The following is a 72,089-nucleotide window of genomic DNA, read 5'->3' as shown; positions in this document are numbered from 1 at the left end:
ACTGAATTCTTCTGTGAAGAATCCTAAATTACTGTTACGAACCGGTACCAGTGACCAGAACCTCGGGGTTAAGCACCTCTATTAAATTTTCTGCACTCCATTCTCTGTAGATGGATTTGGGAAAGACAGAATCATGTTAGTAAGGAGAGAGGGGGGTGGGGAGGGTTTTAACTGCGCAAGCACAGGGAGTAGACATACTTGAAAAAATAGACTGTGTTAAAGCAGCACTTTTTTGTGTCATGTACTATGTTTTTGGACACAACTCTAATATTGTGCAACCAGAAAAAGGGCAAACAAGGCACTGTTTCAGACATAGCCATTATGGTTGAGAATATGATATTGATATAACATAAAATTAAATTAGATATTTTACGTGTTTTAAGCAGTGTGTTGAATAATAGTTGGGTTTGACTTTGTGTTTTAACTGTAGGAATTTGAAATATGGAGCTAAATAACTGACATAATATTTGAATCAGTATTTTGAACATTTGAATTAAATTTAAAAGATTTGTGAATATTTAAATTATATTTATAGTTACATTATATGGCTTTAAACTTGAATTTGTGAGGTGGTGAAATATTCAGAATATGTATTGTATCTATTATTATATATCTTAAATATTATTATATATCAAAAATATTTAAAAGATTCAGACCCATAAACTTAAATCCTAAAAATTCAGAGAGATACGAGTGTAGGCCAGAGTTCAACCATCTGGGTTTTTCAGGAAAACGAAACCTCCACAGATCTCAGTGTTTAACTGGACAAATTTGACTGTTACTGCCTTCTGACCAGTTTGTCTGCCCAGCGCCTGTGTTTAGCATTAACTTTACACCAAATTAGGTGAAATCACCAGATTATTAAAGCCACATCACCAGACTGCATGTCATTTGCTCAGTATTTTTAAACAGTTGTGCTTGGACCTGCATTACATTCAGCACTGTTTTAATAATTAAACATTTATACAGAAAGGTAATTTCTACATTAATGACTGTTTCCTATGTTCCTTCATCAACATATATTAATGTGCTTAATATAATATAAATGTATTTTTTTTTAGTAATGTTGAAAATGTCAAAGTTAAAATATAATGTAGTCAGTTCCTTTCATGAGCTGAGAGTTTCCTCAGGTAATTGAGTTGCTTGAGTGCCATTTCAGTCTCTTTTTACAGTGAAGTTAGAAGAAAAGCCCTGTTTAGCTTAGTGTAGTGATATAAATGTCTATAATTGCCAGGCAGGTCAGGATAGTGTATGATCATGGAAAGCCTGTTGCCTATAGACTGTTCATAATAAACTGCACAACTGAACACTACACTGAACTGAAATGACACTCAAGCAAGTTGTTTACACAACTAGCTAACTAACTGTGAATTTGTGGGCACATTTCAAACCTGTTTTTGTGCGTACGCATCCTTTATAAATGATGCCCCAGGGCCCTTATTTATAAACTCTCTGTGGATTCTAAAAAGTGTGTGTCCACCAAAAGCCAGAAAATAGCATGCACACAAAAAATTCAAATTTATAAATCTGTGTGCACACCTGAAAACCGTTTTCTCTTTACCAATCACAACCTTCTTCAAAACCTTGCTCCACCTCCGTAACACCCACATTTATTTATGAATGGTCAATGCAAATCACCTTGTGAATATTTAAATATGGGCTTCTCTGTTCCTTTTCAAATGAGATAGTGGAGTAAGTGGAGGGCCGAAAGAGAAAAAAGAGAAACTGCGCAGTAGAAGTTATTGTATCAGAGGTCAAGGCAAGGAGAAATGTGTTGTTTGATAGCCTCAGTCATAGCATTACAAACGAATGTAAGTTAGTTGAGTGACAGCCAGTGGTGACCAAGGCCACCATAAATTAATCTCCAGCCATCCCCCCAACAACTGCTTTGCTGGCAACTTTTTTTTTTTTTTTTTGCAAATGATGTAGACTGGTTAATGAGTCGATTTAACACAGTTAACTGCTGCAGCCTTATATAGGGGTGGCCAGATTGAACCCTTAACTCACACAGGGGTGGTACAGAAAACCTTATTTTTTCCTAGATTTCCAATAAAAATAAAATGCAATCTCCCACCCCATGTTAAATTATAATGCTCATTCTCAATTCAGTCCAAGAATCAAACTAATAAAAGTTCAAAGCAAGACGTAGTGGACCATGCACTGAATTGATTGGTCGTCTACTCTATGCATTTTCCTGTGTCCAGTAATATATTTTTGCACTGTTTGAAATTATGCACAGATTACATAGGTTACAAAGAACTGCAAATGATCATTTCCTGAATTTGCAGCATTAAGTGGTCATATTTATTCATTCATTCATTCCCTGGGTCCCTGGGGCTGTGTGACTGCGACACTACCTGCTGCGCCACCGTGCTGCCCTGGTCATATTTACTAAACTCAAAGTAACATAGGATAACATAGGACTCCTTCTTTGATATGACTTTCAGAATTCTTGAATCCAGTGAACTTTTGGAGTTTCTGGAGAGAGTTTCTGCTTGAATTTCTTTGCAGGATGACAGAATAGCCCCCCAGAGCTGCTGTTTTGGTGCAAAATGCATCCCACCCTAATAGATAGTCCACTACTCCATCCATCTGGACCATCCAGGGTGGCACGGCATTCTTCAGTGAACCAGACTGTTTGAAAATTAGTCTTCATTTATGCCTGGGCCCAATGCAACCGTTTCTGCTTGTGAGCACTGGTTAGGGGTGGCCGAATAGTAGGTTTATGCACAATTGCAAGCCTCTGGATGATCCTACACCTTGAGGTTCATGGGACTCCAGAAGCACCAGCAGCTTCATATAACTGTTTGCTTCATTGTAATGGCATATTAGCAGCTACTCTCTTAACCCAGTGAATTTGTCTGGCTGAAACCTTCTTCATTATGCCTTTATCTGCACAAACCCATCTATGCCCTGAATCAGCCACAAATCTATTCACAGTGTGGTGATCATGCTTCAGTTATCGTGAAAAATCTAATGTTTTCATACCTTGTCCAAGGCACTGCACTATTTGACACTTTTCGGCAGCAGAGAGATCCATTCTCTTTCCCATATTGCTTGAAACCTGTGGCCTGCTTAATAATGTGAAACATCCATCTTAAGTAGTTTTCCTTTAATTGGGCTCACGACGTGGCAAACAAATCCAAAGATCCAAAGAGCGCAGAGACAAAATCTTTCTGACACTTAAATCCATCCATCCATCCATCCATTATCTGTAACCGCTTATCCAATTTTAGGGTCGCGGGGGGTCCAGAGCCTACCTGGAATCATCGGGCGCAAGGCGGGAATACACCCTGGAGGGGACGCCAGTCCTTCACAGGGCCACTTAAATCCAATCTGCATAATAATTTGGAACATACATATACACACCAACTCCTCACAGACAGTCACCCGGAGCAGGAATCGAACCCACAACCTCCATATATGGTGTATGTGTTCAGTGATAGCAGAAATGTTGTGGTTGCTGGTAGGAAGACATTTCAGCAGTGAGACATGTGATATGTGTGACTGCGACACTACACACCTATTGATATTTTTGAGTTGCCTATTCACCTACCAGCATGTGTTTTTGGACCATGAAAGGAATCCAGAGCACCCTGTGAATCACAGCTGTATTTAATTATCAGTCCAGATAAGACGCTGTAATGGATAATGACCACACTTCAAGTCTCTGACAGTGGAGAACCAAAGGAGGAAGAGTTTAATGAATCCCCTGACAGAGATGATGGAGAGAAAAAGGACAGTTTAATAGAAGAAAAAAAACATTTTTAAACTGATCAAAAGTCATTAAGAAGTATATTCTTTGAAAAAGCCACATTCATTCATTCATTATCTGTAACCGCTTATCCAGTTCAGGGTCACAGTGGGTCCAGAGCCTACCTGGAATCATTGGGTGCAAGGCAGGAATACACCCTGGAGGGGCGCCAGTCCTTCACAGGGCAACACAGACACACACACATTTACTCACACCAATCCACCAGTTTTTGGGGAGGAAATCGGAGCACCTGGAGGAAACCCACACGGACACAAGGAGAACACACCAACTCCTCACAGACAGTCACCTGGAGCAGGAATCAAATCCACAACCTCCAGGTCCCTGGAGCTGTGTGACTGCGACACTACCTGCTGCACCACCGTGCCGCCCCTGAAAAAGCCACATTTCCTTCTTAACCATGAGCTCTACAAATGGACAACCAAGTACAAGTCAGACCTAGTGACTAAAGTCATGTTACTTTGATGCATCTCTTATTTATGCATGTGCTTGAGATGAATCACAGACAATGAAAATTTTGCAGGGCTCAGAGAACAGAGACCAAAACGATAAGATCAAAATGACTGAACACCAGAACGATCTGTACAGAACTATGGGAGAAAACAATGGACCAGAGAGGATCATGATGAAGGTAACAGACCACTTAAAAGACAGACGTGACAAGGTTGCGTATATATCATCCAAGTATTCTATTAGCTGAGGTGATGTAATCATGTGTTAATAATAATAATAATAATAGGATTAGAAAATAATAAATAAACTGTATTCTTAGCTAATCATGAGACTAATCACAAATGGTGACCACACCACAGGACTCAGAAAGAGTAGAGGACGCCGATGGTGAGGAAGTGCATGGACCAGTAGAAGAAACAGAAATGGTAACTGACCAGTCAATAGATGAATTTAGTTCAGAGTATAAGCGTGTTTTCCTACAGTGGAAATAACCATTCATTTCTAATCCACTGATTAAAATGGTCCATTCTCGGGTAATACTACATGTATATCAGTTTCTCTTCTTTCTCTTAGTCCACACCACAGAAACTGATCTCAGAAGGTGAAGGAGGAATATCTGGAAATACCAGCTCACACTCGTGTCCTCAGGGTCAGTACTAAAGATCATAGAAGAGGAGATGCATAGTAAAGCGAAATCTAAAACATTAGCTATTGTTAGCTTTTCAGTTCATCACTCATTAAATTTTCAGTCCATGTGCACTGTGAGCTACTGGAACAAAAAACTAATTCCCTGTGTGTGTGAGCAAATGTGGCCAATTAAATTTGGTTTTCATTCTGAGTTTGTAATTGTTCTAAGAACCGCAGTTTTTAAACAGTAAACAGTGCTAACATGGGCAACAGAATGTAGATGGTTGTAGAGGAATTGTTAGCTAGCAGGCAAACAGCATCATACACTATAAATGTGGTTCATTTCTGTTTATCTGTCAGTCCAAGGTGAGCCAGCAGACTCCCACAGACTGGAGTTTTAATTCTTTACACTATTGTAAATGTTGCATTAGTATCTAGCCTGTTAGCAGCTGTGCTAACACTGGCACTTAACTGGGAAAATAGTGTGGAAAAGGTTATTGTGTGAGTGCTATCAAGTTTTCTCAGTTGTCTAGCCCTTTCTGCTGGTGACCTTGACAGTGTCAAGAAGAATTATAAGGAGAACTCTAAAGTAACTGTGAACATTAAGGAAGAATCTGTGCAGAAAGACCACATCAAGGCAACACACACTCACATACACAACCCTAAGCAGTAAAATGTCTTGTAGTATGGAGTCATTTAAATCAACACCAGCACAAGTTGTGTAGCAGTCTTCCACTGCTGTGTTGAGAGTCAGATTCCTGTCTGAGATTCTATAACAGTAATCAATCACATTCATTCATTGTCTGTAAGTGCTTATCTAGTTCAGGGCAGGAGCCACAAACTCATACATTCTCTCTCTCTCACACACACACACACACAACAGACAGTCACCCGGAGCGGGACTTGAACCCACAACCCGAGGACCTTGGAGCTGTATTTTTATATGAATCACATCTGTATTTAAGTATCAGTCCAGATAAGACATTGTTTAAAGCAGGTGCTGGCTTCATACAGGCCATGTTGAAATTTTAGTCTGTATCTGAATGTGGAGAACAAAACTTTAAAGAGCTTTTTTTTTTGTACTGACCACACTTGTGAAGGCTGAAATAAGGAGGCAAACTCATAGAATCTGGGCAGGAGTTCAAGGCGATTTCAGAACTACAGGCATACTAGGCGTTTAAGTGCTACATAATGGTCATGGACTAGAGTTATAAACTTGAGAGGTCTATTGGTCGATGGTTTGGTTTGTATCCTGGGTCCTGAGTCCTGAGTAGGTGAGCAGAAATGGGTTAGTAACCACCCTAATATACTCCCGCATGACTAAACACCATGTGAGAGTAAGGAGGAATAGAATTAAATTAACTAAACTGAAAGTTCTTTAGTAAATATTTTCATGATTGAAGCGCTATCGGGGTGGAGGAGGAAGATCTGAATGAAGCATGTGCGTCCCAACAGTGCCTCTGCAACAAAGGATTAGCATTCGTGAAATGTGATAGCCTCAACTTAGTCTATTGTGAGAGTTCATCAGGGAAGCAAGAAGTGGACCGGTGGTTGCCTCAAAGCTGCTGAAACTAAGAAGGGAGTAGGATTAACAAAGGGGAGAGGGTGGGATGATAAAGGGTGGGGTAGGGATGATAATGGGAGGAGGGCATGGATGATGAGAGAAGGGGGTGGGGTGATGAGTAGAGACCATCATCATTATTATCTTCCTCCTCGATCTTATTTTTTTGGTCATGAGCCAGAGCTCATGATGATTTGTGAGAATAGAAATGTTGATAGACCGACTGGTAAATGAAGCTCTTTGCTTTTTGGCTCAGCTCTCCCGTCACCATGACAGTTTGGTGCGGCACTACTGCAGGTCCTGCACCTAACATACAGTCTGTCTCACAATACCGTCTCCACAACAACTGCCACAGAATATCTTGGGGAACAGAACTTCTCCAAATCTACAAAGAATGTACAGAATTGAGTAGCTAACTTACATGCCCTCTCAGTTATCTGTGAGAGAGTAAAGACTTGGTCAATGGTTCCAGAGGCAGGAAGAAATCAGACAAATTCTCCTTTCCAGCATATTTGCATGGACCTTCCCAGGGAGCTTAAAAAGTGTGATGCCATGATAATTGGCACACATTCCCTGGTCCCCTTGTTTAAACAAATGGGATTCCCCACACAGATTTACCAATCCAAAGGTACAGTTCCTGAGGTCCATGCAGTATTGAAGATGTATGTCAGGCAAGACTGCCCCACAATATTGAGAGCCTTTGGTAACTTTGGTGAATCTCATCCACTCCAGGGGCCTTGGCACTGTGGAGCTTTGATGAGTAGAGATGAAGAAGGATACCATGCGAAGATGAAGGAAGAAGGGAGAGAGAATAGGAGGAGCTGAGACAGGGAGAGAAATTCAAAGAGAAGGTTGTGACGTCATCACATTATGACGCTGGGGCTCAGTGCACCAGTGGTATACACAAGAAATGAGAATAAAGTTTGTCTTGTTAGCAGGGGGTGCAAAGGGGATACTGTGGCCCTGGAGTGCTTTCAGGAGGCCTGCACGTGTTCAGCCAGAGATGGAGGAAAAGAGAGGCACAATGACAGCTGAGCGTCACTTCAAACACAAGCAAGCTTGTGATCCAAAGTTAGGGTTAGGGTCTGGTCAAAAAACAAAAAGAAAAAGAAAAGAAAAATGTTCAAATTTCCAATTTATGTCCAATTTTGTCATACATTTTTGGGAAAGTCAACAAAAGCAAATTTGAGATGTTAGAATTAAAATCAAGTAGCATCAATTATTATTCATATTCAGAGTCACAGATTTTGCATGTAAAAATATTTACTGATGTTATAATCATTGGTTTGCCTGATTGATACCACACAGCAATCATGTAATGTATAAATTGAGGGATTATTTCAATTTGTGAAAGTTTGACCTAGTAAATTTAGTACATGCATTTTTAGCAAAATAGGTATAACATGTTTGAAAGAGCAGCATCCGGATTCAAAGAACATTTTTATTTTGTTTTAGTTCCTACATGGATGAAATGCAAGATCCCCCAAGTTCACACCAATGTAATGATGTAGATCAGATAAGAAGAGTAACTGAAAGAACTGAAACAGAGTCATTTGGCAAAACCACAGCAGTAAAGACACAGTTGAGCACCGTTTTATACAGAGACTGTAAAATCTGCGTTCAGTTCTGCACTTTCATTCTTTCATTGTCTGTAACCCTTATTCAGTTCAGGGTCGCTGTGGGTCCAGAGCCTACCCGGAATCATTGGGTGCAAGGCGGGAACAGTTTCGCACTTGGGAGTGTTTATTTATTGCCAGTGGTTTAAGAGAAGCAGCCTAATCTATGATGTTGGATCCAATTCAAAATTTGTGTCCAGAGACAATAATTCCATGTGAGGACAAACCACGTCAGGCAACCAATAGTGCTCTCACAAACGGGAAGAAATACTCTTTGAGTGAAGAAAATCCCACTTTTGCAAAGACAGCCAAAACTCAGTGTCAAACTCAGTGCTCTTGGGTTTCTGTGCACAGTTGGGCTCATATCTGTCAGCACAAAGGCTAATGAAGGTATTTCAAAGTGCTTGTGCTAAGCTTTCCTGTGTCATATCAGTGAGAGCAAAGCTCAACAAGTGGTGCTAGAGGAACTGATATGTTTGAAAACATATGTAGTGGAAATAGTTATGCACACGTTTCGGTGGCATAATCACTACATAGCGGAGTCAATGATAATGAATTATTATTTTATTAATAGTTAATTAATTCATTCATTGTGCTAAGCTCCATGTTTGGGAGCCATTAAATAATATGTAGTGTTTTTACCTGTCTAATTTTAGCTTAGACAAGAACGCCATCTTCACATATTATACAGTAGAATTAGCTAGAATTAACTATTATTAATGAATTATGCTCATTGACCCACCGTGGGTTCTTGACTCTGAAATTGAATCTGAACTAGAAGTTATAATTCCATAAAGGAAAGGTGCACACACAAATAAATAACCAAGGATGGGTTTTATCACACAACTGGTTTATTACAAATAATATCAAATAATGAATATTGATTATACATTCATATAATGGAATGGATTACAGCGATACACGAGGGAACAGGGAGATTAATGTATGTAGGAATGTCTCTATGATAATTAGCCTAAATTCTAGAAAGATTATAATTTAACCCAACAAGTATTCAGAACCGACCCTGAGCAATGAAAATATGAGACAATGTGACCTTACGTATCCTTGGAGATGGAGACTGGAGACAGCTGAGAGTATGTCGCTGACGCGCTGTGCTTCCCGGCGCCACTTCCTGGAGAATTGCAGATGTGGGCCGCATTGTTTGCAGCTGCGGGGGTTCCTTTTCTCTCGAGACTTTCAGAAAAAGCGACATTTCAGTCGGAGCTGGTGGCGGTCTGAAGTTCTCTGTGGGGATTCTCCATCTGATCCGCTGCCTTGTGAGAGACAGTCCCTGCCGGTCTCTCCTGGGCAGGTCTCTCCTCACCTCAGAAGGTCATTTGTTTGCAGCTCCATCCTGTTTTCCCTAGTGTGGTCTTAAGTATTGGGTTGTATTCCTGACTGAAACTGAGAAACACAAATACAGCAATAAGAAAGTCCTGTAAAGTCAGATGCACAAAGCTGTAGACCATCTCATCCTTCTTAAAGATTTGTGTACAGTTAGATCTTTAGGGCATGGGGTATGCTCTTTAGCTAGAGCATACCCCATGAAGACAAGAGCAGGATGGGATGTATCTGCATTCCGGGCATGACTGATAGTGAGGACCTTTTTCTTTCGAGCATTGAATAATACTTTTTAATTAAACAAATTAAGATCCAGCCAACAGTTTCAAAGTGTTAACTTTTGAAATGATCAGTGAGTTTCTGGCAGTTAAATAACCCTATAATAATGGTGACGATCAAATCATAAAACATATAATCCTCATGTGCCCTACTTGTACCCTTTTACACCACAAAGGTTATTAATTATATTTGACTAGCCTTTACACAACTTAATTTGGCTATCCTTGATGTTACTTAGATTAACATTATTGCTAGAAGATTTCACTAGAGTTAATGATAATTAAAAAGACAGAATACATTTTAGCCAGGATACGCTGACACATGTTCAAGTTCAAGTTCAAGAAGTTTATTGTCATTTCAGCAGTATACAGTGTTTACAGTACACAGTGAAACGAAATAGCGTTCCTCCAGGACCAAGGTGCTACATAAGATAATACACAACATTAAAGTGCAACTAGTGCAAAGCTAGTGCAAACATAAAACAGTGCACACACATTAAAGTGCAAAAGACATAGAACATAAAACAATACACAACATTAAAGTGCAACTAGTACAAAGCTAGTGCAACATAAAACAGTGCATACACATTAAAGCGCAAAAGATATGGCTAAGAAAATACAAAACAATGTCCATACAATACAATGCAATACAAGACAATACAAAACCGTAAGTACGGAGGGGTTGAGGGAGAGAGACACTGCAATTTAAAGTGTATTTTGTGCTGTGAAAGGTAACTGGATGTAACCATGACGTATACAGGATATGTGTAAACAGTACACTCATTTTCAGTCCAACAGACCAGTGTTTGCATGAAGAAGTGTGTGTGTGTGTGCTTCTTCAGTCCAGTCTCAGTCTCTAGGTGTTTAGGAGTCTAATAGCATGTGGAAATAAGCTGTTACGGAGTCTGGATGTGAGGGCTCGAATGCTTCGATACCTTTTTCCAGATGGCAGTAGGTTGAGGAGTGTGTGTGAAGGGTGTGTGTGATCTCCCACAATGCTGCGTGCTTTGCGGGTGCAGTGAGTGGTGTAGATGTCTGTAATGGAGGGAAGAGACACACCGATAATCTTCTCAGCTGTCCTCACAATCCGCTGGAGGGACTTGCGATCTGCCACAGTGCAGTTTCCAAACCAGACAGTGATGCAGCTGGTCATGATGCTCTCGATGACTCCTCTGTAGAAAGTGGTGAGAATTGGAGGGGGGGGATGAGCCTTCTTCAGCCTTCGCAGAAAGTAGAGGCGTTGCTGGGCTTTCTTTTTGATGTTACTGGTGTTAGTGGACCAGGTGAGATCATCCGCTAGGTGAACACCAAGGAATTCGGTATTCCTGACAATCTCCACAGCAGAGTTGTCGATGTTTAGCGGCGAGTGCTCACCCCTTGTTTTTCTGAAGTCTACAACCATCTCTTTGGTTTTGTCCACGTTCAGAGGCTGTTGTTGACTTCACACCAGTCAGTTAGCCGCTGCACCTCCTCTCTGTATGCTGACTCGTCGTTCTTACTGATGAGACCCACCACGGTCGTGTCATCAGCAAACGTGATGATATGATTTGAGCTGTACATCGCTGCACAGTCATGGGTCAGCAATGTGAACAGCAGTGGACTGAGCACACAGCCCTGGGGGGCTCCAGTGTTCAGTGTGATGGTGCTGGAGGTGTTCCTACCGATCCGGACTGACTGAGGTCTCCCAGTCAGGAAGTCCAGGATCCTGTTGCAGAGAGAAGTGTTAAGGCCCAGTATATTCAGCTTCCCGATCAGGTGCTGAGAATACATGTGGGCATGTATTCATCTGTTTCTTTGGAATTGTTGAACATATTGTTAATTCTATTTAACCGAGATAAAATGTGTAAAAACCAAACTTCATGTTTCAATAAAGATTCACACAAATCCAATTATTCACATTCACATTTAGGAAAATCACATTAATTAGTGATAATGTCCAACAGAAACCTGAGAGCACAGCTACCTGATTCTGAGGTGGATCTTCAGACATTCAGAGTGGTCTTCAGTTCTAAGTATCCACTTCTGTACTGATTGTAAGAGTGAATAATTGTCAGGAACGCGGGGGCAGATTGACGGAGGTGGATGCACATGCTAAAAACACAGCAAAATTTATTAAACAAAAGATAGCGAAACAAACACAAACTTGAGGGCTTGAGGACAAACACGAAGCGGGGAACAGATGAGACCAAACAACGACAGGAAACGAGACAATAGCAAAGACAGACTAGACTGGGAAGCAAAGCGAAACAAAACAACTGGATACAAAACAATACAAAGATGGACTAGACTTGGAAACATGACACGGGAAACAATGACAGAGAAACAGTGGAGACAGACAGACTTGATGACATAAGTAATGACAACTGGAAAGGAAACAATACAAATGACCGACAACTAGGAAGTGACACAAGAGGATTTAAATACACTACATAGACGAGGGACACCTGAGACTGATAACGAGGATAATGAGACACGGACGAGGAGGAGGAACAAAGGCAGGACATGGGTGGAGACATGGACAATAACAAAGAGCCATGTGCTAAGAGAGCACATGGCGGGGAAAACAGACATGACAGGACAAGGGCATGACAGATGCCCCCTCCTGAACGCACAACTCCCGGGGCGCATACACCTAGACCCCCCAGGAGCTGGCACAGGAGAGAGTGCAGAAAACAAGACAAGACAACTAACCAACGGGTGACAGGACTCAGGACAAGACAGGAACAGACACAGGAACTGGGGACACGACAGGACCGGTTACAGGAGACTGGACACTGGACGGGTATGGGGACTGGACATGATTAAAAACTGGGGACTGGACATGATTAAAAACTGGGGACTGGAATGGAGACAGAACTGAGGCTGGGTGCAGGGACTGGACAGGAGGAGAGACAGGTAATGAGACCGGAGGCAAGACACTGGACTGAAACGGGGACTGGACAGGACTTGGCAGGGGAACAGACCATGACGTTTATGGGGACAGATACGAATACAGTGACTGGAACAGAGATAAAGGAAGACACAGGTACAGGGACTAGGACAGAGACAGGAACCAGGGCAGGAATGGACAGAGGAACAAAAACAACTGGAGGGTGCCCAGGACTGGCAAAACTCTGTGAGGCTGTCCGAGAAGCCAGCCTGGGCACAGTTTTAGGGATCAGCCCAGAAGTCCTTGTGGCCAACTTACGTACATGAACTGAAGTGGCCGGATCCACAGTCACGGGTGCATAAGCAGCCGAGCCCACAGTCACGGGTGCAGAAGTGGCAGGGGGAGCCGACTTCACAGGAAACGGAGCGGCAGGGTTCGCCGCCTTCACAGGAACAGGAGTTTCCAGCTTGGCCGCCTTTTTGGGTACAGTCACAGGTGCAGCTGAGGAAGCCGCCAATGCAGGAACAGGAGCGGCTGAGGAAGCCGCCCTCACGGGAACAGGAGCAGCTGAGGAAGCCGCCCTTGCGGGAACAGGAGCGGCTGAGGGAGCCGCCCTTGTGGGAACAGAAGCGTCCGACATGCTGCCTTCAGAAGGACAGGAGCGGCCTGGGTGGCCGCCTTCACAGGGAGAGGAGTGGCCGGGTTCACCGCCTTCACAGGGACAGGAGCAGCTGAGGAAGCCACCTTCTCAGGGACAGGAGCGGCTGAGGAAGCCGCCTTCTCAGGTACAGGAGCGGCCTGGATCTCCGCCCCCTCGCTGGATCCGGAGCGGAGAGTCCTGCAGAGACATCCTTGGAAACGTGTACTTGGGCTGCTCGAAAAGCACGTGCTGGAGCTGTTGAGAATTCGAGAGGTCCAATGGTCGCATTCATGAGGAAATCCCAGATGTCCCCTGAACAAGGATCCTCACGAAATGCACCCCTGTTAGCCTCACCTCCTTTGCCCTGAGGTTTGAGGCTAACAATACCAACAATCAACGCCGCCCCAAAATTTTCCCCGGACTTGAGTGGGTAGTCCACTGGTGAGGGGGAGACTCCAGCATGCTGCTTCCGCCGACTCCGTTGTTTGCGGGGTGTGGAGGACACCTTAGCGTCTACTACATACCCGGCTGGAGTGCCAGGACCCGAACCGAAAGGAGTACACCTAATCACACACTGAGCAAACGGATTCGTCGCTACATCCATAGTGGTTGGTCTGGTGTTCTGTCACGGCTGCACAGTGAGGACGAGGAGACGGACATAAATGCAAGGAACTTTATTAACAGAATCAAAATAAACACGGGTAAATACATGGAAACTGGACAAGACTAAACTATGAATTAACCAAAGACAGACAGGAGACTGCCATGAACGGGTGTAGATATGTGAGACACACAAAAACAGTAACACACATCTACGCACACAACACCAGACAAAGGAGCACTCAAACCACATGGGTATATAAGGACAAGACAAACAAGGAACACCTGGAGACAATAACGAGAAAGAGGCAGGACTAAGGTGGGGCTAGGGTGGAACAAGGGCGGAGACAGAAACAACAAACAGGGCCATGTGCTACATGAGCACATGGTGGGGAAAACAGACAGGACTGGGCCAGGATGTGACAATAATGAATAATGTGACTGTTGTAGCTTGCTTTTTTTCAGAAACGAAAAACATGATGGAGCACATTTCAGTAGCTACACTTAAACCTGTGATTAAAAATATATGTCAGTATTACATTTAGAGAAATAACTGGTCAAATGTATTACAACTTATTACATGCTTATTAACAAATACAGGCTAAAATTGGGAGTTATTTAATTGGATACTTAGGTATCTAATAGTTTTTGAGGATGATATTTTTCTATGATACAGGCTTGTTTTGAGCTTTTTAAACATCAGAAATTGATTTTTACATAAAAACTAAACATTTATTGATCAATACTAACAATTAAGACCACAGATGTCAATTAAATATATTGTGAGCAGTTTCCTACAAACTCACTTTTAAGTGTACCCACTTATGAGTGCTACAATCCCATCTTTAAAGGACCACTATGTAATATTTCCTTCTTACAATTGCAGCTTCTAAATGATTGTGATGTTCCATGGAGATTAATAGGGAAAATAGAGCCTATATGGCTGCTACGCTGGGTCCTCTGCTGGTTTACTGCACTGGGAAACTTCTGAATCATAGAGCGGAGGCATACTTGAAAACTAACTACAAGCCTGGAGTGAGTATGTACTACTTAACCTTTAAACTTGTATACAATTCCAGGATGTGAGTGTGTAGTTTGCATACCACATTGAAAGCACATGTTGCTTAGAATTAGTCTGGTGTGTAGGGTCAGTTTGGATTAGTCACTTCCCTGTCTACTTTTCCATTTTGGCCTGTGTTATGTTACTTAACACCGGTATATTGGTGATATATCTTTATATTAAAGTAGACTTTTGCTCTTAGTATACCTGCATGCACTGGAACAAATTGGAATAAGGACATGATCCGTTGTTCTTGAGTGCTGTCATCAATAAGTAATTATTTAACTGAGATGAGTTTAATTATCTAATAATTTCTTGCACATATTTGCAAAGCCAAGTTTGACAAGTTTAACAGTTACTTTAGGACAGGGGTCGGCAACCTTTACCACTCAAAGAGCCATTTGGACCCATTTCACACAGTAAAGAAAACACTGGGAGCCACAAAACCCTTTTGAAATTTTAAATGAAATAACACTGCGCATAACAGGGTTTTTTTTTTGCCTTTGTGATATGTATAAACAAACTATACTGTGTTACATTTATGAAATCAATGAACGACTGCAGAGAACATGAACATGCAACAAAATATTTTTAACTCTGAAAAAGAGATGTTCGGTTGACGGTTAAGTAAAATACTCAATGTCTATTTAAGTCCTCGTCGTAATGAAAAAAAAATATATATTTTTAACTCCGAAAAAAAGACGTTGGGTTGACGGTTAAGTAAAATACTCAATGTCTTTTTGAGTCCTTGTAGTAATGGAAAAAAACGCAGAACTTATCCACTGGCAGCAAACAAAAATGCTGTCCTCTCTCTGCGTGCCATCATTATTTTACTGGCGCCATGCAGTCAGCTGTCAAAAAGTTCAAGAAACTGCACACTGGCGGGTGTCGCACATTCGAAGTTGTGACATTTATTAAGAGCGACAAAAATATTTTAAATATTAAATATTAAAATATTTTAGATGTTACAAGATCACCATAATCTTGATAGACCAAAATCCAATCCCTTCTTTATACCCCCACCCCCACAAAGCTTCAATGAAAACAAATACAGAAACCATGCAAGAGGGAGTGAGAGAAAGAAATATAGAGAGACACGGGAGTGATGAAAGGAGAAAGAGTGAGAGGAGAAAGAATGAAGAAAAATAGATGAAATTAAAGTGAAAAGCATGTTTTAGAAAGTTTTTAAAGTTATTATTTATTTGCATGTTTAATTATGTTACATTTCAAGAGCCGAGTGTTTTATTTTGAATAATACATTTCCAAACACAGTGAGAGTAAGGTAAGCTAGTGTTGCTGTCTTCACACAACTGTGTCCAGCTGCAGAGTCTGTATTTGTTCAGTTTGACACAAACTCACTGAGGAGTCTGTATAATAAAACCTAAACCCAGCACAGAGTGTTTCAGTGAATTTGGTGGTGAATGTGTGTAAGTGTGTGAGTGTGTGTGTCAGTGGAGATGCCATAGAAGGACAGAGTGCTGGCCGGACAGTCCACATACACTCCTATCTCTTAGATCTGGGGGCAGCAGTGAAATAAGTTTTGTTCTTATTGTGACAGACAGAGTAATTGTTATTAGTGCAGATCAGACTCCAGGACTTTTCATTCGCTCCAAACCTAGAGTCATCACTGCGTCCTTTTCTCCTGATTGATTTATACGCCACTGAAATATCAATCTTCCCAAAAACCCCTCCACTCCACTCAGTTTCCCAGTAACAGCATCCAGTCAGACTCTCTCTGAACAGAACCTGGCACTCGTCACTGAATCTCTCTGGATGATCAGGATATGCCTGTTTCTCCCAAACACGCTCCGCCTTCCTGTTCCCCTCAGACAGAGAGAGGTGTGTGTTCACTGTGTTTGGGTCCAGTGTGAGCTCACAGGCATCTGAACACAACAAGATACACAACACACAATCAGATACACAACACACAATTAGATACAACACAATCAGACACACAACACACTGAAATTTTTAAATGTTAGGGTGTGGTGGTTAGATTCATATGTCTCCACCATTGTCAAGAACAAATCTATGTGATTTCAACTTCTACATATAATACCAGGCACTTCAAATACAACCAGCTGAAAGACAAATTTGACTTTTGGCTTCTCAACAGTCCTGTTATCTACCCCTAAAGAATGTAATATGTTAAATTTCAGCAAACATTGAAATTGAAGATCTTTATGTCAATCTCAGCTTTTAAGAATTACATCAGAAATGTTATTACTAATACATGGGCCTGTTTTTCTCCTAATTGAATATGTAAAATATGTTTATTAATTTTTACACCTGTATATCTAAAGTAGCAAATGTTTTATTATTCACAAATGTGTCCTCTTTATCCCCTTATTTTCCTCAAGTAGACCTTGCTTCTAGTTAGAAGGAACATAGCTTTAATGCATAAATTGTTGAAGGTTTGTATTAATATCTGTCAGTATTAATGTTGATTATCAGAAGTTTATGTTTGACTCTTACATTTCTTTTCACTCTGACTGATTCGGATCTCACCTGCATGCTCCACCCTGAAAGAAGAAACACATTTATCAACATTTTAGCTAAAACTTTTTGTTCTAATAGTTTACATATCTTTATTTCTATACACAGTATTCATAATTTCAGTTAAATGTAAATTATTGATAAATTGCATCAACTTTTTATGGATATATAATATAATTACTCCATTGCTTTGTCCTATGGAAGTGGACCAATAATTACAGACAATAACAAACAATAAAAATATTTTAGCTTCTTATTTCCTGAAAGTGTATGATCCTTTCTGATCATTCATGATCTGCCCCTAACCTGGTGTATCTACACAGCAAATTTTACCCTTAAATGCCCACCTCCCTCTGGCAGTCTTCTGGTAGCACTAATGAATCAGAAAACTTTGATGTAGTTTGGATGTTGATAGAAATAGATGAGTCATGTCACTTGTCTATTGTTTATCCTATAACTCAAAAATTTAAAGAGCAAAAATGCCTGTTGTAATGGCACAAACCAGCACAAATATGCAGCAGAAGAATGATACCATTTTGGTGCTGATGCCAGGCACTGTTACATAACGGGTTTTAAAAAACAAAAAACATAAAGATAATTTTTCAAAAATAAACCAGAACAAATATTGTGGCACAAGCATAGCTCTAACAAAGGATTATTCTAAAGTTTGTTGGGGTTTCCAGGCTAAATTTCACATCGTATCTCCTACCAGCATTCATCACTATATATCATGTCACTACCAGTAGTGCTGGACACAAAATCTGCCCTTCTGGCTGGGTTAGCTAATGTTGATCACCAAAAAAACAAAATAATTAATGTGATGCTAGTGGAAGTTAAGTTATAAGATCATTCATTCATTAACTGTAACCACTTATCCAATTCAGGGTTGCGGTGGGTCCAGGACCTACCTGGAATCATAGGGCGCAAGGCGGGAATACACCCTAGAGGGGGCACCAGTCCTTTACAGGGCAACACAGACACACATTCACACAACTATGGACACTTTTGAGTCACCAATACACCAACCAACGTGTGTTTTTGGACTGTGGGAGGAGCCCACGCGGACACAGGGAGAACACACCAACTCCTCACAGGCAGTCACCCGGAGCGGGAATCGAACCCACAACCTCCAGGTCCCTGGAGCTGTGTGACTGCAACACTACCTGCTGCACCACCGTGCTGCCTAGTTACAAGATCAATTAAAATATATTCTATATATGTAGAAAGTGACTTTATACAAGTACAATTTTGTATGAATTAAAATGTCTGCTACTTGTGACTGTAATTGTGGTAGTAATTACAGTTGTCCATATGGCTTTAGCATATTTACATGCAGATATAACAAAGACACACACACACTCAATCTCCAAACTCAAAGAAATGGTTGACTTAGCAAGCTAGCTAATGAAGTAAAATTTGTGACCTCTGAATATGTATTTCTGCACTTTGGCCAATGCTCAAAAATGCTGTGTATTGCATTTCTCTGTGCCTTGTTGTAGTATCTTCTTTTTTATCATGGGCTTTTTCAGCCCTTCTTTTGTGCTTTTTCACTGCTTTCCACATTTTGCAATTATGAAGAAAAAATAAATTCATGTTTGTTCTGAATACAGGTCCTGGCCAGGATTGGGATATGTTTTATCCATGATTTGCTGATGGCCATGCCATACCATGGGCCAATGCAAACTGTATTAAAATACAGATTCACACACACACACACACACTATGTCTCACCAGAAATAGATCCAGAACTCCTAATGACCAAGTGAAAATGATTCAATTTTACATACCCAAGTGTGTCCAGTCTGCAGCCTGAATCCTCCTTTTTATCAGTGAGCAGCTTCTTTCCTCTGTCTCCTGGATGATTGTAGGACAGATCTAATTCTTTCAGGTGTGAGGGGTTTGAGCTCAGAGCTGAAGCCAGAGAAGCACAACCTTCCTGTGTAACCATACAACAAGACAATCTGCAGACAGCCAGGGAAAAGAATTAAACAAGATTAGAGATGTGGTATTTACACAGAGCAAATCAAGCTGGTGTTTAGTAGTTCAGTATCCACAAGTACCAAAGTACCTTATGTATAAACAGAATGAAATCCAACCATAATATCATTAATTTTATATAAAATGTGTATGATATAAACCACAAAGGATATGTTTTTGAGCAGTTTAGCAATTTTATGTAGCCAACCCATTTTAAGCCCATTGAGTCTTTTAAGTGCATTGAGTGTTGCTTTAATGCAGTTTAAGTACAGGTGAGTACAGTTTAAGTACAGTTTAAGTACAGCCTGATTCATACGTCTAAGGAAAAACACATGCTTTTATTTACCCTCACAGTTTGGTGGAATTTAGAGGGGTTGTGAGTACTAGCTAGTTAACAAATTATATGTGACAAAATTAGGATAGAGAATAGAAGATTAATAATTGCCCATCTATGGTAATTGCAGTGTTGGGTGGTAAACAAACAAACAAACAAAAAAAAAACATTTGCACTCACAGCAAGAATAAAATTGAAGACGTTTATTTCTGCAGTTTTTAGCTGTGTTGTAAGGTCATTGTTTTCAGGTCTGGTTTTATAATAAGGTGAGATTAAATGAGGTAAAACATATACACTTTATTCATGTAATTGATTGTTTGTCAGTACACTTTTATTTCATAGTTAAAGCATCATTACAATCACATATAAGCAAGAAATAGAAAAGTTGTCCAAAAGCATATTAAATTTAAAATGAAAACAAACTGTAGGTTAAAGTCTTTTTGCAATTGTTAGCTGCTTTGAAGAACAGCAGAAATACACATTGAGGGCTTAGGGTTTTTACCTGAAAACTTATAGGTATCTGCAAACAAACTTTCAGTAAGGAGAACTGTGTTTCATTTAATTCCAGTGAATATTTCTTCTTGTTAGATTATTTTTCTGATGACATTGATTGTGATTTTTGTGTGTCTCCAAGACTTTAAAAATTAGTGACATTTGCTTACCTTTAACATTTCATCTTAGTTTAAACAATGTCACTGTAAATCAGTGAACAGAGAAAAGCTAAGAAGCTAACAAGTTAAATGTTTCAATTTGGACTTATTTTATGTTTTTTTTTTTTTTTGGCTCAGGCAAATGAGCCAAAAAAACACTCCAAACACTGCACTACCTAAAATTCATAATTTTCACCTCTCTACTCATTTTTTATAAGACTTAATACCAATTCTCCCAAATTTGATGTCTTGGAATTTATCACTGAAATTGCAAATTTCATGTAAAAATGCAATGAAAACATGCAAATATTGAAACAAGATTTTGCCTTATGTCTATTCATTCAATAATGAATCCACAAAAATCTGACCTGAGTGTTTCTAGTTTACAGTGTGAACTCTTCAGTCCTTCACAGAGCTTCTCCATTCCTGAATCGTGTAGGTCATTGTAACCGAGGTCCAGTTCTTTTAGGATGGAATTTGACAGGTGTAAAGCTGATCCCAGATATTCACAAGTTTTATTCCCAAGGTTACAAACAGCCAGTCTGAAAAAGGCATAATTACATAAACATATTCTTTGTGGATTTTGTATTTTTTGATCTACAAAATGGAAAAAAGCACATAAAATGAACATGGCTATAATTTTATTTTGCTGTTATTGTTTAATATTTGAAGTATTTAATATTTAAGAATAAACTCAGTAAGAGTTTACCTGAGTGTCTCCAGTTTACCGTGTGAACTCTTCAGTCCTTCACAGAGCTTCTCCACTCCTGAATCCTGAAGGTCATTGTTACTGAGGTCCAGTTCTTTTAGGAGGCAGTTGGACTGTTGTAAAACTGATCCCAGATATTCACAAGTTTTCTCACCAAGATTGCAAACAGCCAGTCTGTAAAGGGATAATTACATAAACACATCATCTTTGTGGATTTTGATAAAATGAACAAGACAATAATTATTCTCTGCTGTTATGGTAAAATATATACACTTCAAATATAAAGTCACTAAGAGTTTACCCTAGTGTCTCCAGTTTACAGTGTGAACTCTTCAGTCCTTCACAGAGCTTCTCCACTCCTGAATCCTGCAGGTCATTGTTACTGAGGTCCAGTTTTTTCAGTGCTGAATCTAAACTTAAAACTGATGCCAGACCTTCACAGCTCTTTTTGCTGAGGTTGCAGTGATCCAACCTTGACATTTAAAATGACAAATTTAAATCATAACCCTGCAAGACACAGTCTAGTACATATTTCTTTTTCACTTTCCACTTCAGCTATTCCAGGTAAAAGACTGATAAATATGTGCACAGGTTAAATATGAATAGAAGCATCTTTCAGTCTTTTAGTCAGTGTCACAATATTTTCTCAAACAGGTGAATGATTACTCTCCTGATTAGGTACAGTTTTAAATATTAACTTTATTTTGATGCTGACAAATGAAACTATTGAGTATATCTAAAACAAGACTAGCTCAAATATGAAAATCTGGATCTGGAGACAATGACTCCACACACTGTAAAGTAAGTGTCTGTCTATAAGAAAGCATTGGATTTAAAAAGGGCACTTGTTTCATACCTGATGTTAAGAGGAAAGACATTACAACTCAGAAGAATAGAAAATAATGAAGTCAAACAGTGTAAAACAGACAGAACAAGCACTGAGATTTGAGTACTGTACAAAAATGTTATTTTTTATTATAAATGATGATAAAAAAATAACTTCTGCTTAAAAAGCTTCTGCAAACATGTCACAGACGTTTTGTTAAGATTTCAGAAATGGGTCCCCTTGTGAAAATAGGAAACACTGTGCCCTCTTCATATAATAAAACAACTAATAAACTAAGAATAACATATAAATAGTCTTTAAAATGTAACAAAAAAGTTGTAGACAGTGCATTTACTTATGAGTGCTCAAGAAATTAGGTTACTATGCATTAAAGGAGCAACCTGTAGGATATTAATTGTAATTAGTCATAAAATATCCACCTTGTGTGGTGTGTGATCATAGATTAAGGAAAAACTCAAAGCTAAAACACTGCTGCCTCTCACAGCATAGCTAAAGCGATAAAATTAACCAGAGCTGGCTAATTTTCTCCTGAACAGGTAACAGCTTATCACTTCTGAAAAAAAAATATATAGAAGTACAGATGCCGTTGTATAGATTAAAATGAGTAAATGCCAGATGTCATGTGTTTTATATAAAGAAAGTGAGGCAAAGTGCTCACCTAAGTGTGTGCAGTGTATAACCATTGTATGCATCATATGATTGTATGAAAAAGTGAATGAATACATGAATGAAAATGATACGTACAGAGCTCGTTGAGTGTTTTTCACCACTGGCAGTAGTCTCCTCAATCCTTCATCTGATAGTCTGTATTTTTTCAGCTCAAACTTCTCTTGTGTCTCCTCTGACATCAATATCACAAACACTAGGGCTGACCACTGTGTGGAGCTGAGTTTCTGTGTTGAGAGATCTCCTGAATTTATGTAGTTCTGGATCTCACTTGTCAGAGAACTCTCTTTTAGTTCATTCAGGCAGTGGAAGAGATTAACGTGTTTTTCTGAATATTTTTTCTTTTTGATCTGTTTCTTAATGTAGTCTACAGTGTCCTTCAGATGCTTTTCCTTGATTTGCAGCTCCTCCTTTAGACTCTTGAGGAATCTCTGATTAGACTCCAGTGATACGCCAAGAAGAAAGCGGAGGAAAAGGTCCAGGTTTCCATTTTTACACTGTATACTCTTTTTCACTGCAATTTTGAAAAGATCAAGCAGTGTATGTTTGCTCTGCCATTGTGTTTTCTCCAGTGCGGTCTGAAGGAGTGGGTTGGATGTCTCACTGAAAGTGAGGAACACACATACAGCAGCCAGAAATTCCTGGAATGTCAAATGCACAAAGCTAAAGACCTTCTCATGCTTCTTAAAGATTTGTGTACACACTCCAGAGTACACTGAAGCCTCCTCAACATCAATGTCACATTCTTTCAGATCATTCTCATAAAATAGGATCTGTCCCTTCTGAATTTCTCACTCTTCTGTCTCATGTGAAACAGCAGAAAATGCACATACATTTCTGTCAGAGTTGTGGGAGCATTCTTCATGTCTTCCTCATTCTTCAACATGTCCTGAAGCACAGAGGCTGAGATCCTACAGAAGACAGGTATGTGACACAAGATGTGAAGACTTCTAGCTTGTTTAATGTGTGAGATTATCATACTGGCTTGATCCTGATCTATGATTCGCTTCCTGAAGTATTCCTCCTTCTGTTGGTCATTGAATCCACCTATTTCTGTCACATGATCAAAATACTGATGTGAGACCTGATTGACTGCTGCTGGTCGAGAGGTGATCCAGATGAGAGCAGAGGGAAACAGCTCTCTTTTTATGAGGTTTATTATAAGTTTATTGAGAGTGGTCTTCTCTGTTACATTCCTTACTTTCCTTAGATTGAAATCTAGACGAAGTTCACTTTCATCCAGTCCATCCAATATAAAAACCATCTTACACTTGTCATTCAAGATCTCCATTGCATCTCTACCAAAGAACTCACGATGGAAGTAAAGCAGAAGTGTCCAGAGGCTGTGCTCTTCATCTTTGATTAAGTTCAGCTCCCGAAATGAAAAGAACAAAATGAAATCTAAATCCTGGTTGGTTTTGTCCTCTGCCCAGTCAAGAATGAACTTGTGTACAGAGGCTGTTTTTCCCACTCCAGCGATTCCCAGTGTGAGTACTCTTGTACCACGGACATCAGACCTCACTTCATGTTCACTGTTCACTCCTCCAGTGCAGCCTTCAGTCACATAGAGTTCAGTGTAAATGTCCCTTAGTGGCACATTACTTCCTTCCTCTGAAGTCCCCTCATACAACTTAGCGAACTCTGCCTTAAAATGCTTTTTCACTTTGTCTTTAAAATTATTTTCAGAAGCTGCTGAAAAGAATAGAGCCAATAAAACATGGGGTAAGTGCACATGATTTTTGACAGAGTGGAATTGCACCACAGACAAACAGGAGACGGTTCTTAATATTCTTTTATTTTGCTAATTTTTATTTAAATATCTTGGTAACACTTTATTTGGATGGTCCTCTGTTGATGGTTTGTAGATGCCCAGTGTATCTTTAAGTATCATTCGAATAAATATCTATTAATTGCAACTGAACTTGCAGCTATTAAATCTATCCCTAGCCCTAAACCTAGCTATAACATTAACCTCAAGTAAAGCCCAAACCTACTCTTTAATCTAACTTTTACCATAATGTTGTTGATAATCAACTGAGTATCACCAGAAAGTTTGTGAATAATTTAATAATCTGTACATTATAAGGGACCATCCAAATAAAGTGTGACCAATATTTCATTAAAAAAACAAGGATACATCCCTGGAAAGCATTTAGTGATACCTTGTGAAAGCATTTAGTTTAGCAATGTGTGACTTAATGTAAAGTCCTTTTAAGGGGCAACCCATAACCATGGGAAACTGTTCCTTTATTGTTTATTTCTAATGGAAACAGTTTATGTTGAGTAGATACAAAAAATATATAAATGTCACTCATACATATTCGTATAGACATACATTCATGATAAGTACATGAGGTTTATAGTAAAAATTTAAATGAGGGGAAATATACCAAAATTGCCTGAATGTAAAGTTATACATATAAATATTTTTAGATTGTATTAGAAGAGTGGTAGTAATAACACCTGACTAACACGTTCAGTATATACTCAGTATATTTTACATAACTTATTCTTTCATTCATTATCTGTAACCCTTATCCAGTTCAGGGTCGTGGTCGGTCCAGAGCCTACCTGGAATCACTGGGCGCAAGGCAGGAACACACCCTGGAGGGGGCACCAGTTCTTCACAAGGTGACACACACTCTGACACTTTTGAGTCGCCAATCCACCTACCAGCATGTGTTTTTGGAGTGTGGGAGGAAACTAGAGCACCCGGAGGAAACCCACGCAGACACAGGGAGAACACACCACACTCCTCACAGACAGTCACCCAGAGGAAACCCATGCAGACACAAGGAGAACACACCACACTCCTCACAGACAGTCACCTGGAGGAAACCCACACAGACACAGGGAGAACACACCACACTCTTCACAGACAGTCACCCAGAGGAAACCCACGCAGATACAAGGAGAACACACCACACTCCTCACAGACAGTCACCCGGAGCGAGACTCGAACCCACAACCTCCAGGACCCTGAAACTGTGACAGAGACACTACCTGCTGCACCACTGTGCTGCCCTTAAAACCATAACTTAAAACAATTTAAATTACACATTGGTAGTGATTTAGTACAAATTAGTGGCTCCAAATAACATGAGTACCCTTTTATTGTCATAAGGGAAAAACAATAGACAATAAATGGAATATAAATTGCAGTCTCAATATGTACCTGAGAAATAGCTCATATAAATTTTCCCTAAATCATTCAGCCCTAGAATAAGATTATAGCATATATTAAATGTTTTTTTATTTATAGGATAAGCATTTAATTATAGAGTTAGTGATGATTAAGCAAAACAGCCATGTAATAAAAATTACTAAGATGTGTTACCTGCAGTGCAAGATCTATCTGAGTCTCCAGCCTCAGCTGCAGCACTGTCAGCAGAGACTTTGTGAGGGTAGCAAAAAAAAAAAAAAAAAGACAAAACATATAAATTTATCTGGTATTAGGCCCAGAAAGATGAAAGCTGCTTCCTCAGATTTAATGTAAAATGTAAATCACACAGAGAGATACTCTGTTGCTTAATACAAGGGTATTTCTCCCATAAACACATTTAGCAGTGTTTGGTTTGCTCTTTGATTAAAATTGCTGTGGTAGGATTCTGGATTTTACTGAGTCAGAAACAACAGGCAAGATTGGACTACTTCCAGGACTGAACCTATACAATCACTCTTCTTTATTCCATCATTTCTTTATTGTGAACAGGAGTTAAATTCCATTTGTAATTAACAGAAACCATCAGCGTAATATGTGTCTTTAACATTCCTGCATTTAATCATTTCAACACTTAGGAGGAAATGACACACTTTGTTCCCTTTGGAATAATTTTATGTGAAAACAAAGAAATTGATCATATCTAATATGACTAAGAAAAAAATCCACAGTCTAAAATATTATTATATTATAATTAAACAGAATGTAATTTATATTTTAAATGGACTAAAAGCCAATTTGGTTTAGGAGAGATAAACTTTGGTTTATTTATTCATCCAAATACTATATATTTATACTGCAACATTTACCTTGTAGTGTAGAGCCAGTTCCAATGTTATTTAATATAAGTGTAGTAATAGTATTTCCATGTATAAAAGGGGCAACGATACTTCCTTGACTCTGGGCTGTGATGGTCTGGATTGGAGTAGGCGGAGCTGTGTTCAAATGAGGACACAGTAGGGTTACATAGGGCTGAAGAGATGAGAAATTATATAATCATTTAGAATCATTTAATGTCTGTGTTTTAGTGATAAACCTGAAAGATGTTGTTAACAACCCCTTAGAAAACAACATGTATGTAAACAAGAAAATGTTTTAATGTTAACTCATGATGCTTGACATTTTATATTGTCATTTCTTTCTTCAAATAGTGTCACTGAAAAGTGCTGCTATAAGTGATATGAGTGAGATTTGACTCACTGTTGCTATCCCCCGTATCTACTATGTATTTCGGTGGGCAGAAATTGTTCAAACTGAACCAAAGACATCCAGAAACCCCACATGACAGAGATTGTAGACAGCAGCAAATTCATGGTGACAGGTTTCCTCAGACATTGGTTTGGATGTCATAGAACAAATAAAATGGTGAAACAAGAAAAAATTGACTAAAAAATAAAATAAAATAAAATACACCAGGAAAAAGGTGGCTTTGTATTTATTTATTTCTTGGCATCCCGAGTAAACTATGCTAATTAGCACCCTATTCTCTAAATAGTACAGATTATAAAATTAATACTACTACACCACTGCATTGTGAACTACATAGTGTACAGCAAAATGTTTGAGATTCAGACTAATGTTTTGATGGTGTAATTGCAACACAAGTATAAATGCTCACATTGGTGCAGGGCTCTTGCGCTGGCTACAATGTAGGCTCTGCCTCAGGTCAATGCAGCCGCATATGGCCAAAGCATACTTCTTACTAGGATGTGAACGCAGATGCTTCAAACTGCACAGACAGGGTTTCATATGTAGATGCATTCAGATTGTGTCATGAGGCATATCATAACAATGCAAGCACGAGCAGCATTCTAGGCATTGCTGTCAGGGGCTCTATAGCAGGAATCAAGTCGTCCATAGTCAATTGTCATGGCGGACTAGCTCTCTGGATTCACTCACAGAATTGGTTCCTCATATAAACAAATATTCCACCGATTCCAGAGACTGCACACCCCACAATCTACTGAGCCTTTTCTTTTTCCACTTCATCCACCTCCACTGTAGACATATTTAAAATTCTGTTTACAGACGCTATGACGCTAAGTGTTTTAACTGCCACAGTAAGCATAAGCGCACATGCTGAGTTTGTACAGCAGGACTGTGCCTTTGCAGAGTGTTGGGTTTTGTGTTTGTGTCCTTGTGTGAAGTGTGTTTTGGCCCTAAATCAGCCATAAGTGCTCACTTCTGAACTCTGGTGCACATCAAATAAGCAAGTGACTCTCAGTCTGTTTCTAAATGAACTCTGGTTTGTGTGAACACAATACAAATGTTCACAAGGTGGGACAATAATCACACCTTGATGGAAAAGTGTGCATTATAAATATTTAATGAGCTGAGGATAAACCTAACCTCTCTGTAGCGGAACTGGCCATGCAGTAGAGAAATTTCTGGCACTGTACTGACTCCTTTATCCACCTCTCACATTGTTTCCAGTTTGTAAAACTACCTCTATGTAAATACACACAACCCAGATATGTATAACAATGTTTCATTTTCTTTTTTGGTCCAGACACACTCTTACTGTAAACCAGCACTGACAAGATATTTCTTTTCTATAAGATGGCAGTTAAGATGCTTGTTGATTTTATTTTATTTAGCTTTTCATTGTTGAATTGTAGTTTGTAAAATCTAATTAAATTGCTTTTATTTATATGCAACTTTAGCATTTTTTCATGGCACAGTTAAAACTTTATATTTTTGTGCATAGTAAACAGACTTATTGAATTTACAGATATTTCAGATAATTAACTACTTTTTTAAAGAACAGTCTAAATGTAAATATGAGCTTTTCTTTGCACTGAGAGAAATGCCCGAACAGCTGAAAGTTATAAAATGATAAAGGAAATAAATAATTATACTGCATTACCATTTTCATCAGTTTTCAACACATCTTCACTTGCCATCTTGCATAACTGGAGCTGAATGAAGACAGACAACAGACAATTAAAAAAACTGTGGACACACATCTATAGACAATTTCATGTAAAAATGTATTTAATTTTAACAATGAATTCAGAGCAAAATCACTTTAAAAACAATAAAACAACAGCAGATTTTAAAAACAGTTGTCACATTCCTGTATCAGTGTTGAAAACCCCTGCAAATGAACAGGCTCTTTAAAATATAGGACATGAATAAATAAAAAGGACAGTTTCTGCCTTAGAGTGAGCACTGTTCTGTCCAACTGTTACTTGTGAAAGCTTGCTTCACATAGAACACATCCACAAACAAAAGTGCATTGATAAAATTATGAATTTTAAGATAAACAAAGTTTTAAGTTTTTCTGGGTTGTATTTATGAGTCTTCAGTTTGTAAATCCACATTTATATTCATTAGGAAGAGTAGAGTTAATTACCAACTTGCAGAATAGATTTGGTTCAATGTTTGAAAAAGATACATAGCAGGGGTGGCCAACCTTGTGTTAATACATTGTTTGTGGCTCCTGGAGCTTTAACCTACAATTTATTTAAATAAGCCTTGTGTTAAATAAATAAATACTTTCATGTAATTCATTCATTTCACCAATGTAACTTTATTCAATTATTTTTTCAATATAATTGTAATGGAATACAGTTACTTATGTTTTGTATTCTAAATAAGTAACATCGTTATATGTATTCCGGTACTCCCTAACACTGATCATATCATATATATTGCAATGGATTGTGCCTGAGGTGTATGACAGTCCTGCCATATTAGTGTGAGAGATATTGACAGACACAACCTCAGACAATATGTTTTTGGCTCGAATTCAGGTTCAGATCTCAAGTATGTTATTCATACAGAAATGTACAATAAATTGATTATAACATTAAAATTGAGTTTACTATATTCTGATTTTCTACAGGGAATAAAAGATGATAGGGAATGTTTCTAATATTTCCATCCTAAATACAGTAATATGTGTTTGATTGAATCTGATATGGCATTGTGTTATCTACTCACCTTGTGCCATTTTGAAGCCACCAACAATGTTACTAGCTTTAAAACCTCTACAGCTGAGTAGCCCCTCACGTTTTTCTGGTGTTTATCCAGAGGAGCTGTACACTATTAGATTTTACCTGGACTTATTACTTCTGTCATTCTAGTACAAATTTTGGGTACATTCGGAGTGAGTGCATGTGTAAATAGAGCAGCTAATGTTCCAGAGAATCCAGCTGTATCTCTTGGAGGTGCTGCATAGGCACACATGTGGAACATTTCCTGCTGTGAGAAAGTGTCTGACACCAAATCTCACGCTGCGAGCTATGTCTCTGAGACTAATTCTCCTGAATATCTACAGGGTTAATTTGTGAAAATGGCTTTAGACTAGCATTAATGTTACCTGCCTTGGCTAGCACTGATATTATTTAGACTAGCATTAACCATACTTGAGTTGACTAGCAAAGTTACTTAGTCTATCATAAAGACTATGTAAAGAACCTTGATATTACTTAGACTAGCAATAATGCTTCTTTACTCATATCATTGTCACTTAGGCTAGCATTAACACTACTTGACTAGTATCAGTTTCTTAGACTACCATTAATGCTACTTGGCTTGACTAAAATTCTCATTATTTACATGTGACTTGACAGGCATTAACGTTACTTAGACCAGCATTAACACTACCTGACTAGCATTCACATCACTTGCACTATAATTAAGGCTATTTTTCCTTGGCTAGCATGAATGCTACTTAGACAAGCATTAATGATACATGATTATCATTAATATCATTTATGGTATCATTAATACTAATTGACTTGACTTTCATTAACATAAATCAAATTATAGGAGTCCAGACTTAAATGTTTACTGGCCTCATTTTTGTTTTTTTTCTAAACAGCATTAAAGTTCCAGTCAGGTTACACTGATGTCTGTGGAGTAAGCATGTGTTCATCTGGACTTGTTTTCAATTATTTTATTGTTTTATATATTGTATATCATATAAAATGGAGATAAAAGTGTGAAAGCAAAGAACTTGATTGTATTCCGGCAGATACAATATATTTCCAAAAGTATTTAATCATCTGCCTTCGCACACATATGAACTTGAGTGAAATTCCATACAGTCCATATGATGTTGGGACACCCTTTGCAGCTATAACAGCTTCAAATCTTCTGTGAACTCTTTCCACAAGGTGTAGGAGTGTGTTTATGGGAATTTTGACCATTCTTCCAGAAGCGTATTAATGAGGTCTGACACTGATGTTGGATGAGGCTTGGTTCACAGTCTCCACTCTGATTCATCCCAAAGGTGTTCTGTCATGTTTAGGTCAGGACTCTGTGCAGATTCAGTCAAGCTCTTCCACACCAAACTCACTCATCCATGTCTTTATGGACCTTGCTTTGTGCACTGGGGCACAATTGTGTTGTAACAGGAAGGGGCCCTCCCCAAACTGTTCCCACAAATTTAGGAGCATGAAAATGTCTAAAATCGCTTCTGTACTTCCTTTCACTGGAACTAAGGGGCAGAGCCCAAGTCCTGAAAAAACAACCTCACACCATAATCCCCCCTCCACCAAACTTACACTTGGCACAATAAAGTTAGACAAGTATTGTTCTCCTGGCAACTGCTAAACCCAGATTGCCAGATGGAGAAGCATGATTTGTCACTTCAGAGAACACATCCCCAGTGGTCTAGAGTCTAGTGGTGGCATGCTTTACAATGCTTTGCATTGTGCTTGGTGATGTAAGGTTTGGATGCAGCTGCTTGGCCATGGAAACCCATTTCATGAAGCTCTCTATACACTGTAATTGAGCTAATCTTAAGGCCACATGAAGTTTGGATTTCTGTAGCGATGGAGTCTGCAACTTCTGCACACTGTGCTCTGCATTGACTGACCCCCCTCTGTCATTTTATGTGGCCTACCATTTTGTAGCTGAAAAACTGTCATTCCCAATTGCTTCCACTTTGTTATAATACCACTGACAGTTGACTGTATAATATTTATTAGTGAGGAAATTTCATAATTGGACAGTTTGCACAGGTGGCATCCTTTCACGGTACCACACTGGATTGACTGAGCTCCAGAGAGCAAACCATTCTTTCAAAAATGTTTGGAGAATCAGTCAGTATGCCTAGGTGCTTAGTTTTATACACTGCCCATGGAAGTGTTTGGAATACCTGAATACAATGGTTTGGATGGGTGAGTGAATCCTTTTGAAAACATAATGTATTTCAATAAGGAATCACAATCACGAGTCATACTCACTTATTATTTATACATAAAAATCACATTATATTATTTCATATAAGTTCAACAACTATTCTTAGAGTGTAAGACAAATATAAGAGTCCTAAGGCAGGCTAATCTGTGTATTTAACAAAGAGTATAACAGTAAAACAGTAAAAGGCAAAAATGTTTTAACATAATTAATTATATCTTTACTGTACATACAAATTAAATATGGTAATGTAATGAGGATATGACTTTGTCTTTTAGACCTCTTAGACTCATAAGATGCTTTCACTACTGATCTCATTGTAATGAACTATTAAAAATAGTACAGCAGTTTTTTTTTTAAAAACTGGTAACACAACATTTACAAAATTCATAGACATATATTGCTTTGCCATTTTTTGATTTGAGAAAGTAAATACAAGGTCCATTATCCCCCCACCCACCCCCAAAGTCCCTTTATAGGGGAGCTGTACTTTCAGAAGAAGGTGATTTTTGTGAAGTACATCCTTAAAAGTTAAAATGCAACAAAGGGGTCTTTGAATGATGCCATACCACGTTTGGTTCCATAAAGAACCATTTTATGTTAATACATTTAAAGGTGGAAAAAAACCTTAAGATCAAGTAATGGATATTTAAACCTTTAAAAGTTTCTTCACACTCATACATCTTAAACTCCCCACCTTAAACTAATCCAGTCCCAAAATAGCTTAAAACAAACATTTTTAGCAGAGATAACACTCATCAGAAATCTGAGCACAGAATTATCTGATTCTGAGGTTGATCTTCAGAGTCTTCACTTCTGAGTCTTCAAACATTCAGCTTACCTACTGTTCATGAGACTGAATTATAAACCTCTTGTAGCTTCCTTATATTCAGAACCAGAAAACTTGTTGGAGCACATTTCAGTAGAGTCCCATTTAATCCCTTAGCGCTAACATTTAGCCCTACCACTCCATTTTGCCTAAGGGTGAGGGTGTCTCCATCCTTGTTGGGAAACAGGTGTAGGGCTGAGGGGAGGGCTGTATACTCCTTGAAACTCCTTGAGATTTTTCAGGGGCACACTTCAAATGCAGGACCCCTTCATTTGAAAGCCTTGTGAATCATGGACAGGATGACAGTTCAAACAAACAAAAGAAGCCACAGATGTCAGTATTTTCTCATTTAAAAACTAAGACAAATATTGTATAATCTCAATTTAATGTAGATTCAATACATTATGTCCCTTTACTTCATAACAAGCAGAAATCATGGTAGTTAGCTAGTAAATATTCAGTTCCACCTAAAATGGCGAAGAAATTATTTTCTAGCACTTGTGGTTATTGCAACTTTTAAGGTGGAATTTGAAGTTTAAAAAAAGGCCACATAATTAGCAGATGGATTTAGCTTCATATCACCGAGAATTAGGAGTGTGTGATAATATCCAGTGATTTGAAGGCATATGATTCCTTAAATTTAACTATGTTAAATTCCAGCAGAGTTTCCCTGATATTGCTGCAGACCCTTTTGAAGGGTTGTCTCATTTTGTAGGGGAACCACTACACTCTGTATCTCAGGTCCACAATTTTGGCATGCCAGTAGACTCTGATTTCACCTTCACTAACTATATAAACTGTATACATAAAAGCCTCCACATCTCCAGCTCATTCACATGCTGCTGCTGAAGTTTTAAACAGGACTAAGAGATCAGAGCACATTACTCTGGTTTAGGGCTGGGCAATTTATCGAAATCGACATTCAGAACTTGACATAATCTTGTCTATATTGATTATATTGATTATTATTCTGTTATGTCCATATTGTGTGTTCATATACTGTCCCTTTAAAACCATGCTACCAAGCTGTAGTCATGTGATTCCACCCCCTATCTGCCACATGGAAGCAACCTAAACGCAAAGGCTGACCGAGCAACTCGAGCAGCTCATACCAGACCAGCTCATACCTGGTCTCAGCCTGGAATATATCTCAGATATGTTAAGAGTAGAAATCCAGTAAAGCTCTTAGCTCCAGCTGGTGGATCCCAGAGTCCAAAGACTCTAGAGGGCACCCATATATGGCAACATTTAAACTGTGGACAAAACTATCTGGTATCAGGCTGGGCTGCCCATATGGATCTCACCTAGGTGGGTGTCCATATTTGGACATATTGTAGGGATATGTCTTCAGTCACAAGCCAAGGTCTTTACTCTTTATATTTCTTCTGTGCAGCTCTGTGAGAAAGTGCTGGGAGCTGAGACATAAATACAATAATCCAACTGGATGGATGTTGCTATGTCAATGTCATAGATGAAGATGATGTGTCAGTGAACTTGTGTTGACAGCAGTTCACATAAAATATAGAGAGGGTGAAAAGATTTCACTTTTCAAAATCTGATGTGGAAAAAATTAAATCAAGTTATTCATGTGCCTCCATTAGCTTATTTTGACTTGTCTGAATAAATCACATTCAGTGAAAATAGGTGGATAAAGCTTATCTTTATTCACTGAACCATTTGTAATGCCATGTTGAAACAATTAGATTTGTCTAAAGGTCACTGAACATGTTTCTGTTCCATTTCCTTCATTACTTTCATGCCACTGTCAGTCTCACAGACACACAAACAAGTCTGACAATTTAATGTCCAATACTCTTATAAATATAGGGCATCACTGACAGACAGCAGCATGGCTTCTTGTAAATCAGAAGCTGCACCTACATATGCCTAATGGTGTATTTGAAACAGTACAAGACCAGCCATTCTGTCCATGTTTTAGAAATTGATCACTTTTTTAAGAGATGGGAAATCAAATATTTTAATGTCTGATTCAACAGCTAGGAGAATCTTAATTAAAATGTACCAAGTTATTTATTCACCTTTCAGTTTCCTCTCATAGTACATTGATGATGGTGGAACTTGCAGTAGATTAATTTAACTGTTTGTTCATATTTCGTATCCCTGAAACCAGCAGGAACTTTCTCTATCAGCTCATTCAACATTGTTTCTTTTTTCTCAGACCTCTGCTCCATTACAGAGGCTCTACACAATACACAACAGTAAAACAGAATACACAGGAAGTCATTTTGATCATTTGATTATTTGTTTGAAATTTTGATCGTTATAATAATCTATTTTTGGGGAAAAGGAAATGTTTTACTTTATTCACTATTTCAATATTCTGAAAGAGTGTGTCTCTGCTCTGGAAAGCAGCTGGAAGTGATATGAACAGAACAAATCTCATTCCACTGCAAAATCTGTCATTGATAGTGGTGTAAAATTGGGAGAGAGAAAGGTCTGTAACAGAATTTCCCTTGATGTGGGACCAGGGTGGATCTGTCACATCTAATAACATTCATTTTCCTGCTGGAAGAGACCTGTGTGTTTTACTTTGAGCACATATGGAGTAAGGTGATCTTATTCTGTATATATCAGTGTGAATACTCTCCCAACAATACCTTTGTGTAATCAGGTGTAATGTTCACCTGCATGACATGAACGTACAGATGAATGAGCCCACACTGCCATCCCTGAATGTTTCAGGAACATAACACTTCTGTGGAGGACACTGTCAGAGAATCACACAGCCCTCCATCACTGTGTCAGTCTCTTTTTTGATTCGCCACCCACTAGAACTGTGCTACAGTGACCTGAGGAGGCAAAATCAGCATAGAAAGATCCTTCACCTGATTCTTCTCTTCCTGAAAAACACAAGGTAAAGCGTCCGTTTTAGTTTTATTGTTCCTGGATGAAATGTGAAACAAATTTGGAAACTGGAGGAAAAAAACTCAGCTTCTCTAGAGTTTGAATGTTTAGCAATGCACAAATAATCTACATTTTTATGATTAGCCAAAACAACATGCCCCTGAATACTCTGCCCCCTCAGGCAGGGCCTCCATTCCTCTTGAGTGAGTTTCATAGCTGACATTTCTCAGTTCATCCCCAGTTCCATCATTCATTCATTCATTATCTGTAACCCTTATCCAGTTCAGGGTTGCAGTGGGTCCAGAGCCTACCTGGAATCACTGAGCGCAAGGTGGGAATACACCCTGGAGGGGGCGCCAGTCCTTCACAGGGCAACACAGATACACATTCACTCACACCTACAGACACTTTTTGAGTTGCCAATCCACCTACCAACGTGTGTTTTTGGACTGTGGGAGGAAACCGGAGCACCCGGAGGAAACCCACGCGGACACGGGGAGAACACACCAACTCCTCACAGACAGTCACCCGGAGCGGGAATCGAAGCCACAACCTCCAGGCCCCTGGAGCTGTGTGACTGCGACACTACCTGCTGCGCCACCGTGCCGCCCTCCCCAGTTCTATCAATCCATTCCATTCCACTTTGTGAATAAAAGGCTATTGGAAAGACTTTGTGTAAGGGACAACTGCAGTGTGATAACACAGCTCCAACACCACTCTCAGAGGCATCTACCTCTACAGTAAAGTGATGTTGTCACAAAGCAGCTTTACAGACATAGACAAAACAGAAATCTAAATGAAACACCCCATGTGAGTAGCCAAAGGTGACAGTGGCAAGGAAAAGCTCCTTCAAAGTTGGAGGAAAAAACCTTAGGAGGAACCAAGACCCAGATATCAGCAATGGAGGGCAGATAACTGGTCTCAGCAATGGTCAGTCATCCATCAGTGTTACGCCAGACAGGAGTGCAGTCATTAACTCAAAGAAAGTAGAAACATGGCATTAGTTCAGTTTGTATTTCTGGACTCTAGAGATGAATATTGTCAGACTCAGGCAGATCTGACTACAACAGCTGAACTAAGAGGAGAGAACCAGCAGGTAACACAAGACATGAGGGCCCCCTAAAACATTGGTATCCACCACTCCACTGTCATCAAACAAGAGAGATCAAGTGTGAGTGTTGGGACAACAGCAACAACATCTCAGTTAACTACAATTCCCTCTGTCTTTATCTAAGAGAAAAGGTTAATCACTGAAAGCTATATTTAGCAAGTAGGTTGTCAGTCCAGGCTTAAAGACTGAGTCTGTGTCTGAGTCCCGAACATTAACTGGAACATTAGTGCAGAGTTGGGGGCTTTATATGAAATGGCTTACAAACAGAGCAGTTCATGCCACTCATTAATAAAATGATTTTTATCTGTCACAAACAACACACTGTTATATTAAATAGTTTTTAATATTAAACCAGACAAGTCTCACACAGTGAAAAATGTCCTGTATATTCTCATAATCTGATCAGTGATAACTGACCAATATGATTCACACGGCGATTAACACAAAACACTTCTACTGCCTGTAACAACCTTCAAAGACTCTAGTTTATTGAGGGTTAATTTGGATTTATGGATCAAAGGTAGACCCTGGACTCCTGACTGAGTGAGTGTTAAAACTGTAAAACTAACCAGATGCAGACTTTTCTCTTCACAGTGGTCAATGTCCAGGGTTCATTCTGAGTCTCTTCAGTTAAACAGTGCTGTGATTCAAGCTGTGATTGACCTCTCTCTCCAGCAGAGGGCACAACTCTCACTTTAATCACACGTGTCTTTTAACGCTGAGAAAAGTCCAAAGCATGAGATGCTAAGTGTCCAGTTTTTATCACAGACCCACACTGTGCAGATGGAGATTTACAAACATTTAAACATTCTGTGGTAATAAACACACACACACACACACACACAAACACACATACACAACCATCTGACTTTTTAACTTCCACTTTTTGTCTATTATTTCCTTTTCTACTTTTACATATTTTCTTTCCAGCTGATTTGTAAATGTTCATGGTAACAAAAACATTTTTTTACAGATTTTCCCAATGTATTTTTTATTAAAATTTAAAAGAATAAACTCTTATTTGAAAAGTGTTATGTAATTTAACAAAAAGACTGTATAAATGGAATAGATTTAAAAAACTGTTTTTAACAACCTTTAGATGACAATTTTAACAAGACTAACCGTAAAAATAAAGTAATCTTTCATGACAAAATTAACAGTTTTTGGTTGTTTTACCAAAAAATTACTTTTGTGGGGATGATATGTCATTTTTAAATTTCCACTCTATTAGGTCAAGGATAGCCACAATTATTTGGATTTTGATCCATCCAGCTGAATTAAAAAACCCAAGTAACATCCTGCTGACCTCACCTGAGATACTTTACCACTGTGTTAATTTTTGTGATCATTGCTATAACGCTAATGAAAAATATAAAAAATAAATAAATTAATTAATTACTTAAAAATACAGTACAGATGTCTGTGCTGGTCTTAGATGCTCTGTGTTGGGTGTTGCTGGTCATAGGTGCTCTATGTTGGGTGTTGCTGGTCTTAGATGCTCTATGTTGGGTGTTGCTGGTCTTAGATGCTCTATGTTGGGTATTGCTGGTCTTAGATGCTTTGTGTTGGGTATTGCTGGTCTTCAATGTTCCATGTTGGGTGTTGCTGGTCTTAGATGCTCTATGTTGGGTATTGCTGGTCTTAGATGCTCTGTGTTGGGTGTTGCTGGTCTTCAATGCTCTGTGTTGGGTGTTGCTGGTCTTCAATGCTCCATGTTGGGTTTTGCTGGTCTTCGATGCTCCATGTTGGGTATTGCTGGTCTTCAATGCTCCATGTTGGGTATTGCTGGTCTTTGATGCTCCATGTTGGGTATTGCTGGTCTTTGATGCTCCATGTTGGGTATTGCTCTATGTTGGGTGTTGCTGGTCTTAGATGCTCTATGTTGGGTATTGCTGGTCTTAGATGCTTTGTGTTGGGTATTGCTGGTCTTCAATGTTCCATGTTGGGTGTTGCTGGTCTTAGATGCTCTATGTTGGGTATTTCTGGTCTTAGATGCTCTGTGTTGGGTGTTGCTGGTCTTAGATGCTCTGTGTTGGGTTTTGCTGGTCTTCGATGCTCCATGTTGGGTATTGCTGGTATTAGATGCTCCATGTTGGGTATTGCTGGTATTAGATGCTCTATGTGGGGTGTTGCTGGTCTTCAATGCTCCATGTTGGGTATTGCTGGTCTTCAATGCTCCATGTTGGGTATTGCTGGTCTTCAATGCTCCATGTTGGGTATTGCTGGTCTTTGATGCTCCATGTTGGGTATTGCTGGTCTTTGATGCTCCATGTTGGGTATTGCTGGTCTTAGATGCTCTATGTTGGGTATTGCTGGTCTTAGATGCTCTATGTTGGGTATTGCTGGACTTTGATGCTCTGTGTTGGGTATTGCTGGTCTTCAATACTCCATGTTGGGTATTGCTGGTCTTAGATGCTCTATGTTGGGTATTGCTGGTCTTAGATCCTCTATGTTGTGTATTGCTGGTCTTAGATGCTCTATGTTGGGTATTGCTGGTCTTAGATGCTCTATGTTGGGTATTGCTGGTCTTAGATGCTCTGTGTTGGGTATTGCTGGTCTTGTGCCAGCCATCTAATGCTGGTCTTGCAGGTTAATGAAAGCAGGTTAATGTGACTTTGAAAGGAGAGGGTAGTGGGCAACCCACACTTGCATGCAAGCATCTTTCACATTCACACAAGCAGGAACACACTCTCTCACTCACACCTACACACACGTACACACTCACACAGAAGAAACACTCTCACACATAAACTCTCATACTCATACGTACACGTACTCAAGCGTACACAATCACACACACACACACATTGCCACACACACATACGCATGCAGTAAGTATTGTAATAAATGAAGTAATAAACAGAGGAACCAATCATCATTCATTCATTTATTATCTGTAACCGCTTATCCAATTCAGGGTCGCGGTGGGTCCAGAGCCTACCTGGAATCATTGGGCGCAAGGTGGGAATACACCCTGGAGGGGGCGCCAGTCCTTCACAGGGCAACACAGACACACACACACATTCACTCACACCTACGGACACTTTTGAATCGCCAATCCACCTACCAATTTGTGTTTTTGGACAGTGGGAGGAAACCGGAGCAACTGGAGGAAACACACCAACTCCTCACAGACAGTCACCCGGAGTGGGAATCAAACCCACAACCTCCAGGCCTCGGGAGCTGTGTGACTGCGACACTACCTGCTGCGCCACCATGCCACCCTCAGGAACCAATCAGTGATTGTCATTTTTAATTCAGATTGTGAAATATTTTTCAGATATTACTACAGCTATAAAGTTTTAATCCTATAATGTAAAGCGTGTTACTGCTACAAAATATCAGTGATTTTAATGAAACTCTTTATTGAAACTCTTTATTCATGTAACTGTACACAATAAAACAATTTACAGATATTTTTGTGCTTTTCCTGACAGTTAATTTAAACTTGGGCTTTACAAAATAAAATGTAATTATTTGTGTTTTTATATGTTACATTTTGTAATTATCTGAACATAGTATAACATTTCTTTATCTGTTTTAAAAATGCGTTTGACACTATTCAAACAAATTAAAATAAAAGATTGACAAGATCATTTCTTGAAAAATTGCAGTAATGGAGGTAATCATGATTAATATAATTACTTTTTTCTTTTCTTTTCTTTTCTTTTTAAAAAATATTTTTTACAGTGTATCTGTTTTGAATTTGTCTGTACTTTTCTGTATTTTTTATGGTTATTTTCTGGAGCCCCTGCTGATTTTACTGTTTTTTTTTTTACAGATTTTATTTTATTTTATCTTTTTATTGAAGATATTAATTATTTTAATTGTTTATTAATGTTATGAGTGTTTTCCATTTTAAAATGTTATATTTAAAGTTTAAAAATGGCCTGTAGAACATTTGTTATGAAGGGTATCAGTCGTGCATCAAAACAGACAATGGCTGCATCTTAATATAGTGGAACTGACTGAACTGCCCACAGAATGCCTAATGCCCCATGTGCAGTCACCGTGAAGCAGCTCCTGTAGCTGGGGGTGACTTAACAAGTCGTCCAGCTCCAGTCTGAACTATTACACTACCCCACAGTGTACTGTTTACTGAGATGACGTGCCAACACAAACACAAATGTTGACTATGCTGACTACTTACAGTGGCAGATACACAGACGTAACACTCGTGTTTTATATGTGTAGATCTTTTTATCCAAACTCAGTATTTGCCAAAACAGTGCTGTAGTTTTTACGAGTTCTCCCTCCTGTAGGTCAAGTTTATTTACAAGGCTTCGTTGAAAAAGTTCATTAGACTTGTGGCTTGTCATATTCACACATTTTGTAGGGAATAACTATGTTCACAGCACAGCTAAGTTGCACAAACATTTTCTGAGAAAAAAATAAATGACCAATAGACCACTAATAGACCAATAGACATAATGCCTGTTTCCCCAAGCCCCCAACATCATGCTTTAGCTTTCATATATTCTATATTCATAAAAAAATTGTTAACATTTATTGGGTCTCAAAATAGCTGCCAGCATTAAGAGAACCTCCTGACTGATCCCCTAGTGGTGTGCTTTGTATGTTCAAGTTAAAGTTCCAGTTACTCTGGGAGTGTCCTGAATAAGAGTTTTAGATTATTAGGTTTAAAATTAATTCCAAATATATAAGAATTTGTAAATATTTATAGCAAAATATCTCACAGATTAGGGCCAGGATTATGAACATATGGCAAATTATATTCTATTTAATCTAGAGATGTTTCCCGTGGATTTGGAGAGTCGTTTGTACGATGTTTGGTTCCAACAGCAACAATATCAGTCTACGGTTAAAGATGATGACAGAAGAGAGAAATCTAGTTTAATTTGTGATGTGTTTATTAATCTTTTTCCTTTCTGTTTTCGCCTGTTCTTTGGGTTCAGATGATTAGTTTAACTTCACAGCTTGTGATTTTAAGTTTTGTGAATGATCTCTGTCTCTCTCTCTGTTTAGAAGGATTTGTTTATTCTAAAACATTTGTTTTAATATTATACAGAGGGTTCACAGCCTTCCCAAAATCATCAGGTACAAGGCAGATACACCCATCACACTGAGGTTTTAACATATGACTAGATTAAACATGTGCAAGTTGCAAAATGCCTGAGGAAAAAAAGCTGAGTATACATTCTTTCCCAACTGTGGTGACGTAGGTCTGGTGAGGTAGGTGTGGTGAGGTGTGCCTCAGCAGCGCTCACCCCATCCTGTTTTTTTAACTTGTGAGTCTCAGAGGCGCTCAACATGCGAGTCTCAAAGTCACAGCTGTTTCAGCGTCTGCTTCCTGTCTGTTTGTGGTGAACACTGTGGTAAAGTGTAGTCAAATGCTTTAATAAACCGAACTATGTATCTGACCCTATATCTGTAAGTGTCTCCTGAGCGCAGACAGACTGCTGTCTCATCCTAGATTGTGTGTGACAGATGTAACGGGACATTCTCAGCGTATATTATGGAAGAATGAGAACATTTCTGAAAGAGCTTTAATATAAATCTACAGATCTTTGATGTCACAAATCTGATGTAAACCACTGAGAGTGGAGGAGCTGCTCTGCACTGATGGAGCTTCAGTGAATCCTGAACTATCTGCAGGTGCTCTGTGTAAACCATGGTTTCAGGGCGTTCAGAGCTGAATTCAGATGATCAAATCTATTTAAAACAATGTGTTGATGAAAGAAATAGAAATAGAAATGTCCTGTCTGTTACGGGACAAATCAGTTTCACAATGAGGTGGTCACTTTGGACATGCAGAATTCTACTCATCTAAAGCTTAATTCATTCATTCATTCATTCATTCATTATCTGTAATCCTTATCCAATTCAGGGTTGTGTTCCGGAGCCTACCCAGGATCACTGGGTGGCAGGCAGGAACATGCCCTGGAGGGGGCGCCAATCCTTCACAGGGTGACACATACACACACACACACACACACACACACACACACACACACACACACACACATATTCACACCTATGGACACTTTTGAGTCGTCAATCCACCTACCAACGTATGTTTTTGGAGCGTGGGGGGAAACCGGAGCACCCGGAGGAAACCCACGCAGACACAGGGAGAACACACCACACTCCTCACAGACAGTCACCCGGAGGAAACCCACGCAGACACAGGTAGAACACACCACACTCCTCACAGACAGTCACCCGGAGGAAACCCACATGGACACAGGGAGAACACACCACACTCCTCACAGAGAGTGACCTGGAGGAAACCCATGCAGACAAAGGGAGAACACACCACACTCCTCACAGACAGTCATCCGGAGGAAACCCACGCAGACACAGGTAGAACACACCACACTCCTCACAGACAGTCACCCGGAGGAAACCAACGTGGACACTGGGTGAACACACCACACTCCTCACAGACAGTCACCCGGAGGAAACCCACGCGGACACAGGGAGAACACACCACACTCCTCACAGACAGTGACCCGGAGGAAACCCACGTGGACACTGGGTGAACACACCACACTCCTCACAGACAGTCACCCGGAGGAAACCCATGCAGACACAGGGAGAACACATCACACTCCTCACAGACAGTCACCCGGAGGAAACCCACGCAGACACAGGTAGAACACACTACACTCCTCACAGACAGTCACCCGGAGGAAACCCACGTGGACACGGGGAGAACACACCACACTCCTCACAGACAGTGACCCGGAGGAAACCCACGCGGACACAGGGAGAACACACCACACTCCTCACAGACAGTCACCCGGAGGAAACCGGATGAGCGGGACTCAAACCCACAACCTCCATGACCCTGTGGAGCTGTGACAGAGACACTACCTGCTGCAGCACCCATCTAAAGCTTAAATGCTACATATTATTGGTCATATTTTAAAATATTATTAGATAGACACAGTGTCTGTGTATACAATCTTATACTATGTTAACATATGACGAATAATATACACTGTATGTATGTTTGTAAGATGGCAGATTGCAGTGGGAATTTTTCAGGAGAACGTAACTGTCCAAATATTCACCCATAGAGAAAGATAAATATTATTAATCAAAAACAGCCTTCATGAGCTCTGCTGCCCCGACTGGCTTCCTGCCCCACTTGCCACTGCTGTGTGGCGTGATCATGGCGTGAGAATGCCTGGCGCTAGTCTAGCTCTCCTTGTACGTTAAAAGAACCCAAAGCAAATATTGCTGCTGCTATCTTCCCACAGCAAACTCCTACTGCAACTAAATGTTTTACAGAGTTTGACCATTAAAGATATAAAACCTCTGTTTGAATGGATTCTTAATATTCACTGATTTTAAATTAAACTCAGCTGGGTAAACAATCACAAAAAAGTCATTCCTTTTTAATACTAAACCCTCCCAAATAACTCTTCGGTGAGTGGGTGTATACAGACCACTTAAAGGTTCACAGTCATCAGACACACACAGAGCGCCGGGCATCCACCCTCAGTTCCTGGGAGTAGGGTGACGGACTCAGATTCATTTTAGATCTTGTTTGAACTTACAGTGCTGTTCATTCATTTCTCCCACATCCAACTTCCTGCCAGAGACGGGAATCAATCAGAGACACAATCCTGCTTTTATCTAATCATTAGGTACCACAAAATGGGTAAAAAGAAATACAAAATGTGGATGAAGTCTGTGTATTTAAAACTGACTCATCACTCCGTAATACATCTGTTCAGTGCTTTATGCTGCTGGACTGTTAAATGTCTGTTCATAGATTAAAAACCAGTAAATCCATTAACTGTCTGTAGTATGTGATATCAACTGTGTAACCTCATCATATTGTATGTTAACAGCCTGAAACCACTGAAACCTCTGTGTTTCCAGCTGTAAATAGTTTCTTTTTATAAGGTTTGACTTCTATTCAAGGCCATAACTCACAGTGACACCAGGGTGAAAATGATGAACATCTCCCTGATGTTAAACCTGCTGTGTGTTGTGGGGATAAGTTGCTGTAGTTGCAGACGAACACTTTAAACCCGAACTCACAGCAGAGCTGATATTATTTCTTCTACTACAGCTGCTTTCAGTCAAACACATCATACATCTCCATGTGCTCACAATGGCGAGTGTGTAACAGTGGCTCAAATTTGTGTTATGTTCAGAGTGTGCTGAGGTCATCACTGTTGGTTTAACTGTTTCACTTATTTGTTACTGTGCACAATCAAACAAAACATCTACCAGCCACTTTCTGGTATCAACTGGCAGTGTGTAACCAAACACAATTAATACAAGCCCTACAAGATTCAGCTTTAATTCAGTTGAATTAATTTTATACATTAAAAATTAAACTAAAGGCTAGCTCTATTCTCCCACAGTGTTAAAAGAATAATACACTTCGACTGTAAAAAAAAACTTTCATACAAACACAATGGTAAGCTCCTTTCAATCACTAGCAGTAATACAAAGTAAATCAAAAGTTGGGTACACCATCTTACATGACTGATATTGTGAGGGGGAAAAACTGGAACACATTTTCTGCACTTTTCAATGCAGTTACTGTTTATTTGTTGAACATTACTGTGTTTTATTAGAGCTATGAACAGAAATGTACAGAATGTTAAGGTAATTTTTCACAGTGTCTTCATCGTGTGTGTTTCTGTGACCTACAGAACCTTTCACTTACTGCTCTAAATTAAAAAAGCGGAAGATTATCCCAATCTTCCCTATACCAACACAAATACACTGACACTTCTGACACTTATCGACATTCTGATGAGTCTAACTTTATAAGAAAACTGGTGAAATCCCTGGATTATTAAAGCCAGAACACCAAAGTCAGAGGGAGATCTGTGTGAGGGTGTCTGTCTGTCTGTCTGTTGTCAGTACCAGGTCAGAACACACTGGTGTCCATGTGGTGACTGCCAGTGTCTCACTCGAGTTTTGTTTTTTTGTTCAATGATTTTGTTTAATTTATGGCTGTCTGTGAGGGTACCATAGTGCAGTGGGGTTTTCCAGGCGAGCCAAACTCCATCTGCACTGTTCAGCAGCTGCCTGCCGGTCTTCACTGCTCTGCTCACTAGGACTGTAGACAGAGAAGCCTGCTGCCACAGACTGTGTTTGGTGTCCTGCTGTGGCTGCTGCCGGCTGTCCCTGATATGGACAGAGAGAGTGTTTGCTAACACTGGCTCTAGCTGCTGCTGATTCGGCAGAGGATTGTGTCCCTGTGCTGGTGCTCTGTGGTGGGACGATTTTTCCGGCACTGCTCCTGGTGCTGGCTGGGGGTGTGCACATCCTCAATATCTGTTCACTGTGGCTAGTGACCTGCGGACCCTGTTGCTGTGTTGATGGTTGGCCGTTTCCAGTTACCTACCACTAAAACGGCTACTATTTACAATGACTGCTGATCTGTGGACCCATTGTAGTCCTGTAGCTCTGTGCTGTTCACTGGTCTCTATGTACTTTTGTTTAATTTGTACATTTTTTTATTGCTCTGTCTCTGTCTTTTGATGTTTTTTGCTCTGTGTTGTAATATAATAATATAATATAATAATAATAAATATAAATAATAAATATATGTAATATAATAATAGTTCCTCAGTGAATGAGGATGGACTCGATACTGACCCTGATCTGAGAGGGCAGTGAAACTGCAATTTCCATTTGTTTTTTTGGAGTGAAACAGCAAAATCCATTTGTAGCATGCTGCGTGTTCTTGTATCTTTTTGTTCCTGATAACGCTCTTTTATTCCTGGAATAAAGCTGGTGTTAATGTTAGTGGAAGTTTCTGAAACTTCTTCAGCAGTGGAACATATACTGAACATATTCAGAGTTAAATTACATAAGTAACTTCAGAATAATCCTTTTTGTTGCTCCTTTTTTAATGATTTATTCTCTTCTTCCTCCCCTACCAAGGAAAAGCTATCCTTCTGCTCTCCTCCAAATATTACATAATGCAGTTTCTGCAGTGATGAGCCTAGAGTAGCATGCAGGAATTAAAATAAAACTTAATGTGTAGCATAATGAATAATACTTTTAGGCTGTATATTATTTAACGTTATATGTTAACATGGTATACGATGACATGATGGTGGGCTGAGAAAGCCTGTTTTCACTGGTGCTACTTTTACAAAACATGATGATTAAAGATATGAATGCTCTGTTTGAAATATCACATTGGATTTGGCTGGGTAAACAATCACAGAAAAGTAATTTTTTAATAATAAACTCTTCCAAACAATTGCGGTTAGTGGGGTGTACAAATCAATTAAACGATCACACTTCAACCGATTGTAGATGTACACACACAGAGCGCTAGGCACACACCCTGAGTGCCCAGGAGTATGGGGTCCTGCTCAGTTGTTAACTGCTTTCTGATGCTTGACACTTTGACAAAGAAGGGCGTGTCTATGTGCTCACAGAGTGTGTAATGGTGGCACAAGTTCGGGTTATGTTCAGAGTGTGTTAAAGTCGTTACTGTCGGAGCTTAACTGTTGTGCTTGAGTCAAATGCAATATCAACCAGCTACTGAACAATTGTTACCTGCCACTTTCTCGTATAAACTGGCAGTGTGTAACCAAACACAATTAATACAAGCTCTACAAGGTTCAATTTCAATTCAGTTCAATTCATTTCATAAATTAAAGATTTAATTAAAGACTAGCTCTAATCTCCCATAGTGTACGTTTAAAGAATTATACACTTCACCTGTAAAAAAACAAAAGAGCCCTACGCTCTTACAAAGTTAATCAAAACTTGGGTACACGATCTAACATGGCATGCTGATATTGTGAGGGGGAAAAATTGGAACACATTCTCTGCACTTTTCAATGCAGTTACTGTTTATTTGCTGAACATTACTATGTTTTATTAGAGCTATGAACAGAAATATATAGAAAGTTAAGGTAATTTATCCCAGTTTCTTCATCGTGTGTTTTTCTGTGACCCACAGAACCTTTCACTTTCTGCTCTATATTTTACAAATCTGAAGATCATCTGAATCTTCCCTATAAAAACATGAATACACTGACACATCTGACACTTACCGACATTCTGACGATTCTAACTTTATAAGAAAACTGGTGAAATCCCTGGATTATTAAAGCCAGAATACCAAAGACAGAGAGAGATCTGTGTGAGGGTGTCTGTCTGTCTGACCTCAGCACACTCTGAACATAACACAAATTTGAGCCACTGTTACACACTCGCCACTGGGAGCACATGGAGATGTATGATGTGTTTGACTGAAAGCAGCTGTAGTAGAAGAAATAATATCAGCTCTGCTGTGAGTTCGGGTTTAAAGTGTTCGTCTGCAACTACAGCAACTTATCCCCACAACACACAGCAGGTTTAACATCAGGGAGATATTCATCATTTTCACCCTGGTGTCACTGTGAGTTATGGCCTTGAATAGAAGTCAAACCTCATAAAAAGAAACTATTTACAGCTGGAAACACAGAGGTTTCAGTGGTTTCAGGCTGTTAACATACAATATGATGAGGTTACACAGTTGATATCACATACTACAGACAGTTAATGGATTTACTGGTTTTTAATCTATGAACAGACATTTAACAGTCCAGCAGCATAAAGCACTGAACAGATGTATTACGGAGTGATGAGTCAGTTTTAAATACACAGACTTCATCCACATTTTGTATTTCTTTTTACCCATTTTGTGGTACCTAATGATTAGATAAAAGCAGGATTGTGTCTCTGATTGATTCCCGTCTCTGGCAGGAAGTTGGATGTGGGAGAAATGAATGAACAGCACTGTAAGTTCAAACAAGATCTAAAATGAATCTGAGTCCGTCACCCTACTCCCAGGAACTGAGGGTGGATGCCCGGCGCTCTGTGTGTGTATCTACAGTCTGATGACTGTGAACCTTTAAGTGGTCTGTACACACCCACTCATCGAAGAGTTATTTGGGAGGGTTTAGTATTAAAAAGGAATGACTTTTTTGTGATTGTTTACCCAGCTGAGTTTAATTTAAAATCAGTGAATATTAAGAATCCATTCAAACAGAGGTTTTATATCTTTAATGGTCAAACTCTGTAAAACATTTAGTTGCAGTAGGAGTTTGCTGTGGGAAGATAGCAGCAGCAATATTTGCTTTGGGTTCTTTCTTTTTAGATGTACACACACAGAGCGCTAGGCACACACCCTGAGTGCCCAGGAGTATGGGGTCCTGCTCAGTTGTTAACTGCTTTCTGATGCTTGACACTTTGACAAAGAAGGGCATGTCCATGTGCTCACAGAGTGTGTAATGGTGGCACAAGTTCGGGTTATGTTCAGAGTGTGTTAAAGTCGTTACTGTCGGAGCTTAACTGTTGTGCTTGAGTCAAATGCAATATCAACCAGCCACTAAACAATTGTTACCTGCCACTTTCTCGTATCAACTGGCAGTGTGTAACCAAACACAATTAATACAAGCTCTACAAGATTCAATTTCAATTCAGTTCAATTCATTTCCTAAATTAAAGATTTAATTAAAGACTAGCTCTATTCCCCATAGTGTACGTTTAAAGAATTATACACTTCACCTGTAAAAACAAAAAAGAGCCCTACGCTCTTACAAAGTTAATCAAAACTTGGGTACACGATCTAACATGGCATGCTGATATTGTGAGGGGGAAAAATTGGAACACATTCTCTGCACTTTTCAATGCAGTTACTGTTTATTTGCTGAACATTACTATGTTTTATTAGAGCTATGAACAGAAATATATAGAAAGTTAAGGTAATTTATCACAGTTTCTTCATCGTGTGTTTTTCTGTGACCCACAGAACCTTTCACTTTCTGCTCTATATTTTACAAATCTGAAGATCATCTGAATCTTCCCTATAAAAACATAAATACACTGACACATCTGACACTTACCGACATTCTGACGATTCTAACTTTATAAGAAAACTGGTGAAATCCCTGGATTATTAAAGCCAGAATACCAAAGACAGAGAGAGATCTGTGTGAGGGTGTCTGTCTGTCTGTTGTCAGTACCAGGTCAGAGCATGCTGGTGTCCATCTGGTGACTGCCAGTGTCTCAATTGAGTTCTGTTTTTTTGTTCAATGATTTTTTTTTAATTTATGCATGTCTGTGAGTGTACCATAGTGCGGTGGGGTATTCTCCTCTGCTGCTGTCTGCTGTCCAGAGGCAGCTCCAATGCTAATGGCTGGGCCTGCTGACCAGGTGAGCCTATCTTCATCTGCACTGTTCAGCAAATGCCTGCCTGTCTTCGCTGCTCTGATCACTAGGACTGTAGATCGAGAAGCCTGCTGCCATCGACTGTGCTTGGTGTCCTGCTGTGGCTGTTGCTGGCTGACCCTGATGTCAACTGAGGGAGTGTTTGCTAACACTGGCTCTAGCTGCTGCTGATTCGGCCAAGGGGTGTGTCCCCATGCTTGTGCTCTGTGGTGGGACAGTTTTTCAGGTGCTGCTCCTGGTGCTGGCTGGGGGTGTACACATCCTCAATATCAACTGACTGTGGCTAGTGACGTGTTACTGTGTCGGTGGTGGGCCATTTCCAGCTACCTGCCACTAAAATGGCTACAATTTATGACTTTTGATCTTTGGACTCAGTCCTGTAGCTCTGTGCTGTCCACTGGTCTCTATTTACTCTTGTTTAATTTGTACATTTTTTTATTGCTCTGTTTCTGTCTTTTGATGTTTTTTGCTCTGTGTTCTAATATTGTCAGCGCTTTGGGTTTTGAAAAGCACTTCATGAATAAAGTGTATTATTGTTATACAGGACTGTTTTATCAGTCAGACTTTATATGAAATATGAGTATTTCTATGTAACTCTCTGGTTCCCATTTGTGCCCTCTTACTTTATCAAGTCTGTATTACAATTTATGGATCTTGCTGGAAATTAAAGTGCTGATCATTCATTCCTCCCATGCCCAGCTTCCTGCCGTTCATGGGGATCAAACTCGCTTTATTTTTTTAAAGCCAAGCCTGCTTTTCTAACCATTAGGTCACTGCTGCCCCGAGTATACACATAGTACACACAAATACATTAGAGGGACAGAAGGTGAATGATTACTTCTTGAAGTTGATGTTGGAGCCAGGAGAAATGAGCATATAGATCTGTAACAGATCTGGAGAGAACCTACTCAAAGTGGGTAAGAGCAATACAAAATGTGTATGAATCACTCTGTGTTTAAAATGGACCCACTCTGTAATACATCTGTTCAGTGTTTATGCTGCTGAACTGTTAAAGGCATAGTTCACAATATCAAAATACACTTTACAAGTTTTTGCGCGAGTGTGTGTGTGTGTGTGTTGAGGTGTGAAATGTAACACTGCAAATTTTCAGTGAAAATTTCAGTATAAAATTAGACATTGTGTGAATGTTTATTAAAATACACTATACACTGTATGTACAAAAGTATTGGGACCCCCCCCCCCCCCCTTGCAGCTATAACACAGTGTCCTCTTCTGATAAATATTTCTAAATTATTTTGAAATGAGTTTGTGGGAATTTTTACCCATTCATTCAGAAGAGTATTCGTGAAGTCAGACAGTGGGGTAGGATGAGACGGCCTGGTTAGAAGTCTCCATTTTACTTCATCCAATAGTTATCCCATGGGGTTGACATCAGGGCACTGTGTGGGCCAGTCAAGTGCTTTCAAGTGCCGCATAATTGCACAAATGGTATGCTTGGTATGCTGAAGAATAAGTATTATTTCCATTCACTTGATCTTAGGGGCCTGCTCCCACCCACAACACTGTAGCATTATCCCTCTTTCATCAAGCTTTAAATTGGCACAATGCAGAGGCCTGTGACATCACCCTGGACTTATCTGGACATATCCCTCTGTCTTAGGGGAACATGAAGGTAGATTTGGATAAAAAATTACAGCATTATTGTTATCATACAGAAGGTCTTTGACTGGTTCTGTGTTGAGAGAGTCTGACTGGACGGTTGGTATCTCAGTGAAATATAAAATAGAAAATAAGTCTAAGAATCAAAAGAAAATACTAGCATTTCAGTCTTTCTGTCATTCCCTTTTGATCTGATTTAGTGCTGTGTAAAGTTTCTATCATGTCTGATAACAGCAGAAATGTCTCTGTTTTCTTAAACAGCTGAAAAAAAGAGTGAAGGTCTAGCATAGTTCATTAGTGAATGACATTGGACTCGATACTGACTCTGATCTGAGAGGGCAGTGAAAAGACTGTAGATCCATTTGTAGCATGCTGTATGTTCTTGAATCTGTTTGTTCCTGATAACGCTCTTTTATTCCTGGAATAAAGCTGGTGTTAATAGTAATGGAACTTTCTGAAGTTTCTTCAGTAGTGGATACCATGAAGGAACAAGCACATTTCTGAAAGTTTTCAGAGTTAAATTACATTATTAACTTCAGAATAATCCTTTTTTTTTTGCTCCTTTTTAAATGATTTATTCTCTTCTTCCTCCCCTACCAAGGAAAAGCAATCTTCCTGCTCTCCTCCAAATATTACATAGTGCAGTTTCTGCAGTGCTGAGCCCAGAGCACAACAGCAGAGTCTCTATTCTCCCTGTTACAGGTCGGTGGAGTTTAATATTGATTTTGAAGCCGTGATTTTATGGTAAAAATTCTACCTGGAGTTCCTTTAATTCAGACTTTTTCACTGTGGGCATTGGACATTGCCAGAGTTGTGCTTTCTCTCCACTTCTGTTCTATATATCCATGAACAATGAGAGTTTAACACATTTAACACAAGCCTAAGGTCACCATACACAGCTCTGGTTCTCCCTCTGGTGGCTGGTGGTGACCTAACATGTTGTCCAGCTCCAGGCTGTGCTATTACTTTATACACTCGTGTAATGTTCACTGAGATGACTTGGCTTACTGACACAAGCATGTTGCTTATGTTGCTTATGTTGCACAAATGTTGCTTATGTTGAACACATTCACTGGAAATAACAGATGTAACATGTTTGATATATGCAATTATTTTTACATTACAAATACATTCAGAAGCATTTGTTTAAAGGTATTGAAGTTTACCTGAGATCACCCGGCTGAAAGCAGTCATTAATGTAAATAAAATTGACAGTGCAATAATTGTTTTTAATAAAATGAGAGTAGTGTAACCTGTAAATGAGTGGTGGTGATGGTTTGGCTTGTGAATGTGTGTGAGGGGGGAGTGGTGGTGTTGGTGGGGGCTGTGAGTGTGTGTGAGGGTGGAGTGGTGATGATGGTGGGGGCTGTGAGTGTGTGTGAGGGGGGAGTGGTGATGATGGTGGGGGCTGTGAGTGTGTGTGAGGGGGGAGTGGTGGTGATGGTGAGGGCTGTGAGTGTGTGTGAGGGGGGAGTGGTGATGATGGTGGGGGCTGTGAGTGTGTGTGAGGGGGGAGTGGTGGTGATGGTGAGGGCTGTGAGTGTGTGTGAGGGGGGAGTGGTGATGATGGTGAGGGCTGTGAGTGTGTGTGGGGGGGGGATTGGTGATGATGGTGGGGGCTGTGAGTGTGTGTAATGGGGGAGTGGTGATGATGGGGCCTGTGAGTGTGTGTGGTGTGTGTGTGTGTGCGTGTGTATTTGGGAGTGGTTTGGGGGCAGCAGTTGGGCTCTGAAAGTAAATATAAACCTCAAGCGTGCTGTTACTGAGGGAGAGGAAGTCAGGTTCCACACTTCAGCGTTTCAGACCATGGTAAGTTCATTAAGATTTTTTAATGTGTGATATCAGCTGTATTTAAATACACAGACCACATTGCACACTGACGGCACCACTACCATGCAATCTACACTAGGATTTGTACTGCGTATCTACACTGCATTTACAGCAGGTGTGTGAGGGTGAAGAGAGGAATGAGAAGATAATCAATATAGAAAGTATTAGATTCTAAAACTTTTATTCCATATAATTTACTGAGTTTTAGTCACAAAACCAAACCTGACCGGTCCGGAGAAAGTGTGTAAGTGTTTAAATCCACAATATTGAGGGAAGTCTGGGTTTTTGCTTCATTCTTTATGTTACCAGAAAACTCCACTGCTCATTTGAAGAACATGTTATCAGGTATAGTGTTGAATTGACATGTTTTTACTGTAGGAATTGGGAGTTTTAGCACTGCAGTATCATATAAATTATTATTAGTATAATTTAGAATATAAGTATATAGAATTTAAAATGCCATAAAAATAACAATTACCAGAAATCTGCACTGCAGTCTTAAAGAAGGTTTTTCCACCTAAATTACCTTATTCATCTTATTCATGTCCTTTTACTGTAGGAGTTTGGAGTAATAGCAACGCAAACTGAATTACACGGTCTCAGGTTTGCAGGGTGTAATTTTCATGAGATTTTACTGTAGGACTTTGGAGTTATATTATTGCAAAATCTAGAAAGGTTGAGTTAAATTCTGTATTTGCAGTAATCTTTAAAAAATGTTGACTATGACAGCTGTGAGGAGTTTGGTGTGTTCTCCCCGTGTCTGAGTGGGTTTCCTCCGGGTGCTCCGGTTTCCTCCCACAGTCCAAAAACACACGTTGGTAGGTGGATTGGTGACTCAAAAGTGTCCATAGGTGTGAGTGTGTGAGTGAATGTGTGTGTGTCTGTGTTGCCCTGTGAAGGACTGGCGCCCCCTCCAGGGTGTATTCCCGCCTTGTGCCCAATGATTTCAGGTAGGCTCTGGACCCACCGCGACCCTGAATTGGATAAGCGCTTACAGATAATGAATGAATGAATGAATGAATGAATGAATGACTATGACAGTTACCTTTCTGATATGTGTGTATTTAATCATTTCATATAATTTATTACTTAGCTTTTTGAAGAAATTTCATTTGCTATTACTCCAAATTTCTGCAGTAAAAACAGGTGACACTGTTTACAGATATTTGACCCCTTCCTGTTATTCCAGTTCAGTACCTGTCATATTCAGTTCAAAAACTTTCAGCCATTTTCAGAAATGCTATTTCTTCACATTCCTACAGTAAAAACACCTGACCTCTTCATGACTGTAGTAGAGTTCTCTAGCAACATGTTCAGGTCAACCTTAAAACTTGGATATATTCAAAATTAAGTGATCATCTTTCATGAGTTTGCAATTCCATTATTACTAGTTCTTACAATAAAAACACAATATATTTTGACGTTCTGTACATGAGGGCGTGTTTTTCAAGAGTGCAGTGGAGATTTCTGATAACAGGTTGATTAAACCATTTTAATAGCACTTAATACCTGATATTTTTCATGATTTTGCTATTACTCCACATCCCTACAGCAAAAAGTCATAAATGAAATGCTTTTTCTCCAAAACATAAGTAGAATTTTCTGAAAATGATTAAGAAGGGGATTACAGAGTCTTTCCTCTGTACTCATTGTACTCATGTAACTTTCCATTTAATGTTTCTTCTTTTATGTTAGGACATCTTATAAATATTCACTTTCTGTCTGAAATAGAGAATGAAGTTGGTGTTTTGTTTTAATTAGGGTAATTAGGTGACACACCACCAAGAGGAAAAGGGAGGAGATTGTTGCATAAGGGAGGCAGATTCTGTTGCATAGCCTCTACAAACCTTACACCACCGTTCCACTACAAACCATTAATTCCACAATTGATTTTTCAATCATTTTACAGGTCAAATAACTTTATTAAAGAAGGCATTTATAATGAACACCTGGGTATAGCTATCCACAAATACTGTACAGTATGTAGTTAGAGAAAGATCTATGCTGACATCTAGTGATTACTCTTGGTATTGCTACATCATATGACCGGGGATAAAAAAAAAAACTGCTTGTGATGTAGCAGTGTCAAGATAGCATACTGATTCTGCACTAAAATGTAGCAATATTCTAGATGGCTAGCTCTTAATTTAGGCTTTGAACTAGTCACCTTAGCTGTAATGGCAACAATTTCACCCCAAGAGGTGTGCATAGCCTTTTCATGAGATCTATTAAAAGCTTAAAACCATTAAATACTCTGTGTGTTACCTGCACTAAAATAGACTTTCTCAAGGTCTATCTCCAATTCAAGGCCTCACACAAAAGTGTGAAAATGGTGAATATCTCTCTGATGTAAACCTGCTGTGTTTGTGGTATAAACTGATGTAAATGCAGAAAAACACTACCTGAGTTCACAGCAGAGCTCCTGTTACCTGGTACACTGTTGTTTCAAAGCAGATATATTCAGCTGACTGTAATTCATGTCTTCTAGTGTAAAAACAACACCACACTGACGTGCTAACAAGGTTCCACACTGGATTAACACTATGTTCAATAGCTTTAAATCCTGAAATGATTTGCATTTATCACTGGGCTGTTGGTGAAAACAGCTATGGGAATATTTCATATATTAATTATTGTAATGTAGTTGTTCAAAGAATTTCTCATTTTACAATCAGTCTGTTTAATTTTAAAAAATTCAGCTGCATGCTCTTCTTCTCAGAGAACTTTTCAGATCACTGGCTCTTCACTGCCATGCCTCACTCAGTTGATGCCACAGATCCAGATCCAGAAGATAATTTTGTTTGTTTGCAAGCTCTTTTTCCACACAAAGCAGAAACTAATTTCTTATTCATACATTTATGACATTATTTACCTTAAATATTGCAGCAGTAACAGTACTTCAGCTCCTGATATTACAGTTCACCATAAGCTAGGCCTGTGTAGATGTGTGTACTGTAACAGTGTGGTTTCTGTGGGAGGTTACAATATTAAAATAGAAATCCTGTGATAATTCATGTTCTCTGATATAGGACTGGATTTCCTGATAAAGATCTGAATATTTCTACTGAAAGAGACCCACCCAGAAGCAGGTAACTCTGCTCTCTATGACTGCTTTATGTGTTTGTCCTGGATTTCATTGTGAAACAGAGTTTAAGTGAATGTTAACTGATATCAGAACAAATCTTGACAACAACAAGATGTTCTGGTACCACTTGACCTGAGTGCTGCTTCTGACACTGTGGACCACCAGATTCTCTTAGAAAGATTTAATAAGCGTTTTGGCCTGTCTGGAGTTTTTGGAAGAAAATACTTTGTATCTATAGAGGACCACACCTTCAAAAACTTTGAGGTTATTTGTGGGGTAACACAAAGATCAATTTTAGGACCATTATTGTTTAATCGTGTTACCCTTGGGTAGTGTTATCAGGAGGCGTGTCGTCTCTTTCCACAGCTATGCTGATGACACACAGCTTTATGTGGACATGTCTCCTAATGACACAAAACCAACTGGAGCACTTTTTAACTGTATGTTAGATACAAATGTCTGGATGTCACAGAATTATTAACAGCTGAGCCAGGATAAAACAGAGATACTGATTATTGTTTCAAAGGCTCAGAGGGAGAGAGAAATTGATCCCAAATACAAATCATCTAGGATTTAACTCAAACCAAAAAGCAAGAAATCTATATTTATCTAAATTTATTTCAAGGCTCATAAACAAGGTATCACAAAAACAGCATTTTATAGTTTGAAAAACATCTCAAACATTAGACCATTTCTCTTTCTGAGCAACTTGCAGGTTAGACTACTGTAATGTTCTTCTCTCTGGTCTACCTAAGATTACAATTAATGGCTTAATTTTTTATTTTTACAATGTTTTTTTTCATTTAATATTTCATTAACTTTTACTATACTATACTTTAACTGTACTATATATTTGTCATTTTAGCTGTGATTTGTCTGATTATCTTATTTTAACATTTTAACATTTTGTTAATCTAATTACTGAATGTCCAAGTTGACTATTAAATGTATGCTGCTGTGTTTCTCTCCTCACACAATCAATAAAAACAGATCAAACAACATCAGTGTATATCTCATAATCTCATATTTACGCCCTTGCAACATAAGCTGTGTGCTATTGTGGGTACTCAGAGTTTGTCTACGGAGTTTTAAAAGTCTGTGCTGATGAACTAAAAATAAGTGTACAAATCTCTTTCAGGGAGGATGTTTCTCTGTGTGACCCTGCTGATTCTCAATGCCTTTGTGAAGTCTACATCAGGTATTTGATCACTTAGCAAATTACTCAGTGTTTCTTCAGGTGCCCCATATTGCTGGATGACACAGAATCAAGACTGCAGTCAAGCCAGTCTCCACTTGGAAAAGCTTGGTCAAACTAGCCCCCTCATTGTTTGGGTAGAACTCCTTATTCTGAACGTTACAGTAAGAGCCTGTAGGGGAACAGATTTCAAAAGAAAAGCCAAAAGTGAAAAAGAAATATTAGTGACAGTACAAATATTCATACTTTTCATGGAGCCATATGTGTCAATGTGTACACATACATTCCCTGATAGGAAGGACCCGGTGGACCACTGTTGTCCCACTGAGGGCAAAGATGAAGGTCCACTAGTGTTTTACACAGCGTTTTCTGGGCGGACCACTGGAGATTAAACAAAATTTTAGACACAATGCCACATTTTAGCACTTTTCCATTCAGTCCAATTTACATTTTTTCCTTCATTAGGTTCTTTTGTTATTCTTTATAAATAAGATTAGTAAATAATTTTAATCCAGCACAGTGTCAACATTTTTATCATAATCATTTTATGTCAGGCTTATACTCATTATTATATCTCTTATAGTTGTTGGTAATATTTGTATTAGAGGTAGGCAGATCGATCCAAATATCGATAATATCGATAACAACGCTAGTATTGGTATTGATAAATACTCGTGGAAATAGATCGATACGAAATAGAATGATAAGCCATTTTTCTCGACCTAAAGTCTGTGTGTGCTCTTCATGTTGCGAAGAGCAGTGCGCACGCACTCACCCCCCCAAGCTTTGTAACTTTGCTAGGAGCAGCAGCACCCCCACCCCTCCCGACTTCTGCTTCTGCACCTGCGCGTGGGGAAGACTACCGGTATCGGTATTGGTATCAATATTGGCGATACTGGCCCTGTATTTACTTGGTATTGGATCTATACCAAAACTCCTGGTATCGCCCACCTCTAATTTGTATTAGTTTGTTTTCCAGAATAAAAGTCTCTATGAATGTAAAATCTGTTTGAGGAGATTATAAATGGGTTATATTCTGTACAGGACAGTAATCTGAGTGGTCCGATGGTGGACCAGCAGTGGTCTACAGTCAGTGGTTATGCCAGTGGACTGATATATGCTCACTGTCTGGGTTAATCGAATGAGCAGACTCTCAGGATTATGAGCATATATGGAATTATACTCTAAAATGTATGGGCAAGGAATTAAAAGACAAACAACGCATAACGCTTACCTTAGACTGTCCCCTTCGAAACCAGACCAAATTTGAGTCTTTCTGTGAAATTGATCGTTAGTAATGTTAATGTTTATGTAAAGAGAATATGCAAAATAAAAGCTTTTTTTAAAGTATTTTTAAGTACAAAAAATAAATTAAAATAAAAAATAAATATAAAACCCTTGAAGCTCTCAGCTTTCCAATGACACGTCAATAAGGGGCCAAATTATGGAGTAATGGAGCGCCTTCGGTTTCAGTGCCTAACGGACCCACGTACGAGAGACGCGAGAGACGATTCAAACTGTTTTATTTGGCAGCCAATCTCTACAAACAATAATCAAGACAATAAACAATTTTTCAGAGTTTAGGTGTCTTTCACTGGCTGCCTTTCCCCCACTGAGACTATTTAAATACAGGCGGGTGTGTGAGGGGGTTGAAGGTGAAGCTCCCACCTCCCAACACATCTGGCCTTTAATAAAGGGACACTGTACTGAGTTAGAAACAAGTGTAAACATCAGAATTAAATGAGGTAAATCAGACTAAAATACAACAAATCTAAAGGTTTTTCCTGTTTGCTGAGGGCAAAAGGCCACTTGGAGAGGTACATGAGAAAAGTAAAGAACAGGAAAGTAAAGAAAAACACTAAGATGTTAGCATTAGGTGTAGATAAGAAATATACACTATATTTCTGCAGTAATTTCCTTATGGAGAGCTTGGGGTCTTTGGAGACTCCAAAGGAACACTTGGAGAGGCCACCTGCTCACTGTCTACTCCAGCTTGAATAACTTCCAATCAGTAGGCGGTATCAACTCTAAATGTTGCCTGGTGAATGTAGACCCCTGGAGACACAAGTTTCAAAAGAAAAAGTATTGGGGCTCTTGAACTCTTCAGTCTGTAGTCACTAATATTTAGATTATTTTGAAAAGTCAGAAAGCGCCTACATTTTTTGTGGTTTTCATGAGATTTTGACCACTTCAGATATATTTCAGTGCCTCTAAATCGTTTCTATTACAAATGTGAAGGGTTTTTTGTAAAATTAAATCATGAAACTGCCTTTAGTTTATTTACTGCCTGAGTAGGAAGCCTCTAGATTTGAGTATGTCATTTTAGGCAGAAAATGGTCTGGATTTTTAACAGTTTTAACAATTAACTGTAATCTGTTGTTTTTTTTATAAAGTTACAGAGAGATTTCAAGTTGTTGGTCCAGCTGCTCTTATTGTTGACCAAGGTGAAAATGTGGTTTTGCCCTGTTCTCTGCAACCTAAAATCAGTGCTGAGGATATGAGAGTAGAGTGGCTTAAAGTGGACTTGACGACCCTGATGGTGCATCTCTACATAAATCATGAAGACAGAACTGACAAGCAGGCTGAGGCTTTCAAGGGGAGGACAAGCTTATTTAAGGATGAGTTGAAAACTGGCAACACCTCTCTGAAACTCTCAGCGGTCCAACCTTCTGATGAGGGACTTTACAACTGTTTAATTCAGTCAGGCTCTGAGTCTGATGATGCAAATGTTTATCTTTCAATCAGAGGTAAGCTTTATTACAGTTTCAAAATGGAACAATGTAATTATATTCAAGGCGGCATGGTGGTGCAGCAGGTAGTGTCCCTGTCACAGCTCCAGGGTCCTGGAGGTTGTGGATTTGAGTCCCGCTCCGGGTGAGAGTCTGTGAGGAGTGTGGTATGTTCTCCCTGTGTCTGCGTGGGTTTCCTCCAGGTGACTGTCTGTGAGGACTGTGGTGTGTTCTCCCTGTGTCTGTGTGGGTTTCCTCCAGGTAACTGTCTGTGAGGAGTGTGATGTGTTCTTTCTGTGCCTGTGTGGGTTTCCTCCGGGTGACAGTCTGTGAGGAGTGTGGTGTGTTCTCCCTGTGTCTGTGTGGGTTTCCTCCGGGTGACTGTCTGTGAGGAGTGTGGTGTGTTCTCTCTGTGTCTGTGTGGGTTTCCTTCGGGTGACTGTCTGTGAGGAGTGTGGTGTGTTCTCCCTGTGTCTGTGTGGGTTTCCTCCAGGTAACTGTCTGTGAGGAGTGTGGTGTGTTCTCTCAGTGCCTGTGTGGGTTTCCTCCGGGTGACAGTCTGTGAGGAGTGTGGTGTGTTCTCTCAGTGCCTGTGTGGGTTTCCTCCGGGTGACAGTCTGTGAGGAGTGTGGTGTGTTCTCCCTGTGTCTGTGTGGGTTTCCTCCGGGTGACTGTTTGTGAGGAGTGTAGTGTGTTCTCCCTGTGTCCGTGTGGGTTTCCTCCGGGTGACTGTTTGTGAGGAGTGTGGTGTGTTCTCCCTGTGTCTGCATGGGTTTCCTCCGAGTGACTGTCTGTGAGGAGTGTGGTGTGTTCTCCCTGTGTCTGCGTGGGTTTCCTCTGGGTGCTCCGGTTTCCTCCCTTGCTCCAAAAACACACGTTGGTAGGTGGATTGGTGACTCAAATGTGTCCATAGGTGTGAATGTGTGTGTGTTGTCCTGTGAAGGACTGTTGTCCCCCCAGGGTGTGTTCCTGCTTTGCGCCCAGTGATTCCGGGTAGGCTCCGGACCCACCGCTACCCTGAACTGGGTAAGCATATAGAGACAATGAACGAATGTTTAATTGAAGTAAACATATGTAAATAAAAGAAAACAGGTAATGAACTATAAAGAGGAAGTTCAACTTCTACCTGGTTCTATAACTCCTCTGAAGGACAGTGTGACAAGTAACGTTTGTTTATTTGAGCTTGAGATATTTCTGCAGTGACTATTGCTTTATTATTTATTTGTTGTGAATGTTCAGCTAAAATCTGGTAGGCTCTGGACCCACTGCGGCCCTGAACTGGATGAGCGGTTGTAGATAATTAATGAATGAATAATTATATTCATGCACTCAATGTGTAGCTTTAACTCACTTCAATTTGTTGTAAAATGTATAAGGAATATGGTTGTGTGTGAATGTGTCTCTTTTTTTTATTTCAGATGAAGATTTCAATGTTTGGAAGACTGTTTTAAAATACATTATTGCTGGATTAACCCTATTAGCAAGTTATATTTTAAAAGGTAAATTTCATTTGGGCGGCATGGTGGAGCAGCAGGTAGAGTCACAGTCACACAGCTCCAGGGGTCTGGAGGTAGTGGGTTTGATTCCTGGTGACTGTCTGTGAGGAGTTGATGTGTTCTCCCTGTGTCCGCATGGGTTTTCTCCAGATGCTCCGGTGACCTCCCACAGTCCAAAAACACACATGAATGAAGTTCATTAGACCATTTTTAGAAACATTTATGTTTTTTTTATAATGTTTTTATTTATGTTCTATTGTTTTGCAAACCCATTCCCAAAGAACCTATATTCAAAATGCAACAAAAAACTAGCATTTGTGAGTTGTTCCCTCTCCCTTATATCAAAGATTTCTGATATTTTCACAGATCAACTTGATTGTATTTTGTTAACATGACACAATTAAAAAAGAAAAAATAATGTAAGTATATACAGTAAGAGAGAAAGTGATGTTTAATGGGTATATACACAGTTTATAGTTAATTTCATGTTTTTTAAACATACTATTATATGCTGGTGACTATAGAAAATAATAAAGATGGGCTATGGCTCACCTCTATTTGCCTAACCTTGTGAGAGAATTGTCAAAACGTAAATTAAAAAAAAGAACATTGATCAATGCAGAACTGCAAGAAATATCTTTGAAGAAAAGTGGGAGGGTTTCAGTATTGTCGAGGTTTTGCTAAATATTTATTCAGTCATGTAAAAAGTTTGAACCAGTTCAAAGGGAATATTGGAATATTCAATATTGAATAATATTTTTAAAAGTAAATCTAACTAATGCATAATTTTTATTTACTTAAAATTACTAGAGGAATATTGAATGTCATTTTGTATTTGACATATTGCCATATTGCCATAAGATAATATATTATATATAATAGTAATAAAATGCATTTGTTCATCCCAGATTCATTCATGTGATACAACAAATTTATTTTTATCTGAAAATCCACTCATTGATTTTACTATCTTTATATGTCTGGATGATGACAGTAAACTATGTGTTAATTTCCCTCTAGGTTCAATTTCTTATGCAAAATTGAAGCTCCCTCCTGTACTATGCAAACTCATAGCCTATATATTTCTCCACATAAAAGTGCAGAATGTGTTTGATGTAAATGATTACAACACAAATCTGAAGGGTTATGAGATACTCTTCACAACTATGACAAACTTCAAAAAGGCTCTGTAAGTGTTTAATCTATTAATATTGATATATGTTTAATTATTTAACCATATACTACATTGAAAATCTTTGTTCCTGTATTCCTCTTCAGCTTACTCCACAGATTTTACATTTTCGTTTAATAATAAAATTGTTCTTGGGCAGTTCATGGCAAAAGTGTATACAAGAACAACAGACCAAATTAAATGCAGAAACTCGCTCTTTTTTCTTCCACTTTTGTAGATTAGCTGGCTTTAATCTCACTGAAGGGTTAATTAAAAAACTGAATGAAGTTCTACTGTCAGAAAACTCCTCTCTGAAAGAACTAGATCTTAGTTACACTGACCTGGAGGGTTCAAGACTGAAGATGCTCACTGATGGACTGAAGAGACTGGAGCAACTCAGGTTAGTGTTACTAATAATTTGTTTTTTTGAGTCATAAATATTCCTCATGTTAGGCTTGGGCAATAATATAAATTTAGAGGAACGATTATCATTCCCAGAATTACCCTTATGAATGATGATAATGTGTTAAAAATTATTTTACCAAGTACCCCACAGAAATTTTACAGAGCCTTTCATCAGTTTCAGTTACATAATCATTTTTTGCAGCCTGTAAATCACCTGCTGCATCCCAGTAGGAGTGTAAAGGGGAATTTTAACACAGTGGATCTTAATTCTATGCAGATAAAACAGTCATGTTAATAAAGAAAAAAAAAACAACATGAACGGTTCATGATTTATATATATTACCCCAGTATTTATAGTGATTTAAAGTCTTAAACTATGAGCAAATGAGGACACGTCACCTCTGTTCGTCAGTCCATACACTGGCTTCAAGTCTGTATTTCAATATCCTGTGCCATAAGGATGCAAGGATCCGCTGCATGCCTTCATTATTCCGTCTACACTTTGAGTAGACACACCTTCAGTCCTGTCACAGAGGAGAGAAGACCCCTGCTTACATTTTGGGGGCTTTGTCTGGGGACGTCAGGTGGCAGTGAATAGTTTTATTTTTTTGTAACCTCTTTGCTGGCATTTAGGTCAGGAGTGCTCACACTTTTCTGATTTGAGATCTACATTTAACAATAATTTTTTTTAATGATTTTATGAATTAAATTTTTCTTAGGTGACGTTAATAACTGTAATCAAGGAAACTCTTTATTTGTTTACATAGCCCTAGGATCATGAGTTGGTCAGTGAAAGGTCAGTAATCATCAGTGAGTGTGGACCGAGTGATAAAATATGATTCTCATTATTTAAATGATGTGTGATGACCAAAGTGTACAGTGCTATCAAATGGTTAATGATTACTACACTCTCAGAAAAAAGGAACAGTACATATACATTTTTATCACTAAAGGTACAGCATTGGTGTTAAAGTCCAGTTGTGTTCCATAAAGGTTCATTACATTCCCTTTTCCAGACAAAATAGATCAGTTTTGGCAGGTTTACAGAAGACACTGAGTGTTGGATCAGCTGTAACACTGATATGGTCTCAGGAACAGAATCCTTCTCTTTTAGCTCCTTCTCTAGCTCATCTGTTGATGCTCAACTTATATCCTCCAGTCCAGGACTGTGCAGCTAAAACTTAGTGGTCCAGTTACATTATATACCCTACATCAGAGACAGATGCTCAGACTAACACAAGTTAACCTGCAGGATTTCTGAATGAAGGCATTCTTTGCTGGACAGAATAGTTAATTCTGTAAACTGGAGACACACAAGTGAGATTTCTGTGAATTATTTCAATGAGTGGTAAAATGAAAAAGCAGCATCTTCAGTGTGTCATGAACATCCTTTTCTGACTTCAAAAGATGTCTAAAGTGAATTTGATAAAAATCCTTCAAGTTGGAAAAAGAAACACAGCTCCAGGGTTCTGGTTTTGAGCCCCACCTTGGGTCACAGTCTGTGAGGAGTTTGATGTGTTCTCTGTGCTTATGTGGGGTTTATCTGCTTTCCACATACATGTCTGAAAATAACTTTGCTGTTTTTAATTATACCTGGACCAGCAGCACAAACATACTCCTTTTAGATTTTTAAGATAAATAGATAGATACTTTATCAATTTATTTAACCCAAAAATGTATTTTGTATACTCAGTTTACTCTCTTTATACAGATTATCTGTGTGTAATCTTGGTGAAGACAGTTGTAAATACCTAAGTTCAGTTTTACAACAAGAGAATTCTCTGAAAGAACTGGACCTCAGTAACAATGACCTGCAGGACTCAGGAGTGAAGGAGCTCTGTGAAGGACTGAAGAGTTCACACTGTAAACTGGAGACACTCAGGTCAGTGACAATGAAAATAATGAATCGAATAAATATATAAACAAACAAACTAACTAAATAACAAACATACTTTTTTATTCCATTCCACACTTTATTTCACATTTGGTAAATGTTTACTGTGTACAAGGGCCTGTTCTAGAGTGGGCAAGGGGGGCATTGGCCCCCCAGATGTCCTATCTGCCCCACCAAGCACAAAGCCAGCTGAACCAACCACAAAACAGCATGTTTTGCTTTGCTTATTTCTGATTGGATCTTTGCGTCATATAAAATTGAAAGAGTGTCTGGTGGAGTGTAGTGATCTAATAGGATGATCTGAGTTTAAGCTCAAATCCGCATAGTAGCATTGGCTTAATTTTGTTTAATTAGTTTTTGGCTTTTGTGGCACCTAATCTTTGTTAGTTCGCACTGTCATTGAAGTAATTGAAGTATCTTTTAACATTTTTTTACTTTATACATGTAAGAAAACTTATCATATGTAACCCCTGTAGTGTATCCCTGAACTCGTCTGTTTTTTCCCCCTCTACACTCCCTCTCACTTTGTGCTGTCTCATGATGTTGTACTGAATCTCAGCTTTTTTTCAGGAGCCTTTATGTTTATAAAACTGTTAAACTGCCCAGAGGGCATATCCTGTTGCCCTATTCTTTTGAGTTTTTATTTTGCCCTGAATCACATAACTGACAATGTGTGCAGTTATTTTGTGAAGGAAAATTCTGTTGTGTTTAGATAATACTAGCTAAAGGAATGGTTATGTGGAAATATGTGGAAATGTTCATGTTTAAATATATTCAGAATGCTTCAGTTCAGTTGTTAGCTTGTTGCTAGTGGGCTAAGAATGTTAATATATGAATTTAAAGCTTAAATAGAGTCATGTATTGATTCATTGTTTATTTCGAGTTTATATTCTTTAAGTACAGTATTACTAAACAACATGCTGCATCGTGCATGTTGGATTCTTTTGATGAGAATATTGTTTGCTGTGCAATCTAATCATACATACACTATTTGCAAGGTATGAATGAACTATACTGAGATAAATCAGTTTATTTGTCATTTGCCCACACACTCACACAAACACTTTTACATGTCTATATTAGTTTGTTAAATGCTATTATGATGTTAAATACCATCTGTTTAGGTTTTGTATCAGAATAGATTATAATATTTTGGTGAACTTGGTGAAAATATGTTTCTGTTGCATCATGTTTGATATAGACTGTTCTTCAGTTTTTAGTTTCTAAACATCATGTGACCATTTTGTACTTCATTCTATTCTTCTGCTCCCTGCAGATTGTCTGGTTGTATGATCACAGAGGATGGCTGTACTTCTCTGTATTCTGCCCTGAGTTCAAAAACTTCACACCTCAAAGAGCTAGATCTGTCCTACAATCACCCAGGAGAAAGAGGGAAAAAGCTGCTCTGCACACTGGCCAAACTAAGGTATGTAAAATTGTGTAGAAGTATGTGTGTGTGCACGTGCCATAGCCCACTATTTTGAAATGTCCTTGTAGCACCCTAACACCCCAGAGGGTTGTGTACCTGCAATCCTTCAATAGACATCAATGTACTATATCTTTTTAGTTATAAATGTTAAGCTATGTTTAAATACATTTGCAATTAAAATTGTTGAACACCCATTACCAATTATGTTTATTAGGCTTTAATTTTACAGCGGGCACTGAGCACTGATTTTCTGAGCAATAGCTGGCCCCAAATATTCAGGTATTCAGATATTTATTCATTGGGTAGGTATTCAGTTTCTAATTTGAGATTCAGATATTTTTGGATAAATGTGATTATCGATAAAGGCATTGCTCCACTCCACCCACAATCAGGCTCCAGCAGTAAACAGCACCCTCCCCACTCCACCCGTATTCGGGCTTCAGCAGTAAACACAGTGCTCTCCCCACTCCACCCGTATTCAGGCTCATCAACATAGGTTTTTGTGCAACTGAAGCCTAAAACTTAGTCATAAAAAACAGACTAACACAATAAAACAACACACTCACAATGAGGCGAGGTAAGGCCACAGTTCATTTTGTCAGCTTTGTGCCTGAAATTAGTGCACCTCCAATTAAGCTGGTTAAACTGTGTATGATCTGCCCTTAGTTAGCAGGGTCATTAGCAGTTAACAAGCAAAGAGAGGGATATTAAATCAGGGGTCAGAAGCAGATTTTGTTAATGACAACAACATACACCACCCCACTCTTCAAGTATTCGAATATTTGCCAGAATATCCTGGCCAAAACCTCCCAAAAAATGGTATTCGGGACAGCCCTACAATCCATAGGACTCCTCCATATTTACAGACACCTCTTCTACTAATTTTCATGATTACGGCAGTCGCTGGTTCACATATTATTGGCCCTAGAACTCGCCTCCCTCTCAATCGATTTTGATGACTCAATTGTGTCAACAAAAGCAAACACCAAACATATATAAGTATCTTTACTTATGTTTACAACACAAGTATAAACTGAAAATAAACACAAACTTCAGACAGAAACACCAACTAGAACTAAACAGAAACAGCCATGAACTGGTATAAACATATGTAAACTATTTAAACACAGAAACGTACATCTACACTCAAAATCAGACAAACAAGCCATGAGAACAAGGGAGTATATATATATATATATATATATATACACTGACTACAAACAAGGAACACCTGTGAAGGATGACAAGAGGGCAGGACAATCTGGAAGAAAATCTCTTCAGACAATTTCTTCAGCTCCCTCCGCAGCTCCTTAATCCAGTTTATTTCTTCATTCACACATTTAGGACCAGCACCACCTCCACAGCCTCCCACCTAGGACTTCCCAACCACACCATCCAAGTCCTCGGCCGCTGGTTTTCGCAAGCCTACCATAGATATAGGGGGGCACGGCATTATGCACATGCATTCAAGCCACCCAGAACTCCAGCCCAAATCCTCCTAAGTCCACTTTTGCCAGTGTGCACTGTGTCCAGTCACAACACAAACAAGCTCCAGCAATAGTGCACAAAAGTCTCAGATGGAAAATACTGACCAATAGCCCAGAGAATTTTTAGATTCTGAGAGATAAGTTCAGAATAGACTTTTTTTTCCTTCAAATATTCTGGCTTTATTTTCAAAATATTCTGACATTATTATGTAGAAGTTTCTGACATCCAGAGGCGTAGCCATAAGGACCAAGGCCTACCCAGTCAGCCATTTAATTTCCCATGAGTCAGAGCTGGTACGTGAATGAGGCGAAGGGAGCACAAGACACATGAGATGCTACCACAGCTTCATTAAATGAAGCGCATAAAGTGCATCACTCAATCTTTAAAGTGATAAGTGATACACTGATCCCCAAAATCAAGAAACTTAACTGGACAGTTTTTTAACTATCATTTTTATTTTTATGTCAGCATTGTCAGAATGTTTTATGTGCAGAAAGCACACCTGACAAAGCCAGATGGCACCCCAGTTGAGAAAGGCTGAAATAGAACATCCTTGCTTGGATTTAAAAAAGAGGTGGTTGCAGCACAAAAACCTAAGAATATTAGTGAACTGGGGGCCACTGTCCATGAAGAATAGGCTAGAATTCCTATTAGTAATTAGAAAAGGGTGCTCTCGTAAAGTACTTCCGGTGCTTGTCATGAAGGGTCTAAATGATTCTGAGACAGCAGGTGTCATTACAAGTGGCAATTTCTGTTGAATTTGGAGAAACTACTTTTTGTATTAGTTATATTCAGCTATTTAATTTTAATGGTTGAATAGTTGAATGTTTTTTTTTTTGCATAAAGCTGAATTTTATACATTTTGCTAATAAACCAAATTTGCATTAGGGATTGGAAAAATGTATTGCACCTGTAGTCTAGTCTTTTTGATAGTGCTTTATTTTTCTATGATTCATTATATTCAGTTTGAAAGTGCATCATATTCCTCTGGAAATTAGAGACAATCAATTTTTTCCCCAATACCCATTTAAGAGCAGAACACACTGCAGTAAACAGAAAGTCAAATAAAGTGGGTTTAAATAAAAAAAATCTAAAAATATTTTAGTAAAGCACAGATATATGAAGTACATTTACAAAGCATCAGCTGTTAATGTGCAGTGTTTATTTTTCAGTTTGGACAAAGCTGGGAAGAACCGAATCATACCAGGTCTAAAGAAATGTAAGTTTACTGTGTTCAGTCATTTGTTCACAACAAATGACTAATAATCAGCTTTTAAACTGACAGCCAACAGTAAGTCAAAGCTTAAACATTTTGTCTGTGAGGCTGTAGTAGAGTTAGTGGAGATTAATTATTTATTAAAGTGTATTAATGGTGAAAGTGTAGCAAGAGGTGTGAGAATAATGAGGTGGCTGATTATGTGGTGGTGAAAATGCTAAATAACCCTGTTAAATAACAAACCTCATTAAGAAACAGGTAATTAATATTTTAATTTAATAATCAATAAATGATTGCTCTTATATTACATTATTTTAATGAGCTGTTTAAATGATTATTTTATCATAAACTACGGGTTTAATCTATTTAATCTATTATGTGTATGTCTTTTTATGTAATGCAGTTTTTTTTTTGTTTTTTCTTTTGGGTGGCCCAAGAAAAATTTCCCCTGGAGGGGATAATAGTTAATCTTATAAGAGTTAATCTTAATCTTAACATTCTGGTTGTGTATTTTCGTTGTGGACTTTGTATCTTTTTTGTTGTGTATATGAATTTTTTTGATTTGTGTATTTTATTTGATGTTGTGTTCTTGTGTTTCTTCCTTTTTGGTTATGTTACTACTATGTTGTGTATCTTCTTTTCTGTTGTGTGTCTTTTGGTGTGTTGTATATGTTATTGGGCGTTGTGTGTCCTATTTTGTGTTATGTATCTTGTTTTTGTGTTTCTTACTGTGTCATGAATCTTGTTGTGTACAGATGACTGTGAGCTCACACTGGACCCAAAAACAGCACACCCACAGCTCGCTCTGTCTGAGGGGAACAGGAAGGTGAAGCGTGTTTGGAGAGACCAGCCGTATCCTGATCATCCAAAGAGGTTTGATCGGTGGGAGCAGGTTCTGTGCAGAGAGAGTCTGACTGGACGCTGTTACTGGGAAACTGAGTGGAGTGGGAAGTGGGAGGTTTATGTTTCAGTGGCGTACAAATCAATCAGGAGAAAAGGTCTCAGTGACTGTTGGTTTGGAGAGAATGAAAAGTCCTGGAGTCTGAGCTGCTCTGATAACAGTTACTCTGTCCATCACAATAAGAACAGCACTGATCTCCCTCCTCCTCCCTCCAGCTCTAACAGAGTAGGAGTGTATGTGGACTATGAGGCCGGCACTCTGTCCTTCTACAGCGTCTCCACTGACACACACACACTCACACACTTACACACATTCACCACCATATTCACTGAACCCCTCTTTGCTGGGTTTTGGCTTGGTCAAGACTGCTCAGTAAGCTTGTGTTAAGGCGTTTTCACACCTGTAGTTCTTTTCTCTCACCTGAATCAGTTAATAAGTTCTTAATCTTGGAGCAATTTCCCCTTGTTTTGGTTTGTTTCCACACAAGGAAAAAATCCAGTGCAGCAAAACACATATTAGCAATCCACATGAAAATGTTTGCTTCGCTGATTTGTCAGACCTGACTGAAGCAGGAGCAAGAAAGTAAACCCAGGATGATGTGTTCTGGACTAGGCCAGGTTTCTGTTCCCCTGTCTCAATACTCACACTTGCGCCCTCGCGCCCCTCCTTTGCTCTTGCCTGCCTAAACGCTTCATTTACACTGCTCAACACCTCGGACCTCTCCAACTGTCTGCATGTCGGTGTAAACAGAGGTGATCCTTGTCTCGTTCAATTAAGTCATTAACCCTATTTGCACCTATCAGGCAAACGCATAAATAGACGCATTGCGTTGGCCGGATTCATTTACATAAAGTTCATCTTGGCTCAACTTTTCGCCGCAGCGTATCCCCCCATCTTGACGCACCGGACTCATGATGCACTGCGCGGTTGCGTCTGACCAACGCTTCTCATTGAAAATGAGTGGGATAGTTTGCAGTGCATCAGTGCGCCGGACCAGTGTATATTCAGCGTCAGTGTGCAAGGCTTTAGGGTGTCCCAATTCTTTTATTTCCCTCAAAAAGGGTACTCATGAGCATCCCTTATGCACACTTTTTGCACCCCTCCCGTAAGTCTGAAGCAGAATTTCCCATGATCCATCGAGGGCCTGTGATGTTCCCCGAAGAAATCAATAACAAGATGCTTTGGCAAAAAGAGAAACATTAACCATTTAACTGTAACTACATTTTTAAAATTTTATTAAGACCTATGTGATTTGAGTCATTTTTTAAAAATGCTAAAGTTAGGGGGAAAGCGCTGTATAACTGTAGTGATGTAAACATAAGCCTTAGGGCTTAGGGCAAGAAATGGGACAGGTATGTTTCTGTGATTAATGGTTAAACTTCATCCAGTTCTGTTTCACTGCTCTGCTGTGTCCAATACACACAGCACCCTGTGGCTACGGGAGCCGATTAGTTTAGACCTGCTGCACATTCTCAGCAGAAACAAATCGCACCAGAGTTCGCTTGGGACCGGAACAAGACAGTCTTCTTTTGATGGTCTCGGTATGGCTGTTTTGTTGTGCATTCGAGTGTGATTACTTCTTTCACACCAAATGAATGGTTTTACCAGACTAAAAAGCGCAGGTGTGAAAATGCCCTTAGATTCTGTGTAATCTGATACAGTGTGTGTGCATCGGTTTGTCTCTCTCTCTCTCTCTCTCTCTCTCTCTCTCTCTCTCTCTCTGTCACACACATACACACACACAATGTATTTTTTTTACAGTATTTGGGACTGGAAGGTCACTGGT

The 72,089-nt window shown here is 39.1% G+C and overlaps 1 protein-coding gene and 1 pseudogene across 1 annotated transcript; one reads left to right on the top strand and one right to left on the bottom strand.

Moving 5' to 3' along the window:
• The window catches only part of LOC136678639 (NACHT, LRR and PYD domains-containing protein 12-like), a 79,960-nt pseudogene extending 50,289 nt beyond the window's left edge, over positions 1-29,671 (bottom strand).
• Positions 29,672-60,071: 30,400 nt separating this feature from the next.
• On the top strand, positions 60,072-70,690 carry LOC136678633 (tripartite motif-containing protein 16-like protein). The gene is made up of 7 exons (XM_066656702.1): positions 60,072-60,321; positions 62,820-62,988; positions 63,209-63,370; positions 65,087-65,257; positions 66,546-66,695; positions 69,359-69,405; positions 70,158-70,690. The coding sequence occupies exons 1-7, from the start codon at positions 60,072-60,074 to the stop codon at positions 70,688-70,690; spliced, it is 1,482 nt and encodes a 493-aa protein (XP_066512799.1).
• Positions 70,691-72,089: the final 1,399 nt, after the last annotated feature.

Source organism: Hoplias malabaricus, chromosome 2, assembly GCF_029633855.1.
Source record: "Hoplias malabaricus isolate fHopMal1 chromosome 2, fHopMal1.hap1, whole genome shotgun sequence".
In the NCBI taxonomy this organism is placed as follows: Eukaryota; Metazoa; Chordata; class Actinopteri; order Characiformes; family Erythrinidae; genus Hoplias; species Hoplias malabaricus.
Note: the sequence above shows the minus strand (reverse complement) of the source record. Positions and strands in the feature narration are given on the sequence as shown.

Bases quoted from the DNA above. Each gene is read 5' to 3' on its own strand.
- LOC136678633 (XM_066656702.1), top strand. From the start codon at position 60,072: ATGAGAGTAGAGTGGCTTAAAGTGGACTTGACGACCCTGATGGTGCAT. The intron at 65,258-66,545 runs GTCAGTGACAAT...TGCTCCCTGCAG, and splicing joins TGTAAACTGGAGACACTCAG to ATTGTCTGGTTGTATGATCA. The intron at 66,696-69,358 runs GTATGTAAAATT...TTTATTTTTCAG, and splicing joins TGCACACTGGCCAAACTAAG to TTTGGACAAAGCTGGGAAGA.